Source organism: Benincasa hispida, chromosome 4 (assembly GCF_027475165.1).
Source record: "Benincasa hispida cultivar pf3 chromosome 4, pf3_genome.v1.1, whole genome shotgun sequence".
Classification (NCBI taxonomy): Eukaryota; Viridiplantae; Streptophyta; class Magnoliopsida; order Cucurbitales; family Cucurbitaceae; genus Benincasa; species Benincasa hispida.
Genome location: NC_143481.1, coordinates 20,675,915 through 20,748,003, shown reverse-complemented (window position 1 = coordinate 20,748,003; position 72,089 = coordinate 20,675,915). Strand labels below are relative to the sequence as shown.

General features: G+C 35.5%; 2 protein-coding genes across 2 annotated transcripts; both read left to right on the top strand.

Annotated features, from left to right (window-relative positions):
* The first annotated feature begins 18,734 nt into the window (after nt 1–18,734).
* Nucleotides 18,735–61,602, top strand: LOC120076127 (uncharacterized). The gene is made up of 4 exons (XM_090313171.1): nt 18,735–19,035; nt 19,357–19,571; nt 19,760–19,865; nt 61,472–61,602. The coding sequence occupies exons 1-4, from the start codon at nt 18,735–18,737 to the stop codon at nt 61,600–61,602; spliced, it is 753 nt and encodes a 250-aa protein (XP_090169297.1).
* Nucleotides 61,603–61,809: 207 nt separating this feature from the next.
* On the top strand, nt 61,810–66,140 carry LOC150036567 (uncharacterized). The gene is made up of 8 exons (XM_090313170.1): nt 61,810–61,992; nt 62,044–62,610; nt 63,333–63,556; nt 63,708–63,927; nt 64,569–64,689; nt 64,900–65,155; nt 65,571–65,742; nt 65,820–66,140. Exons 1-8 carry the CDS (start codon nt 61,810–61,812, stop codon nt 66,138–66,140), a joined length of 2,064 nt encoding a protein of 687 aa, XP_090169296.1.
* Nucleotides 66,141–72,089: the final 5,949 nt, after the last annotated feature.

Genomic DNA, 72,089 nt, shown 5'->3' with positions numbered 1-72,089 from the left:
GTGGAGATGGTGCAAGGCACCTTATTCATCCAATTCCATTTTCTCCACAAGCTATGAATTTGCATGATGAAAGTTTTATAAATTGAAGTGCTAGGTTGAATGATTGATTCAAGCTTTGAAGAACTCCTTCAAGAACTCTGCAAAAATCAATAACCCTCTAAATCTTCTTCATATCTTCTTTATATCCAGCTCAATTTAGCGCTTCCACCACACAATCCTTGTAAGAGAATAGTAGAGAAGATCTTTGTGGTGTCCTGTAGATTGAAGCACTTTTACGTGGAACTCAGCTGGTGTTGAAGAGGATTCATCAGAGGTATTGTGTTTAGCAAACCTTCTTTTGTAATATTTACTTTGAAGCATGTTTTTAAACTCAAATTAAGTATAATTAGAGTGCTTATTGATTCTAATTTTCTCCACTACATGTTAATATACTCTAACAATTGTTATCAGAGTATGATTTAAGTACTCAATTGTTGTTAATTTGAGTTTGGTGGGTGTTCTTCATAAATTGTATATAAATGGTGGACTGTTATGGTTCAGTGTTTTGGCATTTGAATCTTTTCAATTATGTTGTAACTCTTGTAATTGGATTTTGTTTAATAGGCCTTAATATGTGTTTAAGAGTTTGTAATTCGTTTGGAGTCATTAGAGTTGCAATTGTGATGTAATTGAAGAAAGAAGCGAAGAAGGTCGAAACAACAGGAACTAGAAATTCAAATTTCTGCCAGATACTCGATGCTTAATAGAATACTCGATGGCATACTCGATGATATTTCATGAAATACTCGATGCACGATGCCATACTCGATGGTACTCGATGCGTTTACTCGATGATATTTAATGAAATACTTGATGCTCGATGCCATACTCGATGGTAATCAATGATTTACTCGATGATATATCATGAAATACTTGATACTCGATGCATGATGCCCTACTCGATGGTCGATGGTGTCTACTCGATAGTATTTTTTTATGAAATATCTAATGTTCGATGATGCTTGATGTCATACTCGATGCACACTGGCACACTCGATGCTGGTTTCTTGATGATGATGGGTTTTTCCTAGTTCAAGGCGGCTCGAACGGTCCAGAGGTTTTTTTTTTTAAGTCGGTTTTGCTGTTTTATGTCATAACTAGATTTATTTGCTTGAAAATGCCAAAACCAAAACCATATAAGTTTTTTGTGTTTAATTATTTATGCATTTTATGTATGTTATAATCAAATAAATTTTGCATAAGCATGAAGTATGCCATGTAGAATTAAAAATCCCACCATTGGATGCATGTTACATGTATTAAAGTATGTTATAAAATTGTTATAATGTATAGTATGCATGTATATGGTTTCAATTGTTTTAATATAAAGGTTATGTTAAAAGTTGAATGCCTTTGATGTATGTTATGGATGTTTAGCATGTCTATTTTTTGTAATTTTTTATAAAATTGAATTAGACTTTAAAATCCATAACAAAGATAAAAAACATGCTCACTTAGGTTAACAACTTGTTTTAATAGTTAAAATAGGTCCTTATCTTATAAAATTTGGTTACAAACTCAATCAGTTCACAATCCTGTCTAAGGCTGGGGTACTTAAGTTGACGTTTTACGTAATACCTCCTACCTGGGGATTATGATTGAAATAATGAGAATTGATAACTAGTTTTATGAGCATGTGTGAACGGTGTAAGGTTTAAAATTAGTTTTAATCTAGACATCATAGGTTAAATCCAAATATAATCGTTATACTTGGATAATAAATACATAAACTTAGGTTGTTTAAAATTAGCCGTAAAAAACCTAAGTTAATGAATACCCAAACATTTGGAACACTTTAGTGGGAGATTAACAATATATATGATATATCGTTTTTAACTCTCAGATCCTCAAGAGTTCACACCGTGAGATCCATGCTTGGCTTCGTGTCGATTTTAGCTCGACGACTCCATTCGTAAAGTGTTTGCATGGGTCAATAACAAGGTGAATGAGAAAAGTAGTTCATAGTAAGTGGGTGAAGGAAATGTGTCAATGTATCCTACAGTCTCCTCCATTAGTTTGAACCGTAAGATTCCTATGTTGCACCTGCTGTCATTTTTAGGTGGCACTAGCTAGTCGTTAACAACGGCGATCCCTTCGGAGGGTTGTAACATAGGATTTAGAACAACCCAAGCTTCAGAAATGAATAGGATTTTATAGTTCCGTCTTGCACATTGTCTTCCAATTTGTGGGCATGTTCATTTTTTTCTATAAGATCTGAAAATGGCGGGTCACACTTATAGAATTACTAAGTGTTAGTAAGTTCTTGATTGAAAAACAGTAGCTAAATGATAGTCGGAATATGAGTTATTCTGGAGACAGTATTTACTCAAGAATGTCTTGCTTTAGTGAAAGAATATTTGACTGCCTTAGGTAGTACTTCTTCTAACTCATACTATAGTATCGTTGCAAATAAATAAAGATCTATGGGTACTTTATCAGTTTTTGCCATGGATTTAGATGCACTTTAATAATAGAATTTGTTTATTTTTTAGCATGTCAAACTCGATAATACAACTTCTAGCTTCTAACAAATTTAACGGAGAGGGTTATTCTAACTAGAAGTAAATTTAAACACGATATTAGTAGATGATGATCTGAGGTTTGTGTTAATGGAGAAATGTCCTCCTATTCCCCGTTCGACGAAAAACCGAAGCGTTCGGGATGCATATGATAGGTGGGTAAGGGTGAATGAAAAGGCTAGGGTCTATATCTTAGCGAGCATATCCGATGTGCTCAACAAGAAACATGAACCTATGCCCATAGCCTATGCAATTATGACGTCATTACAGGATATATTCGTTCAACCGTCATTTTCTATTCGACACGAGGCTATAAAGGATGTTTACAACTCGCGAATGAAACATGGAACCAATGTCAGGGAACATGTTCTAGACATGATGGTTCATTTTAATGTTGTTGAAGCTCACACGTCTACCATAGATGAAACTAGTCAAGTTAGTATGATATTAGAGTCTCTTCCGAAAAGCTACCTAATCTTTCATTCTAAAGCCGTAATGAATAAGATAATTTACAATTTGAATACTTTCTTAAACGAACTACAAACTTATCATAATGATGAAATTGAAAGAGAGTGAAGCAAATTTCGTTTCACAACAAAAGAAATTTCTGAAGAGTTCTTTATTAGGAATGAAATCCGCTGAAAAAAGAAGTTTGTCCCTTATTCATCTAAAGACAAAAATGTATAGATGAAGAAAAAGGGAAAATGGAATAAACAACCCACTGCAAAGAAAAACGAGGCTGCCAAAGGAAAATGTTTCCATTGTGGAGAATACGGGCACTGGAAATGGAACTGCCTGAAGTATTTAGCTGAGAAGAAAGCGGAAAGGCAAACCAAGGAAAATTAGATTTACTTGTATTTGAAACATGTTTAGTGGAAAATTATCTCTCGACCTGGATATTAGATTAAGGAGCCGCTAACCATGTTTGCACTTTTCTACTAGAAACTAGTTCTTGGAAACCACTCCAAGAGTATGAAATGACTTTCAAGGTGGGAACGAGGGAAGTCATTTCAGTAGAAGCAGTGGGAGATGTCATGTTGGTTTTTGGAGATTCTTTTGTCTTGTTAAAAAATGTATATTATGTACCAAAGATGAAAAGAAATTTAATCTCCATTTCACGTCTACTTGAAAATATGTATAAAGTATCTTTGGAAGTTAATGAAGTGTTCGTTTTTTCAAGAGGTGTTCATATTTGTTCTGTTAGACTTGAAAATAATTTGTATGTGTTAAAACCAACTAAAGCAAAAACCATTTTAAATATAGAGATGTTTAAAATGGCTGAAACTCAAATTTTTTTTAAAAAAATGGAAGATTTCTCCTAATGCCTATCTTTGGCATCTCAGACTTGGTCACATAAATCTCAACAAGATTGAGAGATTAGTTAAAAATAGTAATCTAAATCAGTTAGAAGATAGTTCTTTACCTCCTTGTGAGTCATGCCTCGAGGGAAAAATGACTGAAAGATCTTTTACTGGAAAAGGTCTTCGTGCCAAAGTACCCTTCAAACTTATACATTCAGACCTTTATGGTCTGATGAATGTAAGAGTGTTAGGATTGGTGTCCTAATTCTCCTAGAGTCTCGTAGTTTGTAAACTGTAACCATTGTTATGAATAAAATAAGAGTTATTTTATTTGGCATTTACTCATATCCAATAAATAAAGCTCCATGGTTATTGTATGTAAACTTAAGCATATATATGAGATATACGAGTGAATCATGCCTTAAGTGATAACCTAAAAAGGTTTGTAGTATAAGAACTAAGGAGGGATACCTGATCTTTGTGATACTACGGATACGACCCACTTTGTAGAGGTTTGCACGTGTTATGAACTACTACAGATGGTTGATCTTGACCATTCATGTGGAGACATGCGAACAGGGGGTGTCCTATACAAAGAGTTTTTATAAGACCGGACCATGAGATGAATAGTCTTTTTATATAACGTCGTTGATACTTAAGACTTACATTTCACCTAAATGACCATATGTGACATGACCTCAATCCTGAGTGTTTTAGAAACGTCTGCCTTTGAGGGTGGTCCTTTGATCAGTATGAGTGAGAGTGGCCAAATTGCCAACTCAAAATGCCTACCTTTTTGGAGATTTGTCTGATTTGGGAGTTGGGAACTTAGTTACACAAGATGAAATTCACTCATTCCTCAAAACAGTAGTAAATAGATAGATTTCTCCCTTAAGGGCTAATTCCGGATCTTAAACATAGTGGCCACAACTTCTCTTTGGAAGAGAGGACTCAATCATAGTAGAAATATGACTTATGTTCATTAGAGGGATCAGTGGTACTTAAGGAGTTAAATGTAACCATAGGGGCATAACGATTATTGGCTCAGTTGTACTTACGAGCGATCTATGAACGGTTATTGTACTGTTGATTGGTTGATATGGACACACAATATATTTGTATAAAGAGAGTGCAGCCGTCAGACTTTAGTTGAGTGTTTGGCAGTTAACGAATGGTGGATCCTATGACTAAAGAGTTTAGTTAATTTATCACGTATCGTTGGAGCTTCCAGCAACAGGTCGATAAGGTCCTTTTGGTAGCTCAATGGATTCAAGTTGAGAATCAGTTCTTGGAGTTAATTTGAAATGTTCAAATTGACAAGAGGAAATTCGATTATATATGATATGATCGGTGTGATGTATGAGATACATCAAGTGGAGGATTAATGTAAATATGATTTACATTAAGTAGTATAAGTAGCATAAAATAGAAAAAAAAACTATGGTTTATATGTTTCATGAGATGAAATATTAAAACTATAGGTCATAAATATAATATGGTAAGTTGGTTATCATATATATTTATAATAATATTAATTATTGGATAATTATCTCTTTTTCTCTAATAACCAATTGAGTGGGAGGTTATTGGTGGTTTTATGGTAATTGTGAGATAAAAAAAAATGTTTTCCTAAATTTAGAAGAGTTTCTTAATTCGGATAGGAACTCACGAAAAGGCTGTCAAGTGAAATGGTTTCACTAAACGATAGCTGAAAGAGAGACTTAAACGATCGTGGAGTGTTAATATACGATAGTTCACTCAGCTGATCGTAGCTAAACGATCATAGGGAATTCTCTATATGATAGGTTGCCTTCTTTTACACGATTGAGCATTCGTCTATACAATAGACTTTTGTCATCTCCCACTTGCTCAATCGTCTACATGATTGTTATTCCTCTGATCTCTTCCTCTAACCAAGTCCACACAGAGCCCACACTTATGGATTCTCACACCGAGAATACTAAGGTAGCCATTGTGGTGGTGACCACATTTAACTCGACTAAGTTTGAGGTTTTTGGAGGTCGTTTGTTGTATGTTCGCGATGTTTGTGTGGTGGTTGCTGTTAATTGTGCTGTGTTGCGGTCGTTGTGTTTGAGCATTTGTGTTTGCTGTCTTGGAGACTGAATGAGCGTTCGTGATCGAGGGACTTTGAAGAATGAGTCTTCAAAGGTATGTATTTGTTATCCCTTGATTATCTAAAGCATGTTATAATTTCGAATTGTGCATAACCTGGAAGTTTCCGTTTCTTTATTGTAATTATTAGTGTTCAATTTCGAATGGAATTTGGAATGATCATTCCACTACTCATGGAAATCCTCATGTCTGATTTCCTTCAATTGGTATTAGAGCCAGGTTATTTTAATATTCCAAATTTTATTTCTGTTTTGAACATCTTTTACAGTCGTGGTGGGTTTTCTGCATTTGTGTTTAAATGTTAAATGCCTTTATGGATGGTGTTGATGAATGTTTACGGGTTAATTGCCTCCATTTGAAGCTTTCTTTTGATTACAAAGTGTTAATTTGTAAGGGTCCCTATGTTTTTAGGCATAATTAACATGCAATCGAGTCTGTAATTCAAAGTGTTTGAGTTGATTGAGTCATTCGTGATGAAGTTTCGAAGCATGGAGATGCGGTTCTCACTGAGGAAGAAGACCAAGAGTTGGTCGTATCGTGTAGCCTAAGGTAAATGATCGTTGGGATTTGGCTAAACGATCGTGTAGATTTTTCTATTCAATCGTGTAGTATTTACTAAACGATCATTTAACTAATGCTAAATGATGGGGTAAAGTGTTTGCTCTACCGCGTAGCGCTGGTTGCCCGATCACGTGGAAGCTGGAGGTAAACGATCGAATGGGAGCATTTGGTGCTCATCGTTTAATAAAAGATGCGGCACTAAAAGATCGTGTAGTTAGCATGCCTCATTGCATAGTCACTGACTACATGATCACATGGTATACGATACTTTGGCGCTCGCTCCGATCATTTAGACGATTGTGCTTCACTGCATCGTTGTCGTTTAGCGATCATTTATGCATTATGTCACGATCATGTTTGTCCAGAGCGTGTTATCCATGGCCACATGACCACATCCACCTCTTTTTACTATGCTTTCATCCTATGTATTTCCTTTTGCTAGGTAGTTAGGTTTATATGTACTTTTCTTAGTGAGTGACCGCTCGCCCATTTCCATATGCAAGGGTAGCAGATGTATTTTTGTTCAGAATGCACTATATGGGGATAAGACTAACCATCACTTTCCTATACCTGAAGTAGTATGTTATAAAGCTGTTGTTGTTGCTTATTGCTTTCTAGCCTACTATAATCTTTCTCTTCTCTATTCTTACAATCAAACTGTTTGCGAAAACCTTTTCTCCAAATCTGTTTTCTAGAACCGTTTTCACTAAAATGGGGGTGGAGGTTGCGAGAGGCACCCCATGTGCCATCGGTTGTCCGTATTCGAATTGGCTGACTTGACGTGAGCGGGAACAAGTGCCGTACAATCGCTTAGTGAAGCTTCGAAAAGTGCAATTGTGACAGTTGGTATCATATCCAAGTCGGCTCGTAGAGTTGAGAAGCTGTGATCATGTCTGCTACGAAGCAGTTGGGCAAGTCTCCTGTTGATCGATTGGTCGAGATTCAAGAGAAAATGCTCTATTTAATAGAAGTCCTTGACCAGTTCTATTCCTAGAGACTCGGTTATAGGAAGTCGTCGACAAGGCCGATGAAATTGATGCAGTGGCTGGCCGCTTAGACGGGATGCCCATCAGGGAATTGTTGACAAGGGTTGAGACCCTAGAGGTAAAAACCACGATGGATAGGCCTCTCGAGCATGGGGATGGTTTGTCGGGATCTATTGCCCCGATAGAAGAGCATGTCAAAGAACTAGACAGCTCGTAGAAAGCGATCATTCAGAAGGTGACCGAAATATCGAGGACTTTTGAGCCATCATCGATGTCATACGGGCAGAGATTGCAGACATTGGTGCAAAAATTAACCTCATCATGAGAGCGGTGGGAAATTAAGCCCCAATCGAGTGTGCAACCTAATTCAACAGGGTAAAAGTACCCAAGCCCAAGCCGTTCAGTGGGGCCCACGACGCAAAGGCGCTATAAAATTTTATCTTTGACATGGAACGGTACTTCAGAGCTATGAACACAGTGACTGAAGAGTCGAAGATCGCCTAGCGACAATGCACCTAGCAGAGGATGCCAAGTTATGGTGAAGGTCTCGTTTCATGGATGTCCAAGAGGGACGATGTACCATCGACACGTGAGAGAGACTGAAATAAGATTCGCGTTCTCAGTTCTTCCTAAAAAATGTTGAGATTTTGGCAACGCAAGCTACGGGAATTAAAACATACTGATACTATTAGGGACTACGTGAAATAATTTGCTGGATGATGTTGGACATAAGAGACATGTTCGAAAAAGACAAAGTTTTCTGTTTTATCGAAGGCCTGAATCCGTGGGCAAAAAAAAAAATGTATGAGTAGAGAATACAGGATCTCCCAGCCGCATACGTAAGGCCGAATGGTTATTCTACTTGATTGATGAATCTCAAGAAATAAGTCAATACTCGATATCCCCTAATAGGGGGAGAAAGAGCAATGGTTCGAGCCTATCGAGAATTAGTGGGGGAGATAAAACAACAATGGGGATAGTAGACCTCCTCAACAGATGACTGGAAATATGTGGTTGGGGAAGAATCAGAAGAATTTTTATCGGCCCTTATCCTGTTATATATGAAAGGGTCCACATAAGGCGAGTGAATGTCCAAAACGAGCCATCTTTAATGCTTTCCAAGCCTCATTAGCTTTGAACTGGAAAGGCAAAGCTGTTCAGGTTGAAGACGAGAATGTGCAAGCAGAGGAAGATAGAACCCCACGGGTTGGGGCCCTGAGATATTTAGTGGCCCTCCAAAAGGATGTAGGAGAAGAAAAGGGATCCGATGGAGGCAGACTGATGTATGTTGATGCTTGGGTAACCATAAATCGGTCGAAAGTACCATGGTCGATTCGGAGGCCACCCATAATTTTATGTCCGAAACAGAAGCCAGATGGCTCAATCTCCATTGGGAAGGAGGCGTAGGTAGAATGAAAACAGTGAACTCTGAGGCCTTGCCGATTACAGAAATGGCAAAGAGGACAATCGTAAAGTTGGGGGACTGAAATGGCCCTGCCAATTTCGTGATTGTTAAGATGGATGACTTTGATGTGGTGTTGGGAATGGAGTTCTTGCTTGAGCACAAGGTAATACCGATACCCCCCACCAAGTGTTTAGTGATCACCAGGTCTACGCCCACCGTTGTGCATGCTGAGACCAAATGGCCGAAGGGGATAAAGATGATCTCGGCCCTCCAATTGGAAAAGGACTTTACCAATGAGTCAGACGAAACCGAGGAAGAGAAGGCCCCCCAAGATATCCTGCGTGTCTTGGAGCAGTGTCGTGTTGTTAAGCCGGACAATTTACACGTCCCCAACTTCAAAGAGAAGGAGAAAGAGAAGAAGGAAGCCTGGATATCGAGAGTTCCTACTAGGAGACTAGGTTCGAGTAAATTTGTGCCTGGGGCAATTTTGAAGTCAACGACAAAGAGAACATCGCCTCGTGAACAACTTTAGGAGACCGGTGGAAGTCATAAAAAAGGTTGGGAAAACCTCTTATCGGGTACAATTACCATCGTGGATGGAGATTCATCCTATCATCCACGTGGGTAGACTGAAACCCTATCATCCCAACCATGCCGAGGAGAGATGTAGGGTGGTGACCCGTCCGCAGGCCACAACGAAGAGAATGGTAGGAGAAGAAGCAAACGAGAGACTTGCAGGAAGGAGCAACGGAGCGGAAGGACCAGGACCAAGCTGGGAAGAGTTCTTGGAGAAGTGAAGAAGCCTCCAAAATAGAGAAGTTCGTTGGGAGTGCATGGAAGGCCTCAAAGGCAGCTGCTCAACAATATGCTGAGTTCGAGCAGAGTCGGTTAACGGAGACATCAACCAATTAAGTGGGGGAGAATGTCACGGTCATGCTTGTCCAGGGCGTGTTGTCCATGGCCGCATGATCGCCTCCACCTCTTTTTACTATGCTTTCATCCTATGTATTTCCTTTTTCTAGGTAGTTAGGTTTATATGTACTTTTCTTAGTGAGTGACCGCTCGCCTATTTCCATAAGCAAGGGTAGTGATGCGTTGTAAATGTGATGCGCTTATGATGTATGTTTGTGGTGATGAGTTATGCGTTGCACATGCAAGTTTTCCTAGTAAAACCCAAGTATAAATCTACCTAGGTTTCCTGGTAAGTCCAAGGTCAAACACAGGGACTGCTGAGTTACTATGTGACAGTAAAATTGATTCCTTTGCGGTGGCAAAAACAAATAAGTTGATTGGTGTTTCGTTTAAGTATAAATCCTATTTGACGGATTTGAGTAAAGAGTTGATGAAATCAAGAACTACAACGAGTATGCGATGAATGGGTTGAGAAGGGATTTAGCTAACACTTCCTAAGATTGCGTTCAAGTTATGCAATCATGCTACACACACACAACAGCATGTCATCTTTCAATGCAAATGCCATAGTTCCTATTTCTAGGACGCATGCGATGATATGATAATGTCGATAGGACTTATATCTAAGCCTCTATTCTTGTCTATGCGATGATGAATGATACACACATGCATAAGGTGACTGCATACTATCATATCCTATTTCTAGGGTGCATGTGATGCATAATAGCAAATAGAACTTATGTCTAAGTTTCTATCTCTTGCTTATGAGGTTCTAATTTGACTCTCTCAAGCCTATATTCTAATCTGACTCTCTCAAGTCTAGATTCTTTCTTTGGACCACTCTCTCAAGTATCTCTAAAGGGTGAATGATGCAAACATAAGACAAGATGATCGTATAAAGTGAAGATCTTAGGTCATGCTAGCTAAGTACTTCTCAACCCATTTGAAAATTTAGCTACTCATGTGAAATGTGGAGAGATTGAACAGATGTTGAGATGAGAATTCTATTTTCTATAAATAAAGTGCAGAATACAAAATAACAATGGAATGTAGGGATAGAAAGCCCGATAGAAATGTCTTGCTTCCCGTGGCTTTTCACACTGTCTTTTCACTCCAACTCTGCCCAGAAGAATATCCTTGCTTTCACAAGTGTCGTCCCTCTCTCCTTTTGTAGCGGTTCTCAGCAGTCTTTCGAGCTGTCCAGGAATGATCTCTCGACGTCTTCTTCTCTTCACTCGTCTCTGTCTTCTAAATATAAGAATAACTATGAACAGACTAACGGCTATCTATCTTTTTATATGATATAACTTGTTAACCCTTTTACAATGGTGGCCTCCGGTATTTATAGAGCTCAAGGTGAGGAAGCTTTTCTCTATAGTGATTGCAATGATGGGTGGTCATTAAATTTTTTGCTCTGATGCGCCGATTAATGGTCACCAAAAAGTTGAGTGTACTTGCTACATTGTGTCATTAACGACTTGTCAACTAAATTCGGATTCGACTGTCCTCAGCTTTCCATCCCATCATGATTTATTAAGCATTCACCACCTTGATGCACCGTCTTTATACGGTCATCTTCTTGAGCAACTTCTCGCGATTGCATATGATTGCATGCCTTTGCGATCACAATCTTTCAATGCACACGGACACCTAATTCCTTGGATCGCAATTTCCTTTGTGCCAACGCATTTTTCCTGAATAAAATAAGTAAATTAGCTACTTTTATGCGATGGGTGCATGCGATCGCAATTTTCTCGGTTTAATACTTTTGGACATGATTTTGTATATTTTTACTGTCGCATTCTCTCATTGTTTTACTTATTTACGCTATAATAACGTACATTTCTACCCATTATCACACCCCGAAATTTAAAACAATGCTTGTCCTGAAGCATAAACTAAAGATTTTCTTTAGAAAGTCAACCGTCTTTTTCCTACCTAGAATTTCTCGAGGTGCCTTATTCAAATTTTATGAACCAAAATCTTTTTAATTTCTATCCTGGTCTCCTCCTAAAATATTTCTAATACTTAGGGACCATAAGCTTAACCTTCAAAAAGACCCCTTACTTTCATTGCAATGACATAAGTTTTATTTGCTACTTACATAGTGCATGTTCCCTAGAAATAGGATGTGGTGGTATACATCTTATTACGTGTTAATGCACTATTTCTAGGGTGCATGCCCTGTGTAAGTAGAAAATAGAACTTATGTCTAAGTATCTACTTCTTGCTTATGCGATTCTAATCTGACTCTCTCAAGCCTAGATTCTATCTTTAGACTACTCTCTCAAGTATGTCCAAAGGGTGAATGATGCACTCATAAGACAAGATGATCACATAAAGCATGGTTGAACATAAGATTATTCCTATCTCTAGGAACACTGCTTACAAACTTAGTGAGTTCCACTACTAACCCTCTCGAGCAGTTAGTCGCTGTTGATCAGCTCATAGACAAGTATTGCTACAACCTCATACTAAGCAAAGAGGATTTACTCGCTATACTCGCATAATGCACACCTCTCGTGGTTTGCTACATGCTTCATATGTCTATGCTGCATGATTGGGTATGCGATACTCTCGCAATCTTACTTAGTTTGTTACTATGAAAGTAAGGTATGATAAAGAAGAAGTTAATGAAGAAGGAGTTGAAGGAAATACAGATGCATTGATTACAAAATGTATTAATATCTTAAGCCAAAATATAATACAATACAGAGATAGAAGAGAGATGGAGGGCTAGATGTAGGCAATCTCTTACTTCCATCAGATGTGTGTCAAAGCTGTCAATGGTGCCATGGAAGGGCGGTGGAGTAGTCTCTCTCGAGATCTATCTCCCACAAAGCTCCGGTCGTCACTCAGAATGTGTGAAGAAGTGAAGAACTCTCAAAGAATGCCTTCTCACGCTCTCATCTGTGATCACAAGGATCTGTCTTAAGGTAGAAGCTCAGATACCATGAATTTGGGCTCTAAGGCTCTATTTATAGAGCTCAATCGCCGACAGCATTAATGGTCCCGCTCTAAATCTCTGCCACTAACGGGTGATGGTCCAGCTCTGAACCTCTGCCACTAACAGTGCGGTAGGTGAAATGTCAACATCATCTTTTCGATACTTCCAGGGTATGCGTTCATGCTCGTTTTTGTCGAAGTATCGCCGCATTCCACCAACCTTATGATCACCCTTCTATCATGGTTATTACTTTGTAGCCGCAACCTCCATGCGATGAACGTATGCGATCACCCTTGCAATTGTCTGGGATTCACCACGTGCGATCGGTTCCTGCGATAGCTACAAAAGATAAATGTTTTGTCGCAGAATAACACATAATATTGGGTTAGCCGAGATTTTCAATGCTGATCGACGCAAGCTCACTTTTCACATGAATTCTTAGAATAATCACCACATATTCTTCTTGTTAACCTCATAATTCTAAATAAGAGGCTACAATAACTTGTATTTCTACCAGTTATCAATCCTCATGTCTGATTTCCTTCAAAGAGCACGAGGGGGATATGAATATTTTGTCAATTTTATTGATGACTATTCTAGATATGGCTATATTTACTTACTAAGTCACAAGTCTAAAACTCTCGAAAAGTTCAGGAAATTCAAGACCAAAACAAAGAACTTATTGGGTAAAAGAATTAAAACATTTCGATCAGATCGAGGTGGTAAATATATGGATTTACAATTCTAGAACTATTTGGTAGATCATTGAATTCAATCCCAACTCACAGCATCTTGAACATCACAATAGAACGGTGTACCAGAAAGGAGAAAATGAACCTTGTTAAACATGGTTCGATCCATGATGAGTTTTGCTCAGTTACCTCAATCCTTTCAAGGGTATGGAGTGCAGACTACGATATATATCCTGAACATGGTTCCCTCAAAAAGTGTTTCTGAAACACCGTAAGAGTTATAAAAAGGACGTAAAGGTAGTTTACATTACTTTCGGGTCTGGGGATGTCCAGCACACGTGTTGGTTCAAAATCCTAAGAAATTGGAATGACGTTCAAAGTTATGCCTCTTTGTTGGATACCCAAAAGAAACAAAAGGAGGATTGTTCTATGATCCCCAAGAAGATAAAGTATTTGTTTGAACAAATGCTACGTTCTTGGAAGAAGATCATATTAGAAGTCATCAACCTTACAGTAAACTAATATTGAAAGAAATGACCTAAGATACTACAGATAAATCAACAAAAATTGTTGATGAAGCTGGTCCATCAATAATGGTTGTTGCTTCATCATATTATTCTCAAGAGTTGAGAATGCCTCGACTTAGTGGGAGGATTGTTCATCAACCTGAACGCTATATGGGTTTAAAAGAAACTCAAGACATCATACTTGATGATGGTCTAGAGGTGAAGGAACTTGTTTACAAGGAGATCCATGAGCGGAAACACATCTACCAAATTCCATTTTGATTGGAAATAAACACTTATAGTAAATACAAAGATTATGCATCTTAATAAAAATTACAACATGCTTTTAAACTACAAAAAGGGTTCAAGTGATTATATCTTTGAAGAACAATTCTTCACTAAATCCCTAGAACTATCACGAACTCCTCGAACAGTCATGAACCCCTCGAACAGCAACAAATTCAAACCAAAAGTGAAGGACACTACCACTTGGTGTCTTCAATCTTCTCAGGGTGAAAACCCAAGAGTGGTGGGCTTTGACTATTTTGGTTAGGAGGGAGTTTGTGAGTTTGGGGGAGGAAGATGATTGAAGTAGAAGACTATCGTATAACAAAGTTCTTCAATCGTGTAGATCTGAAAGTCTATCGTATAGGCTCTGTTGAACTTGTGCAGATCTTAAGTTGCATTCAAGGAAAAATAGAACTAGTTTCTTTTTATTCCTTTTGCCATAAAAAATCACTTAACCACCCACTAACGTGATTAGAGAGAAAAATGGATTAATTATCCAAATAATTAATAATATAAATAAATTTGATAACAAACTTATCATATTATATTTATAACCTATAGTTTTAATATTGCATCATATACAATATAAACTATAGTTCTTTTTCTCTATTTTATGGCATTTAATATAAATCATATTTATATTAATTTTAACAACTATGAATATCATTCATAGAAAATATATTTGAATCACATCCAAATATTTATTCCTCCAATTAAACAATAATGTATCAAATACATTATGCCAATTATATCATATATAATTGAATCAATTTAATTATACAATTAAATTTCCTTTTATTAATTTGAACAATTCAAATTAACCGAAAACTGATTCTCAACTAAATCCTTTTGAGCTACCAAGGGAACCTTATGGACCTATAGCTTAAGCTCCAAAGGCACGTAATTAAACTCTTTAATTACATTATCCACCATCCGTTAACTATCAGGTACTCTACTAAAGACTGACAGTTGCACTCTTCCCACTATAGATATATTTTCGTGTCCATTGGTTATAACCAATCAACAATACGATGACCCTTCACAAATTGCACGTAAGTACAGCTGGGCCAAATTACCGTTTTGCTCTTGTAGTTACCTCTAACTCCTTAAGTACCATTGATCCCTCTAATGAATAATAGATCATAGTCCCACTATGATTAAACCCTCTCGTGCCAGGAGAGGGTGTGGTGCCATATTGTTCAAGACCCGAAATCAACCCTTAAGGGAGCAATTTATCTACTTACCCTTGCTTCGAGAAATGAATGAATTCCATCTTATGTAGCTGAATTCCTAACTCCTCAAAATTGTAGGCATGTTGAGTCGGCGATCTGGCCACTCTCACCCATATAAATCAAAGAACTGCCCTCATAGACAGAAGTTCACAACTCAATCAAGATTAAGGTCATGTTACTTATGGTCATCTTAGTGAAATGAAAGTCTCTATTATGAACGGTGTTATATAATGAGACTAAGCATTTTGAGGTCCAGTCTTATACAAACTCCTTTGTATAGAATATCTCGCACATGTCTAATACATGAATGATCAGGATCAGATTATTCGTAGCACTTTACAACATTTGAAATACCTACAAAGTGGGCCATACTCGTAGTGTCACCAGGATAAGGTAGCCAGCCTTCTCCATATATTACAAACCATTTAGGTTATCACTTAAACATGATCCATCTATATGTCTCCATATACATGTTTAAGTTACAATGATAACCTTGGATGTTAGTTTATTGATTTGTGGTTAATGCAACTAAATAATCACATATTTCATATACAAAGTGAATAAAATATCAAATATTATTAATCACATACATGTTTGTTCATAAAAGGTTTACAAACTATAGAACCCTATGAGATTTAGGGCATCAACCCCAACAATCACCCATTTGTCCTAAAGTGAGTGGGGTGTACAAGATAATCAAATTACAAGTACACAAAACAATAAACTAGGCATAACACGACCAGTACAAAATCTCCCACTTGCCCTAGTCCAATCGTGATTTGTCCCATAAATTACTATTAATATTGCATCCTTCTATAAAAATCCAATAAACGAATCCATGGCTATAATATAAATACTTTAACTTCATGTAGCGACATAAAAATGGATCAATTTTTAGTATGTAGCCAAAATGGTCTATAAGTATACGGATGAGATTGGATACCTCATCCTGGTGACACTATTGGATGCGTCCCATTTTGTATACTGATACAAATGATGTGATCTAAAAATCATTCATGTAGAGACATGTGAGTGGAGGTATCCTACACAATGAGTTTGCATAAGACGGGACCTCGAAATAGTCACTTTCTTTATAATAACCATTTACTGTTAAAACTGACTATCTCAAACTTAATGACCTAGGGTAACTCGATCTTAATCCTGAGTTAACTATGAACTCCTGTTTATTCGGGATTATCATTTGATCTGCATAGGTTAGAGTAGTCCAATAACACTGCTCAATAAGCCTCCCATTTTGGGGATAAGACCAAATAGATAGTTGGGGACATAACTTTGTAACATAGAATTCACTCCTACCCGATTTAGGGTTAGCAGATGGGTTATTCTCTTAAGCGTTGATACCTTTTCTTGAACAACGGAGCCCCACCCTCTCATCGCAGAGATGTTTATGATTTAGAAGTTGGACTATAAATCAATTGTTCAATGGAGGATCAGTGGATGCTTAAGGAGCAAGGTGTATTTACAGGGGTAAAATGTTAATCTTTAACCCAGCTGTAAATACGAACAATCTGTGAAGGATTGGCTTACTGATTATGGTTAAAATGGATAGAAATATATCTACAGTGAGAAGAGTGCAACTATCGAGCTATAGCGGAATGTCTTGAGTAGTTAACGAATAGTAATTAATTTGGTTTAAAGAGTTTAACCAATTAATTATAAGTCACTGGAACTCATGATCTGTAGGTCTGTAAGGTCCCTCTATTAGCTCATAATTTGGATTAGTAAATTGAGTAATCATAATGAGATTTGAAATTAGGGTTTAGAATTTGAAATGCTCAAATTCAATTAGGGTTTCTATTCATTGTATTCGATACAACTGAAATGTTTAATTTTATCGAAATTAAATGAAATTGGAGAATCAATTAATGTTTAAAATATGATTTAAATATTAACTGTATAAAATTAATATCATTATAATGGAATTGGTCTTTTATTAATGTAATATTAGATACTAAATTAACAAAATTAATTAAAAGGTTTAATTAATTAGTTTTATTTAAAAATTAATTAATTGAATTAATTTATATATATATATATAACTAATAATTCAAATAAAATTATTTTATTTGAAAATTAGTTTTAGAAAACATTTTTGAAAACTAAATCAAATTTGAAAATTCAAAAGTGGAGATTTCCAAAAGTTGGAAATCTCCACTATGGTGCAAGGAACCTTATTCATCCAATTCCATTTTCTCCATGAAGTAGGAGCTGACCTTCATGCAAGTTATGAATTTGCATGATGAAAGCTTTATAAATTGAAATGCTAGGCTGAATGATTGATTCAAGCTTTAAAGAACTTCTTCAAGAACTCTGCAAATATTGATAACCCTCCAAACCCTCTTCATGTCTTCTTTATATCCAACTCAAATTAGTGCTTCCACCACACAATCCTTGCAAGAGAATAGTAAGAAGATCTTCATGGTGGTCTATTTGTAGATTGAAGCACTTTTACGTGGAACTCAGCTGGTGTTGAAGAGGATTCATCAAAGGTATTGTGTTCAACAAACCTTCTTCTATAATAGTTACTTTGAAGCATGTTTTTAAACTCAAATTATGTATAATTAGAGTGCTTATTGATTATGATTTTCTCCCCTACATGTTACTATACTCTAACATAACTGTCCTTGTGTTTGGTTGAGGCACATGATGTTATAGATGATATTATGTTGCATGATGATGATAATAGTTTTGACATGTTGATTGCTCCACGCATTAATCTGGATTTGCATGATTCCCATGATTTATCTCTTTTTATTGTTGATGTTAACAATTTAAGGAACCTTCTTTTGACTTGGATATTCTTGATTTATAGGTACAAGGGACTGAGCTGAAGGCTCTCCCCAGCCATATGAAATATGTGTACTTGGGAGAAGGGAATACCATTCTAGTCATAAACTCCAGGGAGTTAATGCTTGCCCAAGAGGAATCCCTAGTTGAAACTCTAAAAACTTACGAGGAGGCCATTGGGTGGACTCTAGATGATCTCAAAGGAGTAAGCCCTTCTCTTTGCATGCATAGGATAACTCTAGAGGAAGGAGCCAAGCCCACAGTTCAACCCTCAGAAGGCTCAACCCCAACTTGAAAGATGTCGTTCTCATAGAAATCATCAAGCTCAATGAGGCCAGTATTATTTACCTAGTTCCTGACAGCAAATGGGTAAGTTCTATCCATGTTGTCCTAAAAAAGACCGGCATGACAATTTTGGAGAACGATAAGGGTGGGACGGTGTTAATGCGTGTACAAAACGGGTGGAGAATATACATCAATTTCCGAAAGCTTAATGAGGTAACCAAGAAAGACCACTTTCCTATACCTTTTTTAGATCAAATGGTGGAACGGCTCGGCGAAAAATCATTTTTATATTTTCTTGATGGCTTTTCTGGATTCTACCAAATCCCCATCACCCAAAAAGACCATGAAAAGACCACGTTCACCTGCATTTATGGTACGTATGCCTTCAGAAAGATGTCATTTGGGCTTCGTAATGCCCCAGGTACATTCTAAAGGTGTATGATGAGTATATTTTCCGATTTTATAAAAAAGTGCATAGAGGTGTTTATGGATGATTTTACGATTTACAGAGAGTCTTTCGAGGATTGCTTGCATAATCTTAGCTTAGTATTGAGATGATACATTGAGGCTAACCTGGTATTGAATTATGAAAAATGTCATTTTATGGCTTATCATGGGACTATTTTAAGACATCTAGTTTCTGTAAGGGAAATAGAGGTAGACAAAGCTAAGATAGATGTTATTGCTAACCTTCCCTATCCTACATGTGTTAGAGAGATTCGTAAGTTTCTTGGTAGTGCAGGTTTCTACAGGCGTTTCATCAAGGATTTTTCGAAGTTGGCAGTACCACCATCAACATTGCTTCAGAAAGATGTTCCATTTGATTTTGACAAGAAGTGTCAGGAGGCCTTTGACACTTTGAAGGAGAAGTTGACCACCACCCCGATTCTGCAACCTCAAAGATGGGATGTACCGTTCGAGATCATGTGCAATGCTAGCAATTTAGCAGTGGGAACGGTACTAGGACAAAGAGTCAACAAGAAGTGTCACGTCATATGCTTTGCGTCAAGGACCCTTAATCCTAACTAGATTAATTACACCACGATTGAGAAAGAATTTATGGCTATCATTTTTGCTTTAGATAAATTTCATTCATACATTCTTGGTTTTTCTGTTACTATCTTTACTGATCACTCTGTTCTCAGGTACCAGATGACCAAAAAGAAGTCAAAGCTCTGACTTGTGTGTTGGATGCTCATTCTTTAGGAATTCAATTTGACTATCAAGGACAGGAAGGGAGCAGAAAACTTGGTAGTTGACTATTTGGGCAGGATAGTACAAGAAGAGGCCCTTATGCCCATATGAGAGGATTTTCCAGACGAATTCCTATTCCAGATTGCCATAACCACTCCATGGTGAATTTCCTGGTTACTGGTAAGTTCCCTTTCGACATGCCTAATTCTAAGAAGGCCAAATTAAAGAGTAATTCAAAGTATATTGTTTGGGATCCACCACACTTTGGAAGATTTGTTCTGTCTAAATCATTAGGAAGTGTGTCCCATATGAGAAGTTTGAATCTGTGCTTGCATTTTGTCATGAGATGCCCTGTGGTGGGCATTTTAGTCTTAGGAGAATTGCTAGGAAAGTTTTAGATAGTGGGTTGATTTGGAATTCTCTGTTCGTTGATTATTTTGCTTTATGTAAGTCTTGTGAGAGATGTCAGAGATCAGGCTCTGGAGGAAAGAGTTGCCATTAAATTCTATCCTTGTATGAGAAATTTTTTATGTGCGGGGCATGGATTTCATGGGCCCCTTTCCTTCTTCATATGGTTTCTTATATATACTTTTGGCAGTTGATTATGTTTCAAAATGGGTTGAGGCAATCCCTACTAGGACTAACATTGTTGTCGTAGTTTCAGGTTTCTTAAGAGCTAACATCTTTTCTAGGTTTGGCATACCTCGAGCTATAATAAGTGATCAAGGTACTCATTTTTGCAATCAGACCATCGAGGCGCTCATAAGGAAGTATGGAGTTCACCATCGAGTTGCCACTCCGTACCACCCTCAAACAAACGGACAAGCTGAAATGTCGAATCGTGAGGTCAAAAGTATTCTGGAAAATATTGTCAATCCAACTAGAAAAGATTGGGGAGCTGGGAACACCGCTACACGAGACAGAATTCACTCTTTCTCCAACGTTGGGAAAAATAGATAAATTACTCCCTTAAGGATTGATTCCAGGGTTGAACAATGTGGCACCACAACCTCTCCTGGCTCGAGAGGGGTTTGGTCATAGTTGGACTATGATTTATTATTCATTAGAGGGATCGGTAGTACTTAAAGAGTTAGATGTTGAAGGAACCTTGTTAGGGTCCTTAAGCAAAAATGGATCGTCCCAATTTTTACCAAATTTCACAAAATGAAAATTTTATAGTAAAACAACAAAAAAATATGCATTTAACAAAAATACAGCATGCTTTTAACAAATTACAGTAAAAATAAAATGGGTTCGAAACCCTTACCTTTGAAGAATGATTCTTTAAATGAATTCCTTGAACTGAAGAACACCACCACAATGGCTACCACGGTATTCTTAGGGATGAGAACCCAGGAAGAGTGGGCTCTGGCTATTTTGAATTTTGAGAGGGAAGGGTTTTTCTTGGTAGAGAGGAGGAGGAGGAAGACTTGAGATCACATAGCTCTCTATGTATCTTTTCTTCAGGAAGAAATATGTTTTCCACTTCTACATGTTGTGGAGAGAATAAAGGGGGAAGGAGTTAGAACTCCCTCCCTAAAATTGTTTTTTTTTAAATATATATATATATATATATATATATGATAACTACTTTATCATATAATATATATTAAACTATATGTTATACCAAATATAACATATAATCTATAGTTCAATATTGTATCTAATACAATATAACCTATAGTTTAATTCTCTCAACGACGATATTTAATATAAATCCCATTTATATTAAATTTAATTATATGAATACAATTCACATAATTAGTATTTGAATCATATTCAAATATTTAATTTCTCTCAAATAAATACTTAATATTATAATGTATCAAATACATTATAGTAATTATATCATATATAATTAAAAACTTAATTAATTATAACATATTATTAATTCCCTCAATTAATTTGAACAATTCAAATTAATCCAAAAACAGATTCTCATTAAATCTCATTGAGCTACCGAGAGAACCTCATAGACCTATAACTTGAAGCTCCAACGGTACGTGAATAATTAATTAAACTCTTTAATTAAATTATTCACCATTTGTTAACTGTCGGGCACTCCACTAAAGATCCACAACTACACTCTTCGCACTACAGATATATTTCTGTGTCCATTGGATATGACCAATCAACAGTACAATGACCCTTCACAAAATGCTAATAAGTATAGTTGGACCAAAATTACCGTTTTTCCCCTATAGTTATAGCTAACTTCTTAAGTACCATTAATTCCTCTAATGAACAATAAATCATAGTCCAACTATGACCAAACCCCTCTCAGGCTAAGAGAGGGTGTGGTGCCATATTGTTCAAGCCTCGGAATCAGCTCTTAAGGGAGCAATTTATCTTCTTGTCTCGATATTGGGGAAGGAGTGAATTCCTTCTTGTGTAACTGTGTTCCCAACTCCCCAATGAGAGGAATCCTTAAAATGATAGGCTTGTTGAGTCGGCATCTGGCCACTCTTACCCATACAAATCAAAGGACTGCTTTCATAGGCTGGATTTCACAACTCACTCGGGATTCAGGTCATGTTACCTATGGTCATCTTGGTGAAATGTATGTCTCTATTATGAACGGTGTTATATAATGAGACTAGTCATTTCGTGGTCCAGTCTTATACAAACTCCTTTGTATAGAGTATCAAGATCAAATTATTTGTAATACTTTACAACAATTGTAACATCTACAAAGCGGATCGTACTTGTAGTGTCACCAAGATAAGGTATCCAGGTTTATCCATCTACTACAGACCATTTAGGTTATCACTTAAACATTATCCACCCATATGTCTCTACATACATGTTTAAACTACAAAATAACCTTGGATGTTAGTTTATTGGTTTGTGGATTAATAAAGCTAAATGTCAAATAAAACATCACATATTTTATTAAATACATAAGATGTTTGTATAATACAATTACAAACTTTAGGACCCTACGAGATTTAGGGCATCAACCCCAACAGATGTAACTTCAAGGGTAAAACAGTAATTTTGACCTAGCTGTACTTACGAGCAATTTGCGAAGGTTCATCGTACTATTGACTGGTTATATCCAATGGACATAGAAATATATTTGTAATGCGAAAAGTGCAGCTGTCGGTATTTAGTGCAGTGCCCGCCAGTTAACGGATGTTGAATAATTTAATTAAAGAGTTTAACTAATTATTCAAATACCATTTAAACGTCAATCTACAGATCCATAAGGCCCCTTTTGTAACTCAACAGGGATTAAATGAGAATAAATTTTGGATTAATTTGAATTGTTCAAATTAATTGAGGAAATTAATTATATATGATATAATTACTATAATGTATTTGATACAATATAATATAAAGTTTATTTGAGAGACAATAAATATTTGAATATGATTCAAATATTAATTATGTGAAATAGATTCATATAATTAAATTAAATTATATTTATATTAAATATCGTTAATGAGAGAATTAAATTATAGGTTATATTGTATAGGATATAATATTAAACTATAAGTTATATATTATATTTGATATAATATATAGTTTAATATATATATATATTATAAAGTGTTTATCATATAAATATATATTAATGTTTTATTAAAATTATTTTTTAAAAATTAATTTTAGTCCTCCCATTTTCTCTCTACAATGTACTTTAGTGGGAGTGGTACATGGAGTTACAACCATCTTCTTTTTCCTTTAAGTTTGACATAAAAGAATACACATAATGATTTTCTGAGAAAAGTTCTCAAGTTCTCCGTTCTTCCCCTCTTCATCTCTCAAACTTTTTCTCTCTCTTCCAAAGTTCTAAGAGTCCACAACTCCTTAGTGATTCTCATTCCATTAGAGAATACATGAGGCTCTTTTCATGGTGGTGACCATGATCGGGTTTGTTCATGACAAATCCAAAGAAGGAAAATTCATGAAGAAGGTTTCTTCAAGGGCAAGTCTTCTCTCACCCCAATTTATTTTTCATTTATGTTTGCATGCTGTAAATTTATGATTATGCATAACATTTGTACTCTGTAATTTTGATTCTGTGAAAATAAATTTTGGATCGATCTCCACTCTTCTGTACAAGGACCTTCAAAGGTTCCTACAATTGGTATCAGAGCACGATTTTGATCTCCAATTTTTATTGTTGCAGATTTTTGTTTTACAGAATTGATGGGTAGCATTCTGTATATATTCATGTGATGAATGTTTGTGAATGTGAATGGTTTACAATTATTAGATGTTTTCGGGATTGGGCTGTTTAGACTTATTACTTTCAATTTACAAATTGGTTTGTAAAGGCCTATTTTGGGCATTATTGTTTGTGCTCGAGTCTGTAATTTAAAGTTTTGAATTGCTCGTGCTATTCCCAATGTGTTACAGAAGAAAAACAAAGCAACGCTACAATGAGGAAGAGATCACTCCGTGTTTGCCAAGAGACTGCATAGCATTTGCTAAAAGATCGCGTAGCGTTTGCTAAGAGATCGTGTAGCGCCTGCTAAGAGATCCCGAGATCACGTAGCGTTTGCTAAGAGATTGTGTAGCATTTACTAAGCGATTGCATAGCATTTGCTAAGTGATCTTTGCTAAGAGATCACTGCTGAGAGATCATTGGTGGGAAGTTTGGTTTGAACGGTTCAAGGCCCAGTTCACTTTTTTTTAACCGATTGACTATTATTTTGTAATAGTTAGAGTTTTTTTAATTAATTAAGTTAATATAAGTACTATATTAATTTAATTAATTGCTAAGGTGTCTAAGAGATTGCGTAGCGTTTGCTAAGGGATTGCGTAGCATTTACTAAGCGATCACGTAACATTTGCTAAGAGATCGTTGTTAAGAGATGATTGCTAAGAGATGGCTGCTGAGAGATCATTGGTGGGCAGTTTGATTCGAGCGATTCAAGGCCCGATTCACTTTTTTTGAACTGATTGACTATTATTTTGTAATAGTTAGATTTTTTTAATTAATTAAATTAATATAAGTGCTATATTAATTTAATTAATTGCTAAGGTGTCCAATTCCGGTCCAATAATTTTTTTAATTATGCATTTGACGTATGATTTATATTTATTATTATATGTCATAATGTATGTTATATAGTAAAAATTCCAACATAGGTTATGCATATAATTTCATGCATCATTTCTATTATAGGTGTTATAATATATATAGTTACATTATTTAATTTATATAGCATGCTCATGCATCATATAATATAAGTGTTATGTTTGCATGCATTAATAACATTGTCATACATAATTTATAATATAAATATTATAATATATAGTTTTGAGTATGTTAAAGGATCTCTTTAACGAAGAGTTCCATGAGCTGATCGCTCCAATTTCACAGTGACCGAAATACACCAGATACATTCAAACGCACAATTATGCAAACAACCAGTCAATTAACGATATGGTTTGAACAAAAAAATAATAAGGGAGAGAGTTCACATACCAGTTGAAGACAGTCTTCAAACTTTGGAACTCAACGTAGCGGATTACCTCTACTCGATCAACCAACGCCCAGTAGATGCGTCGACTACAACAACACGAACAACCACAAACTATCGGAGTGAGAACCTAAAGCGTGGTCTTTGGTGAGTTTGGTAGAGGTAGGAGGAAGAACTGATCGTGTAGGTGATAAGCAAGTGGGAGGAAATAAGAAGCTATCGTATGGCAAGATGCTTATCGCTTAGGAGAAACTACACGATCGTGTAGATTTTACTGAACGATCGTTTAGAAAATACAAGGCGATCGTTTAGCAAACCCAACACACTACACGATCGTTTAGGACTTAGTGTACGATCATTTAGGCGCTAGGTAGACAATCGTTTAGACGTTGACTAACTATCGTATAGGCTCTTGATTTTAAGCGATCGATTACGTTTTCACACCAACACGCTCCTTCGATCTTTTTCCCAGACGAACAATTCAAAATGAAACAAATTTCATTTTTATTCATTGGTTACAATAACCGATGTTGTTCCCACTAACGCACGTCCGAACGTGATTTTGGGTTAATTATTATATAATTAACCAATTAAAATATTAATAAATATAATCATATTATATTTTTAACCTATAGTTTGATATCACATATCTACAAAGTAATTTCTCCTCTACTTGATATAAATCATATTTATATCTAATTTCCTCCAAAATTATGTATCTCATACATTTAACCAATTATATTATATATAATTAACTAGTACAATTATATCATATACAATCAAACTTCCTCTTGTCAATTTGAACATTTCAAATTAACCCAAACACTGATTCTTGACTTTATCCAAGCTACCCAGTGGACCTAATGGACCTGTGGCTCGAAGCTCCAACGATCCGTAAATAGCTGACTAAACTCTTTAGCCACGAGATCCACCATCCGTTAACTGTCAGACATTCCACTAAAGACCAACAACTAATCTCTTCTTACCACAGACATATTTTTGTGTCCATCAGATATAACCAATCATGAGTACGATGACCCTTCACTGATACTCGTAAGTACAACTGGGCCAAATTATCATTTTGCCCCTGTAGTTACATCTCACTTCTTAAGTACCACTGATTCCTTTAATGAACAATACAACATAGTCCAACTATGTGTGAACACCTCTCTCGCCAAGAGAAGGTGTGTGGCGTCACATCGTTCAAGCCCTAGAATCAGCCCTTAAGGGAGCTATCTATCTACTTACCCCTACCTCGGGGAAAGAGTGAATTACATCTTGTGTAGCTGAGTTTCTAGCTCCCAAATCATACGGATCCCCAAAATGGTAGGTTTGAAACTGCGACCTGGCCACTCGTATCCATACAAATCAAAGAATCGCCCTCAATGGCAGGAGTTCCCAACTCACTCAGGATTGAGGTAATGTTACCTATAGTCATCCCAGTGAAGTGAAGTCTCTATCATGAACGGTGTTATATAATGAGACGTTAACACTTCGTGGACAGGTCTTATACAAACTCTTTGTATAGGACGCCTCCGCTCGCATGTTGATGACAGGCAGAAATGTACGTCATTCTAAGCCTTTTATTTAGAATTATGAGGGTTGTTAATGTAATGACCCGAATTCAAAAGGGGTACATGAATGAACTGATATCCCATCCAAATGAGAGGGATCTTGAGGACATGAAAGTATGGTTAAGAAAAGCTTAAAAGAATTGAAAGTTACTACCTATACCAACAAGGTACACCTTTCTTTTCGGTGGCTCAATCAACAATAAAGCATGTTGAAAGGACCCGTGTTGGTTTGTGGGGACAAATTTCACTTCTAGAAGCATTCAAGGGAAGTGAGGATGATGTAGCCAGGTCGCAGGGGACGCAGAGGGTGCAGGGGAATGCTGGGGCCATTAGGGGCCAAATCCGAATTCCGAATCTTGGGCCTGGGATGTTACAGTTAAGTAGAATATGCGGCGATTATACTAAGAATTATAAGAAAATGACATTAAGAATCTCGGCTAACCCATTTTTATGCGTTATTGTGCGTTCAATTGTTTGTTTTTGTAGTAAACGCAGGAATCGATCACATGCGGTGATTGCATATGTCAATCGTATGGGTGTTGCGGCTATCGAGCGAATGCGGTCATCGCAGGGAGATTGCGACTACAGAGTAATAACCATAATAGAAGGGCGATCGCAAGGTTGGTGGAATGCAGGCATAAACGCATACATTGGGATTATCAACAAAATGATGTTAACATTTCACCAACCACGCCGCGAATGGCAGAGATTCAGAAAAGGACCATCACGCTGCGAGTGTCAGATTCATAGAAGGTCCATTAATGTTGTTGGCGAGCAAGCTTTATAAATAGAAATCTTAGAGCATAATTTCAAATCATCCAGGTTTCTGCCTTAGGGCAGGTCCATTAATGCTGTCGGCGAGCAAGCTCCATAAATAGAAGCCTTAGAGCACAATTTCAAATCGTCCAGGTTTCTACCTTAGGGCAGATCCTTGTGATCCAAACCAAAGCGTGAGAAGATAGTCTTGAGAGTTCTTCATTCCTTCATCCATTCCGAGTGACGACCGAAGCCTTTGCTAGAGTTACATCTCGAGAGAGTCTACTCCACCGCCCATCCATGGCACCACCGGCAGCCTTGACACACATCTAATAAAAGTAGACATTGCTTCCATCTGGCCTTCCATATCTCTTCTATCTTTGTATTGTATTACATTGTGGCTTAAGAGATTAATACATTTTGTGATCAATACATTTCTATATTTTCCTTCGATTCCGTCTCCATCTTCATAGCATCCTTTACTTTCTTTGCATCACTAAGTAAGACTGCTAGAGTATCATATACTTAATGATGCGGTATAGACAGATGAACCATGTAGCAAACCACCGAGAGGTATGCGTTGCGCGAGTGTTGTGAGAAAATCCTATTTGCTTAGTGTGAAGCTGTAGTAACACTTGTCTATGAGTGGACGCAATGCTTGTCTATGAGTAGAATCAGTAGCGACCAACTGCCCGGGAGATAAGTAATTGATCGCATTAAGCAACGTAAGCAAGTGTTCACTAAAGATAGGAATAATCTTATGTCAACCATATTTTATGTGATTACCTTGTTTTATGAGCGCTTCATTCATCATTTAGGCGTACTTGGAAAGGTAGTCTAAAAACAAAATCTAGACTCGGGAGAGTATATTGGATTTCATAAGCAAGAATGGGGACTTAGGAATAAGCTTCATTTGCTACTACATAGCATATGCGCCTTTTAAGTAGGATATGGTGGTATGCGGTCATCTTGCTTATGTGTGAGAGCACGTGAGTGGGAAAAGAGACTTAGAAATAAGGCCTCTCGACACAATCGCATATACATCGCATGCGTCTTCGTCACGTGTGTATAGCATGATCGCATAGCTTGTGTTGGCTAAGGTTACCCTTGCGGTCAAGCTTAGTGTTAAAGTGAAAACATGCTCGCCATTTTATCTATTTTTCCATGCATTTCACTATGCGTTAAGAGTTTTTGTGTCTTCATCTCTCACAGTTATACTTCCACTACTTAATTTGTTAGTTAGGAGTAGGAGTAGTGCATAGCCTATAACCCTCAACATTCTTTTATTCTTCACCGCAAACACACTACTTCATGACATTTAGCTACAAGTACCTAAGTTCAACCTCGGATCTCCCGAGAAACTTGCAATCTCGTTATACTTGACTAAAGAACAAGAAAACTTGTGATAGGAACGCAGGGTCATTGCATACAAGATTAACACATACTTTCCATTCCAATGAATGACCACTGATGCATGAGAACAAACGCATAGCCTAAGACATTCATCATATATGCTTCCAAATTTTTATTACCAAGTTTTTGGCGTCGTTGTTAGGGACTTGGTAGCTAATGGTTTGTTGAGTTTTGTGTTTCCGTAGGCAAACTTTTTACCTTGGGAGTATTGTAGCTTGTGCGACCAGGCTGCAAACAATATTTGAAGTGTAGGCGATGCACCGAAAGCCAGCATCGCCCCAAGATAGAAGGGCAATCAGTCGCATGAGCTGAGAGCATTTATAAGCACATGACGGCCGACATGCGCCCAACAATTGCCGGAAGTTCCAATGGTCAGGACGAGCCCCTTGACCTAAGCAGTTGAGAACAATCTCTTGCATGGAAGACTCCTTGCGGTGACATCATTCCAATTTCTTTAGGAATGTCTTCTACTCTATCTTTACCTTAATTTTCTAGTTTAGTTTATTTTCATTGTTATTTTGGATATACGGCTGTTTTCGTGGATGTGATGTGTTTGCTCCTTGTAGGTGCGGCAATAATTCTCCTCGGTGCGCAATTATAGCGGAAGAATCCTCTCCATCATTCAACGCATGGCTACAACCGCATGAATTCTAAAGCATGGTCACAAGTGTTATTCTACTCAAAGGTTCTTTTCTTGTTATCTTGTACGCATTATCCTTTTGAAATTCTCTTTTACCCACTTGCCTACCTTTGCGATGCATCTATGATGGTACATATAATTCGCTACATCCGCCAACTAAAAATTGCAAGGCTCACCTCACTTTTAATAGCTTCTTCAAAATTTGACAGTCTAAGTTTTAGTCTGTGTAAACCTCTGCTCAAACATTTTTTACCGCATTCCTGTTGAGTTTGTTTTCAACTTTTTGGCAAGAGCGTTGCCAATCGCTAAGTTTGGGGGTGGTAGCAGTCCCAGAGAAATGCATTCACTACATTACGATGTTTTTCTATATATATATAAAAAGTTCGGGAATAAAAACTCCACTGTCAGCGTAAAGGGGAAACTCAAGCTGATAAGAGTTAAGTTGTGAAAGGCACTTACTCGTAGTTGGATACTTCGCCTGACACACGTGCAGGTAAGCCAAAACGAAATTAAGTGGCCAAGATCAACGCATAAGAGCAACTCCTCTGTCTGACGCAAAATTAAACCAAAAAAATAATTGAGTTGAATATGGCACACAACCAAAGTAGGCTGTCTGCATGACACACGTGGGGGCAAGCCAAAACGAAGAGTGTAACCAGGTTCAACGCTGCATTCTAATAATAAATCGCAAGGTTTTGAATATTCTCAACGGACACATTGTTAGCTAAACACAAAGTTGCGGGGAATGAATAAAAATTTTTTTAGCAGAGGCTTGCCGGATTTAAGCTTAGAAAAGATCTCTTTAAAGAAGCAGCCGAAGTTGGGGAGAGCGTTGATGCCAAGGTTAGAGGGATGAGGAAATTATATGCTGAGAGGATGGTCATTGCAAAGGAAAGCCAGAGGGTGAATTATGAATTTCCCAAGTATAAAACATGCTTAAGGACAAGCATGATTCTAAGTTTGGGGGTGTGATGATGGGCAGAAATGTACGTCATTATAAGCCTTTTATTTAGAATTATGAGGGCTGTTCAGTAGAATATGCGACGATTATATTAAGAATTCAAGAGAAAACGGGCTTGCGTCGATCGACATTAAGAATCTCGGCTAACCCACTTTTATACGTTACTATGCGTTCAATTGTTTATTTTTGTAGCAAACGCAGGAATAGATTGCATGCGCAGAAGCCAGGCTATTGTGAATACGATCACATGCGGTGATCGCATTCGTTAGTCATATGGGTGTTGCGGCTATCGAGCGAATGCGGTCATCGTAGGGAGACTGCAGCTACAGAGTAATAACCATAATAGAAGGTGATCGCAAGGTTGGTGGAATGCAGCCATGAATGCATACATTGGGATTATCAACAAGATGATGTTGACATTTCACCAACCACGCCGCGAGTGGCAGAGATTCAGAAAAGGACCATCGCGTCGCGAGTGTCAGATTTAGAGTAGATCCATTAATGCTATCGGCGAACAAGCTCTATAAATAGAAGCCTTAGAGCACAATTTCAAATCGTCAAGGTTTCTGCCTTAGGGCAGATCCTTGTGATCCAGACCAAAGCGTGAGAAGATAGTCTTGAAAGTTCTTCATTCCTTCATCCATTTCGAGTGACGATCGGAGCCTTTGTCAGAGTTAGATCTTGAGAGAGTCTACTCCACCGCCCATCCATGGCACCACTGGCAGCCTTGACGCCACCGGTAGGCCATAGCATGATCGCATAGCTTGCATTGGCTGGGGTTACCTTTGCAGTTAAGCTTAGTGTTGCAGTGAAGAAGTCCTCGCCATTTTATCTATTTTTCTATGCATTTCACTATGCGTTAACAGTTTTCGTGTCTCCATCTCTCATAGTCATACTTCCATTCCTTCATCTGTTAGTTAGGAGAAGGAGTAGTGTATAGCCCATAACCCTCAACATTCTTTTATTCTTCTCCACAAACATATTACTTCATGACATTTAGCTACAAGTCCCTGAGTTCGACCTCGGATCACCCGAGAAACTTGCGACCTCGTTATACTTGGCGAGAGAGCAAGAAAACTTGTGATAGGAACGCATGGTCATTGCATACGAGATTAACGCATACTTTCCATTACAACGCATGACCACTGACGCATGAGATGAAATGCATAGCCTAAGACATGCATCATATATGCTTCCAAATTTTTATCACCACATGTCCCCAACACGAATGATCAGGACCAGACCATCTGTGACAAGTCACAACACTTGTGACCATTCCACAAAGTGGGCCGCATCTATAGTGTTACCAGGATAAAGTTTCCCTTCTATATCCATATACTACAGACCATTTTGGTTATCACTCAAGACATAATCCACTTGTATGTCATACATACATGCTTGAGTTACATACAGATGACCAGGGATTTTATGTTTATTCGTTTGTGATCAAGCAAATAAAACATGCAATTGAGCAAAATACAAGATGTGAAATAAAATATCATATATTATACAACACAAGCATTCGTACAAACTGTTTACAAACTACAGGACACAAGACTTTAGGGCATCAACCCCAACAATCTCCCACTTGTGCTAAAGCAAAGTGGGGTGTACAAAAAACTAGTACAAAACAATAAACTAGGGAATAAAAGCCCAGTACAAAAAAATTCTCCCACTTACCCTAGTCCAACCGCAGGCGATCCTATAGACCCATGCTCCGTAGGTGACCCTCAAACACTGTAACTGTGAGAGCCTTCGTAAACGAGTTAACAACATGAAAATGGCCTGGGTTAGACTGATACTGATTGACTATTCCCAAAGCATAGTAGATGTCTAGACGAGTACAAAGCATCGCGTACATCAAACCTGCCAACGGCTGACGCATATGAGACCCGTCTCATCTCCTCGACCTCTTGAGGCGTCTTAATACACATGTCCTTAGACAAAGTGACTCCATGCCTAAATGGCAGTAGGCCTCTCTTGGAGTCCTACATCAAGTACTTAAGCAACATCTTGTCAATGTACGATGCCTGAGACAGTGTTAGCACTTTGTTCTTACGATCCCGAAAGATTTGTATACCTAGAACAAATTGAGTCTCTCCCAAATCTTTCATTTGGAATTGGGTTGCTAGCCAGTTCTTAATTGCAGTCAGTAGACCTACATCATTCCCAATGAGTAGGATATCGTCTGCATACAACACTAAGAAGACTACACAAGCGTTGATGATCTTCTTATAAACACAAGGTTCATCAACGTTTTGGTCAAAGCCATACGACTTAATCGCAGTATCAAACCGTATGTTTCAAGATCGAAATGCCTGTTTTAGTCCATAAATGGACAAATTTAGTTTGCAAACCTTTTGCTCTTGACCTTGGACTATGAATCCCTCGGGCTGCACCATGTAAATGTCTCCTCAAGATTTTCATTTAGAAAGGCCGTCTTGATGTCCATTTGCCAGATCTCATAATTATAATAAGCTACAATGGACAGAAGGATGTGGATCGACTTTAACATGGCAACGGGCGAGAAAGTCTCCTCATAGTCGACTTCTTCTACTTGGGTATAACCCTTTGCCATAAGTCAAGCCTTGAAGGTCTGTACTTTCCCATCAACACCCCATTTTCGCTTGTAGATTCATTTACAACCTATAGGTCTTACCCCATCAGGCTGATATACAAGATCCCATATTGAGTTGAAGTACATCGTCTCCATCTCGAGATCCATGGCCTTGACCATTCATCCCGGTCAACATCCTCCATTGCCTTTCGATAAGACAACGGATCCTTAACGTCGCCATCTGCTACCATAGCAAGAATTTTCGTGAAACCCAGATAGCGAATGGGTGGGTTTCACAACCCTCCCACAATGTCGAAGTTCCCTCAACTCTTGAAGTGGAACCGACCTACTGGATGAACTCCCATCAACAACTCTTGCTAATGTAGCAGGCTCTTCAACAACTCTTGTTGAAGTTTCAATAGTTTCATTGGAAAGTTCATACAACAAGACTTTGCTTCGTGGACTGTGTTCCCTTATATGATCCTCTTCCAGGAAAGTAGCGTTTGTTGAAACAAACACATGATTTTCCATCGGATCATAAAAATAACCCCATCGTGTACCTTTGGGGTAGCCTACAAAGAGGCATAACCTCGGACGTGGTTCTAACTTCTTGGGATTAGCCTCAAGCAAATATGCAGAGCAACCCTAAATGCGGAAGTGACATAAACTAGCTTTACCCCTGTTCCACATCTCCAGAGGTATTCTTGCAACACTCTTGGAGGGAACATAGTTGATATGTATACCGCAATCTCCACTGCGAAACCTTAAAACGAGTCTGATAAGGAAGCGTAACTCATCATCGAGCGAACCATGTCTAACAAGGTTCTATTTTTCCTCTTCGCTACACCATTCTGCTGAGGTGTACCCAGCACTAAGAGTTAGGAAATGATCCCATGTTCTATCAAACAGTCCTGGAATACCGAGTCCAAAAATTCTCCACCTCGATCCAATTGAAGTGTTTTAATCCGTCTATCCAATGCATTTTCAACTTCAGCCTTGAACTCTTTGAACTTTTCAAAGGATTCAAACTTCCGTTACATAAGATAAACATACCCGTACCTAGAGTAATCATCAGTAAAACTGATAATATACTCATAGCCACCTCGGGCTCGCACATTCATAGGACCACAAAGGTCAGAATGTACTAACTCAAGAGACTCCTTGGCTCTATAACCTTTTCCAATAAAAAGTCGTTTAGCCATCTTACCCTCAAGGCAAGATTCACACACTGGTAAAGAAGTATTTTCTAACTCACTTAGAAGTCCATTCTTTACCAATCTCTCAATCCTATTGAGATTGATATGCCCTAAACGAAGATGCCAAAGTTGGGCGTTTTCTTTTTTGAGAAATTTGTCGACGTTTTGATTGAGTTATGACGGTTCTAAACAATTCAGTATTGTGGAAGGAATTAATGGCTAACAGCCTTAGTATATATAAATTCGATTCCATATTTGTTGTGCAAATAAAAACACCATCTTTATGAATAAACGCTTTATCCATATTAAAAGAGATAGTATATTTACATTGCAATAAATACTTTACAGAAATAAGGTGTCTTTTTAGTTCGGGAACAATATATACATCATTTAAATAAGAAACCAATTTTGTAAAGCTAACTGAAGCCCTCTCACTGCCACAGTTGAAACGACGTGCCCAGTGCCTACCGCATCGTCATCTCACCAGCCTCCAGCTGTCGTCAAGATCTAATCCCTTGAAAAGAAGAATAAACATGGTTAGTGGTGCGTGAATCAATTATCCAAGAAGAATCATCACTCTCCACTAAACAAGTTTCAAGTACAAGTAAATCACATTTACCTTTATCAGCCTTGGCCTTAGCCTTGTCTGTTTTCTTCTCTTTCAGATACCGAGGACAGTTCCTCTTCCAGTGTCCATCTTGGTTGCAGTGGAAACACTTTCCCTTAGCAATCTGTGGACGCTTCCTTCGGGCGACAGGCGGTGGGTTAGCAGGTGCCTTCTCTTTTCCCTTACCACCTTTCTTCTTCTTCCCCTTTGCAGAGTTAGAAGTAGAAGGTGCAGACTTCGTTCCTGAGGTCGATCCTCTATGCAATGTCCTGGAGGATGAAGAAACATTTGCCTCACCCTTATTCCTTTCCTTACTTTTCAGTAAAGATTGGTAGGTCTACAACTCGTTGAGGAGAGTTGTAAGGTTATATTTCACTTTGTTAAGAATCACATTGCTAACAAAGTGCAGGAAGCTCTCCGGCAATGAATGCAGGATTATGCTAACCTGGCTGTCTTCATCGATGGTAGACCCATTCAACTCCGCCACATTAAAGTGGACCATCATGTTAAACACATGTTCACAAACAGAGGTGCCTTCTTCCATTTTGGAGTTGAATATATATTTAAGAGCCTCATGCATAAGCTGTTCAGACGGTTGTCCAAACATCCCCCGCAGGGACTCCATGATCTCACGCGTTGAGACCATAGGCTCATGTTTTTTGGCCAAGACTTCAGAAAGGCTTGCCAAGATGTAGGCTCGGGGCTTCTTATTCGCCCTTATCCATCGCTCGTATGCCTCCCGAAAATTTTGAGCGACATTAGGAGTTGAGAGCGAACATGAGATCCTCGATGATCAGAATCATCGTGATCATGTGTTTCCATGTTGCAAAGTTATCGCCAGTAAGTTTTTCGGCGATTAACAATGCCAACGGGGTTGTTGCCATTTTGAAAAAGTTGCTAAAAATACGAACAAAATTTTATTAGATTTTGCTAAACCACTTTTAAACCAATCAGTTTTGCAAAACAGTTTCAAGTACCCTAAGTTATAGACTTCTATTTTGCAATGATGCCCCAGTGAGGCAGGACAAACGTCATCGGTGGGATGATCAGTTGCCCTTTCGCTGGGATGAGACATTCTCAACCATTAGGCAGATCCAACTCTTGGAACTGAACCTAATAGCCACCATTTTTTGGTTTAGAACTGTTAACCTTTAACAATTTCGTGTAAGTGTGACCCCTCGCTTTCAATGCCAGAGTCCCGCCCTACTGAGCCCACCGTAGGGAAGAAGCAGATTAGGACAAGAGACTAAGTTACCTTATCTATTTATAGGAGATCAAATAAAGAAACGCGCAAAACTACCATCCTTTAGGGGGACACTCCCAAGGTGCCTCGAGGTGATGCGTAGTAACTTTATTCAACCTAATGAGAAGACTGAGGGATATGTTTTCACACTTCCCACTCCCACTTACTATGAACACTCTCTCCATTCACCTTGATATTGACCTACCCAAACACCATCCGTTAGGGGGATACGCCAAAGGTGCTGCGAGGCCGAGGGTAGATCTCACAGTGTGGACTATTTAAGAGAAACTTGAAAGGTTTAAATGAAGCATCTTATGCCCCAAGTACCTCCCACTGAATGTTCTACCTAGGGTTCATTAACCTTGATAATCTGGCTACTGATTTTAGTCTAAGTCATCTTTTAAAACTCTGTTCATAAATAATGTTTGTCTATGAAATATGAACAAGTTCAAGTAGTCACATTTAAACACTTTAATAGACTATCCTTAACTTGCATACATGCATCAAATCTATCTAATTCACCTTTCCAGATAAGATCCCAGGTAGGGGTGTTATGTTTTCGTCAACATAAATACCCCAGCCTAGACAGAACCTACCTTAGACAAAAGGTCCCTTATAGATAGATTTGCTACACTTTAACCTTTTACTAGCCAATTTAATCCTATTATCCTTAGGGTTTCTAATCGTATTAGAACCGAGATCTTAGGTCTATGTGATCTAAGTTTTAAACACTTTAAAACCATGAATTAAACCTAAATGAGCATGCATGTCTTTTTTATTTCTTTTATTTCTAATTTCTCTTTAACTTTTAAAAAGAAACAACTAAAACCATTGCGCAACGAGGTGTTTATAACATTTATAAAGTAACCTATGTGTCATGCTTCATGCAATTTCTGGTCATTACTATATATATCTTTTATATAACGCGTAACAACCAAGCAAACATGCTATCATTCACCCTTATACTATAACAATTATAATATAAAGATGATGCATGCCAATGCTTTTTATCATGCATAAACATAAATCTTATATTATATGATGCATGAGCATGCTCTTACATAAGTAAATCATGCTTCTCTAAATTATAACAATTACAATAAAGAGATGATGCATGATCATTGCATAACCTGAGGTGGGATTTACTATATGTGCATACCATATGACATATTAAAAACATACATCGCATGTAATAAATAAAGGATTAGTAGACTGGGATGAGCCTTTACAAAAAACCGAAAATAAATAACCCTTTCTATTACATTTTTCATTGAGCAAACCAGTTCACAGACGAAATGGATCTTGAACCGCCAGGAGGACTCCATCATGTAGTAAACGCCATAGGTAGATGATCGTCCAGCAAGCACTAGATGATAGAAGCAAAGTTAAACGATCGCATAGACGACAATGAGGCTGCAAAGCCTGATCGTCTATGCGATTGCTTAACGCGACGACAGATAAACGATTTACCTGGTATTACTAAACGATCGTTTATTCATTTACTAAGTGATGAAGCTTGCTGACCTAAACGATCGTCTAGTGCGAGTGTGCGTTAAACGATACATAAGCATCCCATCGTCTACACAAACCGAGCGATCGCGTACCCGATTGTCAATATGATGCGATCAATCCTTGATCGCATATCCCATCGTTTAACCAATGTGATCAACAGCGATCACGTACCCCATCGTCTGCATGATGCGATCAACAACGATCGCGTACTCCATCGTCTGCACGATGCAATCAACCCTTGATCGCCTCCTTCCTCGAAGAACCGCAACGCTTGCTCCGATCCTCATCATGAATGACTCAAAACTCAAACAGACTTTGAATACAGACTCGATAACGATTATTAATGTCCAAAAAAAGCAGGGGCCTTTACAAACAACCGCAAATGTAAAAGAATTAAATCAAACCGAGGCTACCATCCACGAAAACATCCATTAATCCGCACATCCACAAAAATTTAACCATTAAACGGTGTAGAAATGCACCCACCAAGAACGTAAATGTCATTTCATTACAACATATGAAATCGAAGTATCAGAACCTGGCTCTGATACCAATTGAAGGATCTCTTAATGAAAAGTTCTATGAGCGCGTTCGGATCGCTCCATATTCACAATGACCGAAATACACCAGATATATTCAAACGCACAGTTATGCAAACAACCAGCCAATTAACGGCATGCTTTGAACAAAAAAATAACAAGGGAGAGAGTTCACATACCAATTGAAGACGGTCTTCAAACTTTAGAACTCAACGCAGTGGAAGACCACTACCTGATCAACCAATGCCTAGACTACAGCAGCATGAACAACCACAAAAACATGATCGCAGCGGGGACGACACCACCAGAATAGAGCCCCAGGTATTCTCGGAGTGAGAACCCAAAGCGTGGTCTTTGGTGAGTTTGGTTGAGGTAGGAGGAAGAACTGATCATGTAGGCGATAAGCAAGTGGGAGGGAATATGAAGCTATCGTATGGCAAGATGCTTATCGCTTAGGAGAAACTACAAGATCGTGTAGATTTTACTGAACGATCATTTAGGAAAGCTAACCAATCGTTTAGGACTTAGTGTGCGATCGTTTAGGCGCTAGGTAGAAGATCGTTTAGACACTGAGCGACTATCGTATAGGCTCTCAATTTTAAGCGATCGATTACGTTTTCACACTAACGCGCTCCTTCGATCTTTTTCCCAGACGAACAATTCAAAATGAAACAAATTTAATTTTTATTCATCGGTTATAATAACCGACGTTGTTCCCACTAACGCACGTCCGCACGTGATTTTGGGTTAATTATCATATAATTAACCAATTAAAATATTAATAAATATAATCATATTATATTTTTAACCTATAGTTTGATATCACATATCTACAAAGTAATTTCTCCTCTACTTGATATAAATCATATTTATATCTAATTTCCTCCAAAATAATGTATCTCATACATTTAGTCAATTATATCATATATAATTAACTAGTCCAATGATATCATATACAATCAAACTTCCTCTTGTCAATTTGAACATTTCAAATTAACCCAAACACGGATTCTCGACTTTATCCAAGCTACCCAGGGGACCTAATGGACCTATGGCTCGAAGCTTCAATGGTCCGTGAATAGCTAACTAAGCTCTTTAGCCATGAGATCCACCATTCGTTAACTGTCAGACATTCCACTAAAGACCAACAGCTGAACTCTTCTTCCCATTTTTGTGGTCATCGGGTATAACCAATCATGAGTACGATGACCCTTCAGAGATGCTCGTAAGTACAGCTGGGCCAAATTACTGTTTTGCTCCTGTAGTTACATCTCACTCCTTAAGTATCACTGATTCCTCTAATGAACAATACAACATAATCCAACTAGGTGTGAACACCTCTCTGGCCAAGAGAAGGTGTGTAGCGCCACATCGTTCAAGCCCTGGAATCAACCCTTAAGGGAGCTATCTATCTACTTACCCCTACCTCGGGGAAAAGGTGAATTACATCTTGTGTAGCTGAGTTTCTAGCTCCCAAATCATACGGATCCCCAAAATGGTAGGTTTGAAACGGTGACCTGACCACTCGCACTCATACAAATCAAAGGACCACCCTCAATGGCAAGAGTTCCCAACTCACTTAGAATTGAGGTCATGTTACCTATGGTCATCCTAGTGAAGTGAAGTCTCTATCATGAACGGTGTTATATAACGAGACGTTAATACTTCGTGGTCAGGTCTTATACAAACTCTTTGTATAGAACGTCCCCACTCGCATGTCCCCAACACGAATGATCAGGATTAGACCATCTGTGACAAGTCACAACACTTGTGACCATTCTACAAAGTAGGCCGCATCCGTAGCGTTACCAGGATAAGGTTTCCCTCCTATATCCATATACTACAGACCATTTTGGTTATCACTCAAGACAAATCCATTTGTATGCCACCACATACATGCTTGAGTTACATACAGATAACCAGGGATTTTATGTTTATTGGTTTGTGTTAAAGCAAATAAAATATGCAACTGAGAAAAATACAAGGTGTGGAGGAAAATATCATATATTGTACAACACAAGCGTTCGTACAAACTATTTATAAACTACAGAACACGAGACTTTAGGGCATCAACACCAACAATCTCCCACTTATCCTAAAACAAAGTGAGGTGTACAAAAAACTAGTACAAAACAATAAACTAGGGCATAAAAGCCCAGTACAAGAAAATCTCCCACTTGCCTTAGTCCAACCATGGGCGATCCTATAGACCCATGCTCCGTAGGTGACCCCTAAACACTGTAGCCATGAGATGAGAGACTTCCTAAATGGGTCAACAACATGAAAATGGCCTAGGTCAGACTGATACCTACTGTCTATGCCCACAGCATAGAAGATGTCTGAACGACGACAGTCTTTCCAAATCTGACCCACCAAGCCCCGTCACACCACCAATAACATATGAGTCGTCTAGAGAGGATGACGACTCCTCGGATGCTCGCTTTTTGGACTACTCATCTGATCAATGAACTTGAGGTTTGGACGAGTCTAGCACTAACACTTATCTCACCACGTCGGAGCCCCAAACAACCGATGAACACAATGAATCGGTGGATGGGGTAGAAGGGAATGCGAGCATCATCGAAGGACCACCTCCACAAACAACTCCCATTTCGATTGTGAGAATTGATTCCATTGGTTCACAACCAACTGTGAACCAGCCATCCCCTCGTGAAACATCACGGATATCAGTCAACTACCTTAAAGACCGAAAAAGGAAAAGGAAGGTGGAGGAGGTGGGGAGGAAATGTTGTGTCGGAAAAGGACCAAGCAGCACGAAGGTCCAGAAGGACAACTCCAGACAAACATTTGTGGTTATATCCAGTAACTCTGAGTAGGGTTATTCTTCTTGTGGTAGGGTTGGGGGGTTGGAGTTTGCATATTCGTTTTTTGGTTTTTTCTGGTTTAATGAAAGCAAAACCCCGACCCCATTAACTCTCCATTGTATGATCATCTTCTCCATTATACTTGACTATATTTTGTATAAACTTTTTTTCTACAAATGAATGAATGTTTATGCTTTCATTGTGTACTATTTTTTCTTTCTTTTGATAACTAATATCTAGTTTGTGGGATTGCACGAGTATGAATGTGTTGGAATTAGCATGCAATTAGCGGAATCAAACAAAATCATTAAACAATCTAATTCATCAATTTTAACATTTAAGTAAGCATATTCAAGAACTAAAAGTAGGGTTTGATGATATACCTTTGAAAATTTTCTTCAATCAACCAATTCAGCTTCAATCTTGTCTCCAAAATTTTGTAGACCACCACTTGATCTTCCCTACTATTTTATAGGACTTTAGATTGAATTGTGGGATTCAAAATGAGTAGGAATTTAAGAAATTATTGGAGAGGAGAAGTCAGATTTTATGGGTTTGTTGAAGAACTCTTCTTCTTCAAACCAGCCAATATTCAAAAAATGCATGAATCTCTTCAGTTGAAAAATGACTTTGATCTATATCAAATTTATTTTGCCACTCACTTGTGTCACAATTTTGACACTTTTCAATTTCTTTAATTTAAAATAAATTTCTTAAAACTGAAATCCAATTTTCAATTTAATTGATTTTAAACCAAAAAATTAATTTGAAATCAAATTTTAAAAATTGAAAAAAAAAATTGTAAAATTATTTTAACCAAAATTAATTCTAACAATTCATTTGAATAAAATTAATTCCAAATAATCAATTAACCTATTTAATTAATTAGATTAATTTAATATAATTAATTAAACACCAATTCTATAACCATGAATCTCTATTCATGTAATTAATATTTAAATCTAATTTAAATATTATCCAATTCTCCAATTTTATTTAATCCAATAATTAAACATTTAATTATATCACATATAATTAATAATTCCCTCAAATTCTGAACGTTTCAAATTCTCTTATCACGCTATTCTAAGTTTTAATCCATTTGTGAGCTAATAGGGGGATTTAATGGACCTACAGATCATGGGCTCCAACGATCCGAGATTAACCGGTTAAATTCTTCAACCCGAATTAACCAACATTCGTTAACTATCGGGTCATTCCACTAAAACCCAATAGTTGCACTCCCCTCACTGTAGATATATTTGTGTCTACTCGATATAATCATGATTAATAAGTCAACCCTTCACAGGTTATTCGTAATAACAACTGGTCAAAAGCTGTTTTACCCCCGAGATTACATCTTGTTTCTTAAGTCTCACTGATTCTTTAATGAATAATTGGTTATGATCGAATCACTAAACTAAGACCTCTTGGGCCAATGAGAGGTTGGGGCCATTTGTTCAAGACCCAGAGTTAGCACTTAAGGGAACAACCTCTCTATTATCCCTAAAAGCGGGTAGGTGTGAATTCCATCTTGCACCTTATGTCCACAGCTATCAACCCGGTTTTACTCTTGAAATAGGAGGCTTATTGAGTCGGTGCTGTTGAGCCAACCCTCACCCATATAAATCTAAGGATAAACCCGAATAAATAGAAGTTCATAGTTAGCTTAGGATTAAGGTCATGTTATCTAGGTCATCGCTTTAAAATAGTCAGTCTTAAACAGTAAACAACGTTATAAAGTAAGAGTGAGTTATTTGCTGGTCCGATCTTATACAAATTCTTTGCATAGGATGTCTCCACCTGCATCTCTCCACATGAACGAATCAAGATCACTTCAGTTGTAGCACTTTACAACAATTGTAACATCTACATAGTGGGTCGCATCCGATAATATCCCCAAAATAAGGTACCCACCCTTATCTATATATTATAGACCATTTTAGCTATTTACTCGAACTTGATCCACTCTTATATCTCCACATAAAGTTCAAGTACTCATGTAATAGCCATGGATCTTAGTTTATTGGATTTAGGTTATTTCTAAAATGAAATGAGCAATTCATGCATTCAATAACAATTTTATTGAATCAAACTTCAATAACATCTATATTGATTAACAGAATAAGTTATTATTTACAAACCATGAGTTTTAGGACATAAAACCCAACAAAATGATCTGATAAATTCATATGCATGAGGCTTAATTGGACAACTACATTATACAATAAACTTTTCCTATTGATGGAACATTATAGTGGTAGATCAATAATTATAGCATGAATGTGGTTATAACAAAAAATTAACAATTCAAGTTTAGACTGATCAAACAAAATAAAATTGATAAAAACATTTGTATCTTAATTGTTATTAACTTCACTATGGTAACCGGTAGATCGGTTAGACGAAGAAAGGGTGTTATAAAATGTTAAAGTGATTGAAATCGATGTCGATAATTCCATCTATAAACCCTCCTTATTTCAAAGGACAAATCAGGAAATGGAGAAACAAATATTTGTATCAAATATGTAGGTCCCACTGCATATTCAAACGCAATTGGATTGATGACCTTCCTAAGCTCAATTAGATTACAAGATTTCATTAAGGATGGTACAGCGGACCTTACTTTTAATTACGATTACGGATGGACATGTAAACAAAAGCTAAAATAATCCGATGGGCCCATAAACTGAATTGAGATTGATTTATACCCATTCCCCCGATGTAAATGTGGACTAAACCAAAAATATATTATATACATAAATAAAAGTTTGGGTTGAGTTTAGATTCTCTGTTTCTTCCATTGTGTTCACGAATAGAGGCCACACTGGACTCGAGTCAGGTATAAAATCAGGTCCAATTGAGGGAAAAAACATAGAAAAAATAGAAGATTATTATAGATATGTTAAATTAGGTGTAATGTAAATGCCCATAATTAGTGTCCATTGGCCATGTCATGTATCATTTATCCATTACCCCATGTGTTATCCATGTGTCTCAAGATTATATGATTAATGTCCATGTGTCTCAAGATTATATGATTAATGTCCATGTAATCCACCTCCTACATGCCAAATTGTCTATAAATAGTGGCATTTTGTAGGTTTAAAAGACACACATATTGGTGATCAATCTAAAAAGATAAGAGAAAACGAATAAATTCATTCTTTGTTATTTTGTTTACTTTTTGTTATTTATTTATTTTATATATTTATAGATTATATTATATTATTTTAATATTTATTTATTTTATTATATATTGTTATACTATATTTTCTCCATAACTGTATTCTCATTGTGCGTCGTTGTGCTTCTCAAGTTCATACGTTATCAGCACGAGCTTCTATCGTTTTCCTCGTTAAAAGTAGGTCCTAAAGATATGTCGGTTTTTCCTATTTGTTATAATTAATAAATTTAACATTATTTTGCATATTTAATATCTATTAAATTTCTAATATAAATACAATATTTTATGATAGTACTTGCCAAGACAATCTCATAAAATTAGAATTTACCGCCTTTGATATTAGTGGCAGTAAATATTTGTCATGGGTATTTGATGCCGAAATCCATCTGGATGCTATGAATCTTGGAGAAACTATTAAAGAAGAAATACGACATCTAGTCAGGACAAAGCAAAAGCTATGATTTTCTTTCATCATCATCTCCACGAGGGATTGAAAATGAAGTATATTACAATTAAAGATCCCCGTATCTTGTTGAAAATTTTGAAAGAGATGTATGATCATAAAAAAAATAATTATTCTTCCTAAAGTTCATTCTAAGTTGATGCACTTGAGGTTACAAGATTTAAAATCAGTAAGTGATTACAACTCCTCATTATTTAAAATCAGTTTGAAACTGTTGTTATGGGAGAGAAAGTTATTGATGTTGATATGTTAAAGAAGACATTTTCTACATTTCATATCTCGAATATGCTCCTGCAACAGCAATATTGAGAGAAAGTTTTTAAACAATATTCTGAACTAATTTCATGTCTTCTCGTGACCGAACAAAATAATGAGTTATTAATGAAAAATCATGAACCTCGACCAACTGGGACAACACCATTCCCTGAAGTGAATGTTGTGAATTTTAATAATAATCATGGTCGATGTAGTGGTTGTGGTCGAGGACGTGACTGTGGCAGAGGAGGAAATAATTATTATTTTTATGGTGGTCGTTTTAATCATTCAAATTTCAAAAGAACCTCACAAAATGATGATCACAAAGGAAAAACTCCACAAGATAAGAGTTCAAAAAGTGTTGAAAATAAATATTTCCAATGCGGAATGATTGGGTATTAGTCATGTACCTATCATACGTCAAAACACTTAGTTGATCTCTATCAAGCATCCCTAAAGGAAAAAGAGAAAAATGTAGAAGCAAATTTTGAATACTAGGATAATGACATATTTGACCCATCCTATATGACAAATTTGGATGTGACAGACTTCTTTGAATCACTTGAAGAGAAATCGACAAAATTGATGGAACATCAAGTGTTTCCTTTGACTTTGAAAATATCTAGACTTAATGTTATTTTATTCATCTCCATATTTTTTTCCTCTTAGTAGATGTTAACCTTTGTATATTCCAAATGTTGTTTTTCTTATTGTAATTATTTTCTTTTGAAAAAGAAATCTGAATCATTTTCATATGTTGAGTGACTAAAAAATGAGCAAAGAAGATTTATGTCTGGCAGACAGTGCAACTACACATATAATACTTACAAGTAGAAAATATTTTTTAAATTGGCAATGCTGAAATCAAGTATTATTTTGTCTAGAGGAACAAAATTTACAATTGACAATGCATTGTTCTCTAGTTAATTAAAGAGAAATCTACTTAGTTTTAAAAATATACTTTGCAGTGGTTATCATATTGAGTCTAATAGAAAGAATAATATGGAGTATCTTTATATCATATCTACTATCTTATATGAAAAACGTATACTGGAAGAGTTGCCTGCTTTATCTTCTAGATTATATTATACTCATATACGAGTAATTGAAACATATGCAACAATGAACCTAAAGTTCATAAATTTAAACATATTTACAATTTGGCATGACATATTAGGTCATTCAGAGTCTATAATGATGAGAAAAATTCTTGAGAATTCAAATGGACATCCATTGAAGAGCTAGAAGATTCTTCAATCTAATGAATTATCATGTGATGCTTGCACTCAAGGCAAATTAATCATTAGACTATCACAAGTCAAAGTGGGGACTAAATCACCTGCATTTTTAGAGTGAGTTCATAGTGATATATGTGGACCTATTAACCAATCAAGTAGACCATTTAGATCTTTTATGATATTAATAGACGCATCTAGCAGATGGTCACAAGTGTGTTTATTATCAAGTCGAAATCTTGCATTTGCAAGATTACTCGCTCAAATAATTAAGTAAAGAGTACAATTTTCTAATTATACAATTAAAACCATTTGTCTTGATAATGTTGGTAAATTTCCATCCCAAGCTTTTGATATTTATTGTATGTCAATTAAAATAAGTGTTGAACATCCTATAGCTCATGTTCATATACAAAATGGTTTAGCAGAATCATTCATAAAACGTTTGCAGTTAATTGCTATACCATTGCTTATGAGAGTTAAGCTTCATACATCTGCATGGAGACATGCTATTTTGCATACTGTATCACTTGTACACATTAGGCCAATATTTTATCATAAGTACTCACCATTACAATTAGCTTATAGCCATGAGCCAAATATTTTCCATCTAAGAATTTTTGGATGTGTAGTATATGTTCTAATTGCTCTACCACAACGTACTAAGATGGATCCTTAAAGGAGGTTAGGAATATATATTGGATATGATCCCCATCAGTTATCAAATATCTTGAACCGCTGATGGGTGATGTACTTACTGCATGATTTGCTGATTGTCATTTTAATGAGACAAATTTTCCAACATCAGGGGGAGGAATTAAGATGTTGGAAAAAGAAATTACATGGAATGCATTGTTATTGTCGCATTTAGATCCCTGCACAAATCAATGTGAATTTGAAGTTCATAACATAATTTGTTTGCAAAATATAGCAACTCAATTACCATATGCATTTATAGATGCAAAGAAAGTAACTAAGTCACGTATACTAGCTACAAATGTTCTATGGAAAATTGATATCTCAACATAGCAAGTTATCAGTAATGAGTTTGGAACGTGCCAAAAGCGTGGTAGACCAGTGGGTTTCAAAGATAAAAATCCTAAAAAAAAAAAAAATTAATAGTCAAGAAAACTTGGTTAAGAATGTAAATACCCACGAAGAAATTCATGACATGACTAATGAAGAAGATGGAATACATAACGATAATAATGAGATTTCAATAAACTATGTTATGACAAGAAAAAGATGGAATCGAACTCATGTAGTTATTGACAACATTTTTGTGTATAATGTGACTCTTGATATTATATATGAAAATGAGGATTTTGAACTAAAATCTGTTGAAGAATATCAACATAGAAAAGATTGGCTTTAGAGGAAAAAAACAATCGAGGCAAAATTAAACTCGCTTTAAAAATGGACCAGTAGTCCAAACACTAGAAGGTGTCAAACCTGTGAGATACAAATGGGTGAGGAAAAGAAATGAAAATAATGAGGTCACAAGATATAAAACAAGATTGTGCACAAGGTTTTTCACAAAAATCTGATATTGATTACGATGAGACGTATTCTTCGGTGGTGGATGCTATTACACTAAGATATTTAATTGGTCTGACTGTGTATGAAGGTATGGATGTTAGGGGTGGCCATTCAAACTGCAAAAATCGAATCATTTCTAAAAAAAAAAACTGAACCGAACAATGAAATCAAAAAATGTGATTCGGTCCTGTTTGAAGAAATTTAAAATCAAATTAATTCGATTTCAATTTCAAAAACCAAATTTGAAACTGAATCGAACCATTTTTAACTATATATATATATATACTTATTTATTTATATATTTATATATTTTTTTAAAAAAAAGAGTGAAACCGAACCATTTTTAATTTAAAGAATAAAACTGAATTACATATATGTTGTTTGATTCAATTTGGTTTGAACCAATAAATCGATTCGGTTCAGTTTCACATATTAGAAAACTTGATTCGGTTCGGTTTCACCACTAAATCGAACCAAACCGAACCATTTCTACCCATACTAGATATGCATCTTATGGATGTAGTCAAACATATTTATATGGATGTCTTGATAATGATATTTATATTAGAATCCCAAAAGGATTTAAGGTACCTGAAACATATAAATCAAATTCCCGGGAATTGTATTCAATAAAGTTACAGAGATCGCTATATAAATTGAAATAATCAGGACGAATGTGGTACAATCACACTGAGTGGATATTTATTTAAAGAAGGATATCAAAACAATCCAATATATCCATGTGTTTTTATAAAGAAATCACAGTCATGATTTGCTATTATAATTGTATATGTTGATGACTTAAATATAATCGGGACTCATGAAGAGCTTTCAAAGGCGATAGAATATCTTAAGAAAGAATTTGAAATAAAAAATCTCGGAAAAACAAAATTTTTCCTTGGCTTGCAAATTGTATATTTAGCAGATGGTATATTTGTTCATCAGTCAACTTATACAGGAAACGTTTTGAAAATATTTTTTATGGACAAAACACATCCATTGATCATTCCAATGGAAATTCATTCACTAGATGTGAATAAAGATATATTTCGACCTCGAGATGAAAATGAAGAATTTCTTGGTCCTAAAGTACTATATCTTAGTGCAATTGGTGCACTCATGTATCTTGCTAATAATACAAGATCAAATATTATATTTTCAGTAAATTTATTAGCAAGATATAGTTCTTCACTAGAATTTTTTTCCAGTGGATTTTTTCCTAATAAGGTTTTAACAAGGTATATTTCATATATAATGGACATCTAAGGGGGAATATTATAAATATGTTAAATTAGGTGTAATGTAGAAGCCTATTATTAATATCCATTGGTAATGTATCACTTATCCATTACCCCATGTGTTGTTCATGTGTCTCAAAATTACACACTATTAGTGTCCATGTAATCTACTTCTTACTTGTCAAATTGCCTATAAATAGTGGCATTTGTTGTGTTTTGAAAGACACACATATTGCTGATCAATCCAAAAAGATTGGAGAAAGTGGAGAAATTCATTATTTTTTTTTAATTTTTGTTATTTATTTATTTTATATATTTATATATTATATTATATTATATTATATTTATTTTATTATATATTATTATTATCGTATTCGTGTTCTTGTTGTGTACCATTGTACTCCTCAAATTCACAACAAAGATATAATATATTATTGTTGAATTTTTTTAGTTCAGAGATTCAAAACTCAAACTTTATATCGGTTGAAGTATGAGTTTATTATATACATATTATTCAGTTAAACAATTTAAGATTAAAGAAATCAATCTTTTAAAACATGTACATTGTTTTAATTAATGACAATAAAGAAATTGACTGGATTGAAAACCATTTTCTAATTTTAGTTTTTCAAATGGTCGAGAATGATATTAAAAAAAACGTTGATATTTATTAAAAACTTCAAAGAAGAATTTTAAATTGAAAGATCTAAACATCCAATTTTAACCAATATGTCACATATATGCATGTTTCAAATGTGTCCATTTGTTGCTTTTATGAACTCGTCTAAACATGGGTATTATAGGACAGTAATTGACATATACTCGTTTTCTACGTTCATATCTCTTTCTCATTTTTAAAACCCAACATGTTTTCAATTTAAAATGAATTTTATGATTTTATCTCAACATAGTTTTTTAAGATCAATATTATATATAATGACAATTTAAACTTTTAAGTTTTTGATCGATGATATATACTCTTAACTAGTCGAATATACTCCAACAGATATTTAGAAAGAAACAAAATAATTATTTATGTTATATTCTTTTTCACGTATATATTACATACACACTCTAGAAAACCTCTAGAGAGAGGATAAAAAAAGACCTTGAATGATAAAGGGCCATGACGGGCCCAGTGCTTAGCCCAGAAATGTTCGTCCTGATCCCAAATTGCCGCTGACGATAAGCCCAGTCCAATAGTATGAAAAAGTTGTTGTCCATTATCTTTTGTATACAATCAATTGGTAGCTTATGTTAAAAAATAATCTACAAAAGCAACATGTAAGTAAATATTGGTCCAAATATTATTTTATATCTCTAAACATTAATAACGGTATAGATTTAAATCATTAACTAATAATTGTATCAATTTAAGTTTAAAACTTTTGTAAGCATATCAATTGACATCCTTTATTACATTTTGTTTGGGAAAATCTCGTGTAAAACTTATAATTATATCAATCAAAACCCTAAAAATTCATAAATAAGTATATTTAGACCCTTGGTAAGAATTTTAGACTCTTAGTAAGAATTTTTTTTTTTTTTTTTTTAGAATTTTTCCATACATATACTCTAATAGTCCAGTTTGTAAAACTAACATTTGAAGAAGTCTTCACGTGTTTGAGAATTACTCAATAGATGATATTCAAAGGACAATCAAAATGAAGAGTCTAAATTGATCAACTTATAAAAATTTTAGAGTTTAATTGACTCAAATTATAAGTTTACACATTTTTTGTCGAACTAAATCTAAAGGAGGGGATAAATTGTTACACTTATGAAAGTTCATTGTTTAAATTGATACAATTATTAGTTTAAAGTTTTAATTGATACAAACCCCCCAAAGTTTAGGAATATAAATTAGGGTTAGCAAAATTTCCCACAGGGCCTCACTCCGATGGAGACAAGGAATCCCCGATTTGAAAGGATGGGGTCAAACTAGGGACCCCTTTAGCCTAGTTTTTAATTTAGTCCAATTTAAGTCCAACTTAATTGTCCAAGCCTAAATTAAAGGGAATTTTAGGATTTTTTTTAAAAAAAAGTCAAAAGTCCCCACAGGAAAACAAAAGGGAAAACGGTAGCAAGATCAAGAATATGGTTTAGCTTTAGCTTTAGCTTCCAGCATATTGACACTCCAACCCTTGTTGATAGCCTTGAAACCCTCAAATATTACAACCTTCATGATCATGGCACAATCCACCCCAAAGCTCACTTGAACCTTTTTCCTTTGATCAAACCACATCAACATTCAGTTTCTAGTTATCTAACTTCGATAGAGGACAACACAAGGACAGGGTGATGATTTGAGGGGAAGGGGTCGATGCAGAGGGGAACTCGTACACACCTCGGCCTTCTACCACTGCTAGCAAGATCAATAATGTGGACTTCAATCGAGCTCTTTAGAGAGGCTAAATTAGACACCGCCTTCCTAAACATATTTTATTGTGGAACTTCCACACGCTCCAAAAGAAAGATAAATTATGAGACTTGTGTCTATAGGTTCTTAAACTTTCAATTTTATGTTTAATTACTTTTTTTATATAATCAATATTCTAAAAATTTGATCGCTTTAAAAGGTAGATTTTATGCCTAATTGAGCATTGAACTTTCAATTTTGTGTCCAGTAAAGTCTTGAATTTTAAAAAATATCAAATAGGATTCTAATATAACAAAATTTAAAATTTAATGACCTTTTAAATACAAAATGAAAGTTCAAGTACCTACTAGACAAAATTAAAAATTCAAATGCACTATAAACTCGCAATAGATAGCTAGAGATAAAAAAAAAGAAACAGTAGTCTCTTAGAATTTCTAAGACAAAATTTTATATTTAACCAAAATTCTAAAAGTGCAAAGAGACTATAAACAAATAGTTAAAATACGGGCAAATTAACCTTTTGATCATAAACAAACTTTGTAACATTCATTCAAACTTCAATAAAAATAATTCTTTTTAAAGAAACACACAACACCCATACAAACAAAGAACACATATCATCAATTAATTAATTACACACTCTTAAGAAAACAAAGGAAGAAAATCAATTTTGAAAAAAAAAAGTTAAAAAAAAGTTTTGAATATTTGGAACTAATTTTGGAAAATTTGAGACAATAAGGTCTCAATTGCCAGCTAAAAGTGACAGTTGGCAGATTGGCAAAAACATTTATTTAAAAAGAAATAAAAAGAAAATAAAAAAGTAGAAACATTTTCTATAATTGGATCTGATAGAAGCCGATTTGACAAAGTATATTACCAGAATCCAATTCTCAGCTGGAAAAAAAAAGAAAAATTCCCATTCAGTCACTATTTTAGGACAGGAGAATCCTTTCCATCTTTGCTCCATTGGTCACCAATCAATCAAGGCTTTATTTGGCCCAAAAGAAAGAAAACCAATAACAAACTATTCAATACGAAAAAAAGCTAAATTATATATAAAAATAGAAAATATCATTCAACTTTCCCATTTGTTTTACAATGTAAGAATTATCAACCATCTACGTTTCAAAATTATATTTTAAGTTGAATTTCGTTAGGATTTTATAGGACGAAAATTGAGATTTTAGATGGTATCAGAATCTTTTTTTAATCACGGATAATGAATACATTATTCTAAGTCTCAATTTTCATTTGAAAATCTTAGACTTTATATACTATTTAGTTTTTAAAAATTAGGCATATAGACGCTACTTTCACTTATAAATTCATACATTATATTATTCATACACTTTCTATCATTACTTTAAAAAACTAAGGCAAATTTTAAAAGCTAAAAGAAATGATTATTAAAAACGTGTTTATGTTTTTAGATTTTGAATAACAATTTCAAATGTTTCCGTTATAAAAATAAAACCACCACAAGAAAGTTGGTAGAAAACAAGTTCGTGAACTAAAAACTAAAAACTAAATTGTTACCAAGCTATGTTTAAATGATTTATACTCTAACGATAGTTTTGAAATATTTTATAAAATGTAAATAGTAATATTGTAACTTTTGGAAGAACAAGGTACTTCAAGAATATATATATATATATATATATATATATATATATATATATGTGTGTGTGTATGTTTGTGTGTGTATATATTATAATTTAACAAAAATAGAAGAAAAAAAATGTTAAAATGTAAATTTGGTCCTCATACTTTAGAGTTTATTCAATTTTAGTTTCTATACTTTTAATTGTCCAATTTTATCTTTCAATATATCTTAAATAGTTAATTTTTAACGAAATTGATTAAATAATACTAATAATAATTTCATGCAGGAAAATAAAATATATGCATATATTTTCAAAATTTATAGTAAAAATGCTATAGGTAACAAAAAGTTTTTAAAATATCAACAATAAATTAGTATTAGGAACTAAATTTAAGATTTATTGAAAGTATAGATACTGAAATTAAATATTTAACAGGAAAATTATTATTAATAGAAAAATCCTAAAAATATTTACACTTTATAGTAAAAAGTTCCAAAAATGTTTGTACTTTTGGAATTTTTGTAATTTTTTTTTTGTTATAAAGTGTAAATATTTTTAAATATTTTTTTTATATTTAAAAAGATCCCTATGATTGAAATTAAATAAACTTGAAAAGATAAAAACTAATATCATAGATTAAAAAAATAATAATAATAAAAAGGAGGTCCCAAAAAAGTCCCAAAAAAGTCCCTAAAAAGCCTAAAAACTTACTACTTGGTCCTTATTTCTGATGTTCCCACTTGGAGAAGCCTGCCAATTATGCACATGTCCTTGCAAAGCAAAATGGCAAATCAAAATCTCAACAATAAACCCATATTTGTTAAACAAAATCTAACCAAAATCCCCAAGTTCAAGAAAGGCAATAACATTCCCATTTCTCATCAAGATTTGGTTAAAAACAAACTCAAACAAGTGGGTAAATTAGTGCTGACCTTTTAACAAACACATGGCATGCAACTCTAACTTTTATTATTATTTTGTTTAAAGAAAGATCACACACACACAAATCTTGGAGAATAGACATAAAGAAGTATGCTAAATTAGAAATAGAGGAAGATTTATAGCATCAGCAGCAATTTTTTTTAAATTTTTTTTCCTTCTAAGTAATTGGAATAAGAAACAGAGGAATAACAAAAGCATTAACAATAACGAAAACATCACTTTATTTTCATTTCACCAATGACATTTTTTTACCATAGGTAGAACAGGAGAATTGAATATTTGACTTTGAGTTTGATAATACAAACATTATGCTAGTTGAATTATGTTCATTTTGACCAATAGTTATAAAGCATAAAATATAACAAATGCCAGATTCTTATTATTATCATTCATAATTTGACACATCATAAATAAATATTGATTTATTTTAGGAATCCCATGTTATTTCTAATATTTACTATGAACTTTTTTCATACTACTAATATTAATAATTTTTCGCTGCATACAATGGGTCTTGAAAAATTTCTAGTATTAGGATAATATGTAGCTTCCATTTATAATTTAACACGTCACTAGATGTTAGGGGTGAATTTCTTTTCGTTTGGCCTTAAATCAAATTATCTACTACAATTACTCTAAATGTAACTAATAAAGAGAGATATATAGTATGAAAAGTTTTGTACATGCTAGAATTTTTGCCTGCATACATATGGGGCCTTGGAATCTTGGCACGTGCGTGGTGGAAGAAGGATATGAAATAGTTCTGATAAAAAAAAAAAGGAAGAAAAAAAAAAAGAAAAAAAAAAGAAAAGAAAAAAAGAAGCCATAAGGAGGTCCCTTTGCTGAAGCAGAGCAGAGAACGGCAAAGTAAGAACAGAGGAGAATTTTATTTATGGTTTAAGTAATATTTGGATTACATACTTTTAAATTTGTTCAAATTATCTCATTTTAGTTCATGTACTTAAATACATTTTAGATTTAATTTCTCAAAGATAATTTTGATTAAGATTAACTAAACAATAATAATAATATTTTTTCGATAAGAAAATGTAATATGTAAATACGTATTCAAAATGTATAGTGAAAATGTTATATAGTGTGTTTAAAATACCTTTTCAAATGTTTAATTTAAAAAATAAATTATTTTACAAAAAAACAATTAAGTGTTTGGGCAACCACTTAAAATGAATTTTAAGAAAAAAGGAAAAATTTTCACAAATAAAAAAAATGTCAAAAAACTATTTACAGAAATAAAAAAAGATGTTGATAGACACTAATAGACTTCTATCAGTGTCTATCACATAATATCAATGTTAGACTTCTATCAAAGTCTATCAGTTTCGATCACTGATAAACATTGATAGACTTCAATCAACCTCTATCGAATAAGATTAAATTTTGTAGTTTTGTGTAAATAGTTTCCTTTATTTTTCTATTTTTGAAAATCTCAAAAAAAAAAAAAAGAGTTTATAAAATTAGTTGGTTTAAAATAAACACTTGAAACCAAAATTTAGAGAAATGAATTTTGAATGTTTAATGATCAATCTTTCCCTAATTCCTCACTTTTACTATATTGTTGTGGCTACTACCGCCCTCTACCGCCCACGTCCGACGACCATGTTTTGGCAACCACCATGGTCAACTCCAGCTACCATCGCCGACGGCCACTCCGACAATCGCCAGCGGCAAAACCAGCCACAACCTCTGGCCACCATTGTTGACCAACCTCTGGTCACCACTTCCGGTGACTATCGATGTCAATCTCCAGCAATTACCTTAGGAGATCGGTGCATGCCACTAGTCAATTCCGACGACCACTTCATACTACCAACTTCGACGACCATTATTTCAAAATTTTAGTTCACTGTATTTTACGATTATTTTTTTATAATAATTTGACATTAATAAAAATACTTTTAGTATATAAAAAACCAAACAAACTTTATAAAAAACATTTTTGAAAAAGAATGGCTAAACAAATGGAGGTTTTTATTTTAGAAAAATTTTATCAAAAGTTTTTAATTTAAATGAAAATGAATTTTGTGAAAATATTTTTTTCTAAAACATTCTAAACGAGCTTTATTAGGAAAAAAAAATATTGGAACCAAAATAGTATTTCAAAATTTATTTATTTACTAGCATTATGTTCTTTAATTTGATTTTTTGGTTTTAAGAAAGGGCGGATCTGAATTAATTTTGATTTTTTATTAGTTTTTCTATTAGTTTTTTTTTTTTTTTTTTTTCAACATAATCTGTTCTGTTGCTGTGCTAAGTCTACACTCCATCAGACCAACTAACCATTTTAATCCATTTACTTTTAAACACTTTTATTTTAATTCTACATTTTAAAATATCTATCTTATGTAGTACAATACGTCTAATTTCAAGAGAAAGACTATATGTCAATTACGATTTTTTAGTTTATTGTTAACGTTTAAAAGGAATTAATCAAAATTGTTATTATTACCTTGCCAAGTAATAAAAAACAACTTTAAACTAATTGTAAGATGGATTGAAATAGCACTAATTTGGGAAATTTAGAAGTATGAGAATTAAAAGTGCATTAGTTTAGGCCATGTCATAAGTTTGTTTATTTATTATTGACATTGGAATGAGAAGAACATATTATAGAAACCATGAAATTTATTACCTGAACTCGTAAAATTTATTTGATTGGTGAAACATAAAAGAAATTGGTAAAAGTTTTTGCTTTAATAAACAAATACTTTACTTTGTTTTACTATAAATCTCTACAATTAAATATTTCTATTAGTGATATAAATCGAGTGAGCCATGTTTAACTTTAGTGATATTTATATAAATTTAAAAGAAAGGAGATTTAAAACCTTTGATTTAAAAAAAAAAAAATAGTACATATCAATTATCAACGAGCCATGCTTACTCTAATTTTATTAAGGATATATTTTTTTTAAAGGTTAAATATTTGATCAATATTTTACAAACGAAGAATATAAATTACTATAATTATATCCTTAAATTGAACTCTAAATTTGAAAAATTTAACAATTAAGTCCTTAAATATTTCAAAATGCATGAACCAACCTAATTGAACTATAAAAATTTTTACAATCCAAATCCTCAAATAATAGAATTATTACAAATAAACCTACTTATAACTTTACAAAATTTGAAAACTATATAATAATAACGATTTAAAAAGAAACCTGTTTTCAAGTAGATGATGAGTTGTCATCGCTATTTAAGAAACTAAAAAGTCGTTGCAAAGAATTTAAGTTTAATTGTTTGGTGAGGTGAAGTTGTTTACTAATCACTTATTTCTCCAATATTGGTATATTTTTTTGTGTTCATTGATACTAATTTGTAATGTATTTGTGGTTTATCGTTCGTTGTTTCTTAAAAAAATGATTATAAGATCAATAACTCTATGTTATCTAATATGGCATTAGAGTCATGAAAGCAAAAACTGACATTTAGTAAAAAATTTGATATAAAAAACTAATTAGTTATAAGATGGAATCTCATGTTATCTAAGAATGTCCTTTGAACCAATTGATTTTGACCTGTACTCGTCTATTTGAAGTCGAATACTTTCTTCTTTTCTTTCCTTTTAATTTAACTTTAAAAGAGATACTTTTATTGAGAAAAAACACTGTTCAAATGACTACACATAGACATAGCAGCTTTGATACAATCAAAAAGTCAAAAAGGATAATAACCAACTCACTCACAACTCTCCTGATTAGACACAACACAACTTGCTAATTTATGAACAACACAAATAAAAGATCTAGAGAAAAATTGAAAACTCTTAATATAAGTTTGAATCATCAAACCTCAAATTTATTTCAGAATAACATTTAAGGGAAAGGAAATTAAAATCACTTTAACTAGTACCCGTAAATCCGATTAAAAAAATCTGTGCAAATCAAATGATCAGCCAACTCCAAACTATGAAGGAATGCTAAAGCTTTCTGAAGTTGGATGTTCAAATGTTATTTAAAAGAAATGGTAATAATTTCATAAGTTAGCCTTCAAAGTTCAAACTATGGGAGAGATAGGGAAAAAAAAGAAAAGAAAAGAAAAAGAAAATGGAATTATTAAAATTCCTGACAAACATTCAAGAAGAGAAATAATAAGATATGATTAGAATAAACCCTATTCATTGATTTTTGGCTGTTTGATGTGATTATATGTGTTGACTAATAACTATCACCGCATGATGTTGACTTTTGCATTCCAATATTCTATATTTTCACGTACTAATCAAACCGTTAGGATATAATTAATATACACTGGTCCACACCAGATTCATAATTTCAAAGTTCTTTTTTTTTTTTTTTTTTTTTTTTTTTTTATTATTATTATTGTTATTAATTTTCTTTCCCTCTCCCTAATAAATAAATAAGAGCTGGATGGTCCTAATTAATTGATCTATCATCACCTTCTGGATGTTAATGTTATATCACTTAGGACCACATTCTAATCAACACCACCTTGCCTTCTTCATTCAATAAGCTCAATTACACCTTTAAAATTCAATTCTTATAGGTTGGATTCGATACCAATTAATTACTTTATTCATTCTTTACCTTTTTTCGGGAAAAAATAAATTTAATTATATCTTAATTAATAATTGAATTTTCTTGACTTTTTCAATGTGGGATTTTCGACATATATTACTATGTACAATAATAATAATAATTTTTTTTACAAAAATATAAAACTATTGTTTTAAAATTATTTGTTCGAAGAGAAGATATGAATAATTATTTTAAAATAAGGTACAAGCCAATGACAAGCAACCCCCGACAAAGCCATTTGATTCTTTAATGAATTAAGTAAATATATATTCATCACAGAAAAAGGTATAAATTTCACCTTCACCTTCCTTCTATCAAATGTCTTTTTCATTAGGAAATTTTTGGAGAGAGAGAAGAAAAGAAAGCTAGAAGACATTAAAAAAAAAAAAAAAAAAAAAAATAAAGAATAAAAAGAAAGAATAGAGGTACAAAGTTTTTTTTTTCTTCTTTGTATGATATATATTAGCAATAAAACTAGCAAGGGGTAGGGCTTAAAAGTACTTTGCAAGATATAAGGTTAAAAGGAGAAATGATATGGATGCCATTACAAGGACAAGAAGAAAGAATTAAAGATATGTCACTATCAAATAAATTCAAATATATCAATCTAGACAATACAAATCCAAAATTTGATGACTCGTATCTTTTCTAAAATATGTAATTGAGTGATAATATATGGAAGGCCATCCAAAATTTAGTATTGATATTATATTTGGATCTTCTTCGAAGGAAAAAAAAAAGTGAGAAAGAGAAAAAAAAAATATCTTATTGATATCAACCATTGTTGAATCATAGATTAATCAATCCAGAAGCTTAATTAACCCAGAAGCTTAATTAAGCAGAAATAGGTTATAGTTAATCGTCACTCGCTTGTGGACTTGAAAATTTTGTATAAAGTCCAACAGAGAAAATCAATATTAATTAGGAAGGAAATGACATTGTATGTATACATAAATACATGATCTCATGCTCTAATACTGAGTAAATCACTAATCAAATCAAACCCTAAGAAAAATAGATGAAACATAGATAGAACACTTGCTAGAAATAATGTTACTGACATTAATAAAGACAAGAGGTAAAAGAGAATAAGGATTAGAAAATACTTATCAGAAATAACTTGTTGACCCAGTTCGATGCAAACCACACCTATGTTTGGGAGGCTTTTTGTCAAGTGAAAAGAGATCTACTAGATTATAATTCAATTTTACAACATTCACTTCAAATAAGGTTACACAATCTCAGTTTACATATAATTGAATACTGATGAGCAAGTTAGGCTCCCCTTAACACTAATACTGCTTCAGTCGAGTCTGCAGATTCATGATCCCCTTAAATCTGATGCCACTACAACAATCTCACCAACTTTTCACCTATTTGTTGAAAGCACGAACAAACAAAATTTCGTCAAAGCTCAATAATAGAATGGCTTGAACAAACCAAGCTTTAAAATTGCAGAACACTTTCTTTTCTTCTCGCGATATAGCACTTACAGCCACTGATAGTTCTGAATGAAAACAAACCAGCCAAAGAAAAAAATCCAGAAACAAAAAGATGGCTTGACCTAAAGCCTACCATTGGATCAACACTAATACAAAAACACAAAAGGCAAGGAAACCATTCGAAAGAAAACAACACAAATAAGAAAAATATCACTCTAGTAAATCTACCACCAATAAGGAAAGAGACCTGAGATCTATCGATAAAGTTAGAGACAAAACGTCCAGTATAATAAAGAAAATGTTATCAACCAACCAAAATCATAACAAGCTCCCCCTTGGCATAAAATTTTCTCTAATCGGCAAACCAACCAAACACACTGAGGTGAAGGAAAACAACATTTCACAATAAACAGAATCCACCAATACAACCCGAGCAAAAACAACAAACTAAACAGCAGAGAAATAAAAATAGCACAAAAACATTGAAACATTCATCAGCCCAAATCAAACCAATCTCCCCTTTTTTCCAAGGATAAAATCAAGCATACGACGAAGCCTGAGAAGTAGAAGCATCAACAGAATGCGAAAGTGACAAGCTTAAGAGATGAACCAACACATCAATTTCAACAAAAAATCTGTCAAATCACGAATAACGATATTCAGAATACGTTACTCAGAAGATAAAATGCGAAAGATGTGAGTCCCAAACTCAGTAAAAATTAATAAACCACTATCAGAAACCAAATCCTCAGGAAGAGGAATGTCTGAAGTCTTGGGAGGACAGATGTTGTGCACAATGTCAGAAACATGAGAACTCTAAAAAATTCTTGTAACTCAGATTTAGATTCTTGCGATTAGGACCAGGAGCATCATTCAGACCAATAATAGCAAGGCACTGGGACATCAAAATACCAAAAAATAGTCTTAGTAAACAAATAGGAAGCTTGATAGCAAATGAGTCAATATGCCGAGGAAATTAATTATACACAATTACACCAAAATTAAAGGTAGATAGGGTTTCGATCTGATACAAAAGACTCTCTATGGTTTGACCCATTCTACCCTTAATACTACAGAATTGAAGTAGGAAACAAAAGAATTATTTGATCGGATCGAAAGTCTTGACAACTTTTCGGATCGTCAAATCGGCGTCATTGCCGGGGAACCTTTTCAACTTTCTCCTAAAGAGCCCATTATTTTTTTCTTTCACTTTTGTTTCCTCTTTGTTGTATGACTCATTCCTTTAAGAACTCTAGTTTGTTATATTTTGCATATATAAAACGAGAGGACAGGCAAATTCAAAGAGAAGCAAGAGTGCGAGCTACGCGAATTGATCAAATTAGTGTTGGAGATACAAGGAGTGGAAGAGAATTGAAAGGTGAATTTTGAGGAGGTTGCAATAGAACTTGAGATGACTGAGCCATGAACATACTTTGAGAAAGCTAGTAGCTCTTGATACAGCTCAAAAGCTTTTGTGCATAATTTATCCAGAAACAATAGACGTTTGAGTTGAAAATAGGATTAATTCACTTATTCCCTATTTCTCATGATCTTGTAGGCGAAGACCAGCAGAAGCATCTCAAGAATTTTCAAATTGTATGTGATGGGATGCTACAATATGGAGTCACTGAAGAACAGATAAATCTAAGGGGTGTTCCTCCTTTCATTGAAGATGAAGCAAAGGACTAGTTATATTGCTTGCCACCTGCAAGTATAACAACATTTGTTGAGATGAAGAAGCAGTTTCTTGAAAATTTTTTACCAGCTTCTGGTGCCACAAGCATTAGGAAGGAGATCTATTCTATCGTTCAGTACTAGGATGAGTCACTCTATGAGTATTATGAGAGATTCAAGAGACTCTATGAAAGCTTCCCCAACCATCAAAATCCAGATTAAATGCTTATACAATATTTCTATGAGGGATTGCTTCAGCAGGATAAGAGTAATGTGGATGTTGCTGCAGGAGGAGCTTTGGTGAACAAAACTCCCACTAAAGCAAAACAACTCATTGCTACCATGGCTGCTAACACTCAACAATTTGGGACCAGAGGATCAATCAACATTAAATCTGCATTTGAGGTAAATGAGTTAAAAACTCAAATTTCTGACTTGGTTGCTACTGTGAAATAGATGGCATTGAAGAGGAATCAATCAATGATGGAATGCCAGATTTGTTCGATGACTAGGCACGTTGTTGATGTATGCCTAAATTTCCAGCAGGAGACTAATGCATTGAGAAGTTTTAATAAAAATGGGCAGAACATACTGAGAGACCCATATAGCCAGACTTACAACCCAGGATGGCATGATCAACCTAATTTTAAATGGGGTGGACAGAATGAGCAAACTCATAATAACAAAGAAGCCTCTACGAGTTTAGGTATTTCGATTGAGGACGTTGTGAAAAACTTAGCTGATAATAGTTTGCGTTTTAAGAAGGATACAAAAACTACCTTGGATCAGATGGGGAATCAAATTACCCAGCTCACCACCTCTGTAAGAAAGTTGGAAAGACAGTCTGCAAAGCTCCCATCGCAGCCTAAGGTGAATCCTAGGGAGAATGTTAGTGCCATCACATTGAGAAGTGGAAAAGAACTCCCACCATTTGCTGCTTCTATTGAAATTCCATCTAGAGAGGACTCCGTATCCACAAAACCTGTTTTTATTGGAGAACTGTCTCCTAAGAGAACAAAGGGAGTAAAATTCAACCCTCATCTTTCTTTCAATTCTTCTGTTCCTAAAGCTCATTTTCCTTCTAAGTTGGCGAGACCCAAATAGAACGAGGTTGACCGAGAGCTTCTTGATACATTCAGAAGAATGAAAATCAATATTCCACTTCTATATACAGTCAAGAAAATTTCCAAATACGCGAAATTTTTTTAAAGGAATTATACACCAGGAAAAGACAGACAAAAGAGAAGGAAAGAGTTGTGGTAAGCCAATCTGTTTCTGTTATCTGACAGAAAAATATGCTTAAGAGAAAGACCATGGTATGTTCTCACTCCCTTGTGTGATTAGAAATAAGAAAATTTAAAAGCCTATGTTAGATTTAGGAGCATCCATATATGTAATGCCTTATTCAATTTATCAGGATCGTATATTCAATGATTTGCATGAAGCTACGTAGTTATTCATTTAGCCGATAGGTCATTTATACATCCCATGGGAGTAGTAAAAGATGTTCTTGTTCAGGCCAAGAATTGATTTTTCTTGTTGATTTTTACATTCTGAAAACGGAAGAGAATATTGCACATTCATCTGCATCCATCTCACTAGGTAGACCTTTCATGAAAAGTTCAAAGATTAAGATAGATGTAGATGAAGGCACATTGTCAGTTGAATTTGATGAGAAAATAGTTAAATTTAACATTTTTTATGCTACGAGAGTCCCTAGTTAAAGTCGTGCTATATTGTGTCAGATTGATGTGTTTGATTCTTTGGAACATGAAGTAGTTTGGGATGTATATTATGACAAGGATGAGGATGACTCTGGTGTCACCATTTCCTTTGATGATCTGTCTTCTGTGATAGTGTCTAAACTAATAAGTCATGATTCTTTATTGAATAGTTTGACAAAGAAATTGTTGCCTTCTATCATGCAGGACCCTAAGTTAGAACTTAAGGAGCTACCTAAGCATCTTAAGTATGCTTATTTACTCTACCTGTCATTATTTCTTTAAAATTTGACTCATGAACAGGAAGGCAAGTTGATAGAGGTGCTCAAGAAGCACAAATTGGTGATTAGCTAAACCCTAGCAGATATTAAGGGAACTAGTCCTGTGGTCTGTGCACAGGATTGCATTGGAGGAAGGATCCAAGCCATGTAGAAACCCTCAGAGACGGCCGAACCTCTCCCTAAAGAAGGTGGTAATGAAAGAAAATTTTAAACTTCTAGAGGCAGGTATTATCTACCTCATCCCTGATAGTGAGTGGGCATGTCCTATTCATGTTGTACCCAAGAAAATTGGTATAACTGTTATGAATAATGGTGAAGGCAAGTTAGTACCTGTGAGGGTATAAAATGGATGAAGAATGTGTATTAATTTTCGTAAATTAAATACTGTCACTAAAAAGAACCATTTTCCCATCCCTTTCATAGATCAAATGATAGAACGTTTTGTTGGAAAACCCCCTTTCTGTTTTATTACTGATTTTTTAGGTTTCTATCAGATACGCATCACCCATAAAGATCAGTAGAAAACAACCTTCACTTGTCCATTTAGAATATTTTCATTTAGGCAAATGCCTTTTGGCTTGTGTAATGCACCTGATACATTCTAAAGATGCATGATGAGCATCTTCTCAGAATTCATAGAAAAGAGCATTGAGATATTCATGGACGATTTTACTGTTTATGGTGAGTCTTTTGATGAGTGTCTCTTGAATTTATCTAAAGTTCTTGGAAGATGTATTGAGTCTAATATGGTCTTTAATTTTGAAAATTTTCATTACATGGCTAAACATGGAATTGTTCTAGGGCATGTTATCTCTTCTAGGGGGATAGAAGTAGATTAGGCTAAGATTAAGTTATTACTAACCTCCCTGACCCTACTAATGTGAGGAATGTTCGTTCCTTTTTAGGCCATGCAGGTTTTTATAGTAGGTTCATTAAGGATTTCAACAAAGTTGCCCTACCGATGACCAACTTGCTTTAGAAGGATGTGGAGTTCAACTTCAATGAGGAGTGCAAGCAAGCCTTTGATGTGTTGAAGAAGGCTTTGACCAGTGCACCAGTGATTTGGGCTCCTCAATTGGATATTCCATTTGAGATAATGTGTAATGTAATTAACCATGTTGTGGGAGCTGTTCTTGGACAAAGAATTGAGAAGAAGCATCACGTTATATAGTATGCTTTGAGAACCTTGAATCCTACTCAGTACAATTATACCACTACTAAAAAAGAACTCTGTTATGTTGTTTTTCCTTTAGAGAAGTTTCGATCATATATTTTTGGCTCACATGTGACTATTTATTCTGATAATGTAGCTTTACGCTATCTTATGGACAAGGAGTCTAAACCACGCCTTCTTCCTTGGATCCTCCTGCTCCAGGAGTTCGATGTTGAAATAAAGGATAGAAAAGGTTTGGAGAATGTTGTTGTTGACCATCTAAGTAGGCTTGTGGAAGGAGGGGATTGTTTGCCCTCTGATGGAGATTTTTTTGATCAGGCTCTGCTCCAGGTTAATGGCATCTCAATGACTCCATGGGATGCTGATCTTTTAACTATCTTGTCACAGGCGATGTCCCTTTTATCCACAGTAGGTATCATAAGGCTAAACTGAAAGGTGAGGCAAAATATTATGTTTGGGAGGATCCATATCTATGGAAATTTTGTGTTGACCAGATAGTTAGGAGGTGTGTTCCCAATGATGACTTTTTCTCTGTTTTAGCTTTTTTTTCATGAATATGCTACGAGGGGGGGGGGGGGGGGAGGGGGCATTTTAGTCCTAAGCGCATAGTTAAAAAAGTGTTAGACTCAGGATTGTATTGGAATATACTTTTTAAGGATGCATATTTCTTTTGTAGAACATGTGAGAGATTTAAGAAGTCTAGAGGTCTATCTCGTGGGAATCAAATGCCTAAGTCCCTATAGTTATTTGTGAAATATTTGATGTTTGAGGATTAGATTTTATGGGCTATTTTCTTTCTTCTTGCAGATTTAAATATATTCTTCTTGTTGTGGATTATGTTTTCAAATGGGTGGAAGCAAAGGCCACTATCGCTGACGATTCTAAAGTGATTGTAGGATTTTTGAGATCTCGTATTCTTAGCAGGTTTGGTTTTCTACGTGCAATCATTAGTGACCAGGATACACATTTATGCAATAAGGTAATTGCTGCTCTCTTGAAAAAATATAGCGTGCAACACTGCATTTCCACCCTTACCACCCTCAAACAAACGGTCAGGCAGAAGTTTTAAATAAGGAGGTGAAATCTATCTTAGAGAAGGTTGTGAACCCTGCCAGGAAGGATGAGAGCCTGAGACTAGATGGTGTATTATCGGCCTACCGTACTACCTTCAAGACACCTATAGGGATGTCTCCCTATCAGATGATCTATGGTAAGGCCTGCCACCTCCTTGTGAAGATACAATATCGGCCTTACTGGGGAGTTAAGCAGTGTAATTGGGACCTTAAGGCATCAGGTGAGATTAGAATTGTACAAATTCAAGAGATTGAGGAGTTGAGGTTGGACTCATTAGAAAATTTTCTTTTCTATAAGGAATGAACAAAAGAATTCCACGATAGGATGATATCACCTGAGGAGTTTGAAGTTGGCCAAAAAGTAATTCTTTATACTTCTAAATTAAAGCTTATGGTAGGTAACCTTCGTTCTAAATAGTTAGGTCCTTTTGGTGTTACTGATGTTTATCCTAATGGTGTAGTGAGAATTCAAAGTTTAGAGACTGACAAATCATTTATAGTTAATGGTCATCGATTGAAGTTTTTCATGAAGGAGATTCTTTGGATTGTTTTGATCCTGCTTACCAATTGGACTCAATGGTACATGATGCATGGAAAATGGAGTAAATAAATATGCATTCATTATTCGTTCTCCATGTGTCGCTGGTCATGCATTGGACTAAGGGATATGCAATATGCATCTGATGACCATGCGTTCCTGCCACAACTTTTCTTGCTCTCTCGCCAAGTCTAACGAGATTGCAAGTTTCTTAGGATGATCCGAGGTCGAACTTAAGGACTTGTAGCTAAATTATATGAGGTAATGTGTTTGCGGCGAAGAATAAAAGAATATTGAAGTTTAGGGGCTATGCACTACTCCTACTCCTAACTAAACATATTAAGTAGTGGAAGTATGACTATGAGAGTTAGAGACACGGAAACTGTTAACGCGTAATAAGATGCATGAAAAAATAGATAAAATTGCGGGGATGACTTTACCACATCAATAAGCTTTATTGCAAGGGTAACCCTAGCCAGAGCAAGCTTTGCGATTATCCTATACACACTTGACGAAGACGCATGCGATGCATATGCGATAGTTTCGATAGAACTTATGTCTAAGTCTCTATTCTTGCTCATGTGCTCCCACACATAAACAAGGTGACCGCATACCACCGTATCCTACTTCTAGACGCATGCGATGTGACCGCATACTTTCATATCCTATCTATAGGGTGCATACGCCGTGTAATAGCAAACAGAGCTTATTCCTAAGCCTCTATTCTTGCTTATGCGGTCCAATTTGACTCTCCCAAGCCTAGATTTGGTTTTTAGACTACTCTCCCAAGTATACCTAAATGATGAATGATGCGCTCATAAGACAAGGTAATCACATAAAGCATGGTTGACATAAGATTATTCCTATTCCTAGGAACACTCCTTACTTTGCTTAGTGCGTTCCACTATTTACCCTTTCGGGTAGTTAGTCACCGTTGATCAGCTCATAGAAAAGCATTGTGTCCGCTATAGACAAGCGTTGCCTCAGCCTCACACTGAGCAAATAGGATTTTCTCACAATACCCGCGCGACGCACACCTCTCGGTGGTTTGCTACATGCTTCATATTTCTATGTCGCATGATTAAGTATGCAGTACTCTAGCAATCTTACTCAGTCGTTGCAATGAAAGTAAAGGATGATAAGAAGAAGTAAATGAAGATGGAATCGAAGGAAACAGAGACATGCATTGATCACATTATGTATTAATCTCTTAAGCCACAATGTAATACAACACAGAGATAGAAGAGATATGGAGGGCTAGATGGGCAATGTCTTGCTTCCATCAAATGTGTGTCAAGGCTGCCGGTAGTGCCATGGATGGGCGATGGAGTAGTCTCTCTCGAGATCTATCTCTGGTGAAGCTCCGGTCGTCACTCGGAATGGTAGGAGGAATGAAGAACACTCAAGAATATCTCCTCACGCTTTCATCTGGATCACAAAGATCTGCCCAAAGGCAGAAGCTCGGATGAATTGAAGTTGTGCTCTAAGGCTTCTATTTATAGAGCTCAATCGCCGACAACATTAATGGTTCTTCTCTGAATTTCTGCTGCTAACAGCGTGATGGACTTGCTCTGAATCTCTGCTACTAATCGGCGTGGTAGGTGAAATGTTAACATCACCTTTTGATACTCCCAAGGTATGCGTTCGTGCTTGGTTTCCAAAGTATCATTGGATTCCATAACCCTTTCGTTCATCCGTCTATTACGGTTATTACTTTGTAGCTGCAACCACTATGCGATAGACGCATGCGGTTAATGGCCGCAACATCCATGCATCGAACGTATGAGATCGCCTCTGAGATAGCTATAAAAATAGACAATTGGACGCAAAATAACGCATAACAGTGGGTTAGCCGAGATTTTCATTATTGATCGATGTAAGCTCACTTTCTCATGAATTCTTAGAATAATCGCCGCATATTATTCTTATCAACCCTCATAATTCCAAATAAAAGGCCTATAATAACGTACATTTCTGCCCGTCATCAGTATACACTTAAATAGAGTCAAATACGGTCGAGCATTCGACCTTAAAAATTGCACTTCTTAGAGGTAGCCAGACTTTAAATCTTTACTGATTTCTTAGTTAATTTTTTTTTTCAATTTTTCTCTCTTTTCTCTCTTAATATTTCTCATCTTCTTGTTTTCTTAAGTTTTTGAGTTGGGAATGCTTTTTGGAGAGGAGCCTTTTTCCCCCATCCGCCCTCCATGGAAGTTTTTTGTTCCGTTACGTTCTTGATTTCCCACATTGGGGACAATGTGTATTTTTAAAAATTGGGGGAGGGGTGTTGGTATTTTGATACTTATGATTGATGCATGTCTGGTAGTCCTAGAGCATCTAAGCTCGGATTTGTGTTGCTTTTGAATGTTTATTTGCCTTGTTGCTATGCTCGTTATTATGATCGTTGATGATGCACTCATTGAGAACTTGCATGTTTGAGACAATGTAAGAATAAATTAATAATGATTTTTTAGTTCTTTTAAAAAAAATTCTTCGTTTTTGCATGCAAATTTGAGTTCCTTACCTGTTTATCCAAGGTCTTGCATGCTTAGAATGACATTATAGAGCCCATATTTTTGCTATCACCCTAAAGGCCTTAGTGATAAAATTGGACTTCCCTAGATTTCAATTTAGCAATACAAGCACTAGGTGCAAACAAACTATTTCTCTACTTTTTTTTTTTATTTTTCTTTTTTATTTTTTGCCTTTTAAAATTGAGGTTTATTCTGCTTTCTTAAGGATAGGATTAACCTAGGGCAACTATGATACCCGTAGTTTCCCTCTGAGCTAAAGTGTCCTCAAGGAATGAGTAGCTTAGGCACCTTTGAAAGAACTCGACTTGTATTTGGATGTCTTTCATATAACCTGTGTGGGCAACCAAAAACTACAGCATCTTTTTTGGAGAAGTGTTAGGATATTGATTCTGAAGGATTTTATTATTGTAACGTGTTGATACAATCTTTCGGAAAAGGAACTAAACTATGAATCAATTCATTATTAAACAATAAGAGTAAAACAGTGACCAAACGATCGCTTATCAAACTCCCAACGATCATTTTACCAAATTCTATACAATTGCTTACAATCTCTACACTATCACTGCGTAACAAGAGACGATCACCCACAAGCACCCCGCGATCGCTTACAAGGAACTACACGATCGCTTACCAACTACTACACGATTGTTTACCAAGTTTTATACAATTGTCTACCAAATGTTATACGATTGCTTAGTAGAAGTAGATGATGAGTGCCACACTACAATAAATTCTTCACGAAAGAGCCTTCCGAACTTCTACTCTCGAGAGTGATGCGTTATTTTATGATGTGGAATTATGGATGAAATGCGATGATGAAAATGCGTTGAGCACTCAAGTTTTCTCAGTGGAATCCAAGTGTAAACCCCACTGAGTTTCCTGGTAAGTCTAGGGTCGAACTCAGGGACTTCAAAAAACAGGTTGCGGTGGTAATTTTTAGGAAAACCTTGTGGTAACCGGTAACTCAAATAGTTGTTGGTTTTGTTTGTTGCGGTGATGAAATAAATAAATGCGGCGATTTGAGAAAAGTTTGATTGTGTGATAGATGCACTGAGTATACGAATGAACGGGTTGAGAAGGTCTTTAGCTAGCGTTACTTGGGAATGAATCAGACTATGCGATCATGCTACACCCATGCACAGCAAGTCATTTTCCGATGCAAATGCAGTGCTCCTAAGTCTAGGATGCATGTGTTGAATGCAAAAGTGTCCATAGAGCTTATTCCTAAGTCTCTACTCTTTTCTTATGCGATGATGCAAGATGCACAAAGGCATGGTGACCACACACAATCATATCCTATCTCTAGGATGCATGCGATGTGTTAATTGAAAACAGTGCTTATTCCTAAGCTCATCTCTTGATTATGCGTTCTAATCTGACTCTCTCAAGCCTAGATTCTAATCTGACTTTTCCAAGCCTAGATCCTGTCCTTAGACTACCCTCTCGAGTATCTCTAATGGACGAATAAAGTATACATAATACAAGATGATCACATAGAATGAATATCCCCAGTTAAGCTAGCTAAGTGCTTCTTAACTCATTCAATAGATTTTCATGCGTAAATAGCACAGAGTGAAAAGATATAGAGAAGTAAATTCCATTTTTATAAATGAGTTTGAATAAAAATAGCAATGGAAGATAAAGGTAGAGAGCCTGGTAGCAATCCCTTACTAACCGGAGCTTTTACACTGGTAATCTCTATTCGATTCAAAAGATATTCCTGCTTCCGCAAGAGCTGGCCCTCTCTCTGATCTTGAAGCTTCCGGCGCTCTTCTAAGCTCACCCGAACGATTTATTGGCACAACCTCCTTCTCTCATTTCCACCTTAAGGTAAAATAAAATCTAAGAACAGGCTAAACTATGAACAGAACTTGTGAACTCGTGAGCAGCTGAACCCCTTTTCTAAAGGATGCCTTTGGTATTTGTAGAGCTTTGGGTGAAGGGTGGTTTCTGTCTTATGATTGCACAGATGGGATGGCTTTAATTCCCTAACTGATGTGCCGAATATTTGTCACCGAAAAGTTGAATGTACTCGTTATCTTTAGCGGTTGTCAACTTAATTCGGATTCGACCGTCATCAGCTTTTTGTCCCATCGTGATGAATTATGCCTTTCACCCAGGTGCGCCCACCAAGTTACGCCGGCTCTATGTGAAAATCCTTCTTGAGCAGATGTTTGAAACACAAATCACCGCAAATTCTTGCGGTAATGTTGCGCCCGTCTGTTGATTTCTTGTGATCGCTCTTTTTGCCTTGTGTCAACGCATATTCTGCATAAAAATACAAAAACCAACTGTTTCTATGCGATGCACACATGCGACCACAATGTTATGAATTTAATGATTTTTTGACGCAATCTAACATATTTTATCAACGCAAGCCATCATTGTTTAAGAATTTAGCACTGTAATAACGTGCATTTCTACCCGTTATCAGAGAGCTCCCCTTCCTCACTCCTGATACTCAAAATTCCCTCCCCCCTCTTTCCGTTTCCCTCTTCTTTTAAACCTCCACTTCTCTCAATGAAATTGGAAGTCATTCTTAATCGATTCAATCGCCGACTTCCCCCTTTCTCTTTTATTCGTTCTTTTTTGATATTGCAACGTAATTGGAGTCCTATCATTACCTCCCCCCTCCACTTTCACCTTGTCCTCAAGGTAAAGTTTTGTTTGTCCAGCTACCTTTTTGACAGTCTTCTTCATTTTCTCTTGAGTCACTCTCAAATGCTTCTGAAGTACTCACAGGGCCTCATCCCATACCTTTATCATACATTTCAAACTAACCCCTATGTCTGTCAGACTTGGATTCTCTTGTAGAATAATCTTCCGACCCTTACAAAAAAATGATATTGTTAGGTTCTGCTAATCGACCTCTGTTTTCCTCAAAGAGTGTAGCCCCTGTATTCCCAAAATCACGTCAACACCTTTCAACTCCAATGGAATGAAACTGTCATACACTCTCCAATCTCCCAGTTTCATTTCCATATTTTTGCATACTCCCTTGCCTTGCAGAGCAGGTCTAGATCCCAAAACTATTCCATAATTGATCGTAGTTGTGATGTTCAACTGCAGACAATTGGCTAAATCCTCTTATATGAAGTTATGTGTACATCCACAGTCTATCAATACCACTACCAATTCTTTTTTTATACCCTAATCTTCATTGTTCGTGGGTTCGTCA

Excerpts from the sequence above, each read along its gene's own strand:
- LOC120076127 (XM_090313171.1), top strand. The coding sequence starts at position 18,735 with ATGACAATTTTGGAGAACGATAAGGGTGGGACGGTGTTAATGCGTGTA. Across the intron at positions 19,036-19,356 it reads TGGGCTTCGTAATGCCCCAG|GTTTCTACAGGCGTTTCATC; the intron begins GTACATTCTAAA and ends TTGGTAGTGCAG. Across the intron at positions 19,866-61,471 it reads GGAAGGGAGCAGAAAACTTG|GCGAAGACCAGCAGAAGCAT; the intron begins GTAGTTGACTAT and ends ATGATCTTGTAG.
- LOC150036567 (XM_090313170.1), top strand. The coding sequence starts at position 61,810 with ATGCTTATACAATATTTCTATGAGGGATTGCTTCAGCAGGATAAGAGT. Across the intron at positions 61,993-62,043 it reads ACATTAAATCTGCATTTGAG|ATGGCATTGAAGAGGAATCA; the intron begins GTAAATGAGTTA and ends ACTGTGAAATAG. Across the intron at positions 63,928-64,568 it reads GCAAGTTAGTACCTGTGAGG|AAGGATGTGGAGTTCAACTT; the intron begins GTATAAAATGGA and ends AACTTGCTTTAG.